At 46.3% G+C, this 72,089-nt stretch overlaps 2 protein-coding genes across 2 annotated transcripts; one reads left to right on the top strand and one right to left on the bottom strand.

Moving 5' to 3' along the window:
- Positions 1–53,017: 53,017 nt before the first annotated feature.
- LOC308150203 (interferon-induced very large GTPase 1-like) lies at positions 53,018–58,751 on the top strand (the record flags this gene model as incomplete). The annotated part of the gene is made up of 3 exons (XM_080523058.1): positions 53,018–53,047; positions 56,183–56,991; positions 58,742–58,751. The coding sequence occupies 3 exons, from the start codon at positions 53,018–53,020 to the stop codon at positions 58,749–58,751; spliced, it is 849 nt and encodes a 282-aa protein (XP_080379184.1).
- Positions 58,752–60,658: 1,907 nt separating this feature from the next.
- Positions 60,659–71,337, bottom strand: LOC308150202 (calcium-binding protein 5-like; the record flags this gene model as incomplete). The annotated part of the gene is made up of 6 exons (XM_080523057.1): positions 60,659–60,720; positions 61,086–61,224; positions 61,541–61,650; positions 61,840–61,974; positions 62,286–62,316; positions 71,089–71,337. The coding sequence occupies 6 exons, from the start codon at positions 71,335–71,337 to the stop codon at positions 60,659–60,661; spliced, it is 726 nt and encodes a 241-aa protein (XP_080379183.1).
- Between the last annotated feature and the right edge of the window lie 752 nt (positions 71,338–72,089).

The following is a 72,089-nucleotide window of genomic DNA, read 5'->3' as shown; positions in this document are numbered from 1 at the left end:
GCTTTACAGACTACAGACCCCCACCATACTGGGCTTTACAGACTACAGACCCCCACCATACTGGGCTTTACACACTACAGACCCACCATACTGGGCTGTACACACTACAGACCCCCACCATACTGGGCTTTACACACTACAGACCCCCACCATACTGGGCTGTACACACTACAGACCCCCACCATACTGGGCTGTACACACTACAGACCCCCACCATACTGGGCTTTACACACTACAGACCCCCACCATACTGGGCTGTACACACTACAGACCCCCACCATACTGGGCTGTACACACTACAGACCCACCATACTGGGCTTTACACACTACAGACCCCCACCATACTGGGCTTTACACACTACAGACCCCCACCATACTGGGCTGTACACACTACAGACCCCCACCATACTGGGCTGTACACACTACAGACCCACCATACTGGGCTTTACACACTACAGACCCCCACCATACTGGGCTTTACACACTACAGACCCCCACCATACTGGGCTTTACACACTACAGACCCCCACCATACTGGGCTTTACACACTACAGACCCCCACCATACTGGGCTTTACACACTACAGACCCACCATACTGGACTTTACACACTACAGACCCCCACCATACTGGGCTTTACAGACTACAGACCCCCACCATACTGGGCTTTACAGACTACAGACCCCCACCATACTGGGCTTTACACACTACAGACCCCCACCATACTGGGCTTTACACACTACAGACCCCCACCATACTGGGCTTTACACACTACAGACCCCCACCATACTGGGCTGTACACACTACAGCCCCCCACCATACTGGGCTGTACACACTACAGACCCACAATACTGGGCTTTACACACTACAGACCCCCACCATACTGGGCTTTACACACTACAGACCCCCACCATACTGGGCTGTACACACTACAGACCCCCACCATACTGGGCTGTACACACTACAGACCCCCACCATACTGGGCTTTACACACTACAGACCCCCATCATACTGGGCTTTACACACTACAGACCCCCACCATACTGGGCTTTACACACTACAGACCCACCATACTGGGCTGTACACACTACAGACCCCCACCATACTGGGCTTTACACACTACAGACCCACCATACTGGACATTACACACTACAGACCCCCACCATACTGGGCTTTACACACTACAGACCCCCACCATACTGGGCTGTGTTCTCTGATGCCTCTTTAGATTTCCTTCATCACTGGGCTGTACACACTACAGACCCCCACTGTTACGCTTGCCTGGCTCAGGACAAGGTGACAAAAAGGGAGACGACACATGGAGAACAATAATAGGAGATTTATTAAAGAATAATATGTTAAATGGAAATAATGTTAAAGTAAATAGTAACAACAAATAGTAACAACAACCAAAAAGGCTGCTGGTCGACCAGGAAGAGAGTGAGTCCATCAATTTGACCCCCTCTTAAAGTTCCTGGGACAATCAGGATGATCACCCCCACCTGTGCCCATCTGGAACCAAAAGAGAAGGTCAACAGGACAACAGATGTATGGCGCCCACTGGTGGTACCAGTGTGGATCGTCACATCCCCCCCCTTAAAACAGAGGCCTACTAAAAAGGTCTCTGCAAATTTGTTTCCCGGATTAACAGCATAACTCTATCAAAAATACAAATCATATCAATAGTTTATGGCAAAAAAAAATGGTGATCTCTGCCACACAGCCTAAACGTCAAATCCCAACCTACCCACCCTCCAGCAATTCCTGGTACCGGGAAAAGCTCTATTTAAGGAGGGAGGAGCAAGAGAAAGAGAGATTAAAGACAAGACACTCAGACCGGCAGCATGGATTCACCCAGACCCTCCGGAGCACGTGACAACGCATCGGCGATAACATTATCCACGCCTCGTATGTGCCTAATAGTGATGTTATATGGCTGTAGAAACAACGTCCACCTCATAAGGCGCTGGCTCGGACTCTGCAAAGAATGCAAAAAGGTCAGGGGGTTATGATCTGAATAAACGACCACTGGATGGGACCCCCCTCCCACATAAACATCAAAATGCTGCAGAGCCCAAACCAGTGCCAATGCCTCTTTCTCTATCGTAGAATAATTCAGTTCGTGCGAATTAAACTTTCTAGAAAAGAAACTGACCGGTCGATCTACCCCCTGATCGTCAGTCTGCAAAAGAACCCCTCCAGCCCCAACATGACTAGCATCCACTTGCAACTGGAACGGGTGATCCAAACGAGGTGCTGCCAGGACAGGAGCCGTACTTAACAGCATTTTTACCTGTTCAAAAGCCTTCTGGCAACCTGGAGACCATTCAAACTTGGCCTTCAACCTTAAAATTTAAACAGAAGTTGCGGTAATAACCCACCATCCCTAAAAAACGTCTAAGCTCCGTCTTCGAGGTGGGGGGTGGAAACTGATCAATAGCACGGACCTTAGCCCTCACTGGCCGGACCTGCCCTTGCCCTACTACCTTACCCAAATATGTGACAGTAGCTCTTGCAAACTCACATTTTGCCAAGTTGATAGTAAGGTTAGCAGCCCTGAGTCGTACAAACAGTGAGTGGATACGTTCTATATGTTGCTCCCACGTGTTGCTATACACCACAACGTCATCAAGGTAAACCGCACAGCCATCCAGCCCTGCAACCACCTGATTCATCAGGCGTTGAAAAGTCGCCGCCGCATTATGGAGACCAAAACTCATGACGTTGTACGAATACAACCCAGACGGTGTAATGAAGGCAGATATTTCTCGGGCGCGAGGGGTCAGTGGGACCTGCCAATACCCCTTAAGCAAATCAAATTTGCTAACAAATTTGGCAGACCCCACCTCATCCACACAGTCCTCCATCCTGGGCAAAGGAAATGAGTCAGGTTTAGTCACATTATTAACCTTTCGGTAGTCTGTACAGAACCTATCTGTCGTGTCTGGCTTTCCTACCAACAAACACAGTGATGCCCAACTGGAGTTTGAAGGAACAGCCAGCCCGTTATTTATTAAATACTGAACCTCAGTATCCATGCGGTGGCGTTTCTCCAGAGGGACTCGATAGAACCGTTGACGAATCGGCTTCGCCTCTCCAACGTCTATGTCGTGCTGCACTAAGTGGGTACAAGAAGGGGTATCTGAAAACAATGAGGGAAAAGCAACAAGCAACCCCTCTAACTCTCTACTGTTTTCCTCAGTCAAATGACCAAACAGAACTGATAATTCAGCCAACGTCTCAGAATTTGAGCCGAGGACGCAAAACACCGTCTCCAGGCCCACTCACATCCTCCTCCCACCCTGCTGCCACCACAGGAGTGGATGGAGATGGAGACACCCCATTCACTGTGGTCAACACAACCGGCTTCACCTCCAAGACCGCATCTTCTCCGGCCCTAGGTGAACGAGAATAATAACATTTTAATACATTTATGTGACATAGACTTTCTACGGTTAGGAGTATCGATCAAATAATTCTGTTCGGACACCTGTCTTACAACAGAGTAGGGACCAGTACATTTCGCCTGGAATGGTGAACCAGGTATAGGCAATAACGCCAACAATTGGTCCCCAGGACAGAACACTCGTGGTTCAGTACGGCGATCAAACAGTCTTTTCATTTTACTTTGTGCCACAGTCAAATACTCACTCGCCATTTTTCCCGCCAGATGTAACCTCAGGTGAAAACCATGCACATAATCTATCAGGTTGGTAGGTGGATCAGCGGTCTTAAGACCATCTTGTAGCACTGCCAGCGGGCCCCTCACCTTGTGCCCAAACACCAAATCACTTGGACTAAACCCTGTACTCTCCTGCACCACCTCCCGTGCTGCCAACATGAGCCAAGGCAGTCCCTCCTCCCAATCCCTCTTAAGCTCCATGCAATAGGAGCGCAACAGTGTTTGATGAAACCTCTCTAGGGCCCCCTGACTCTGAGCATGATACGCGCTGGCGGTGTTCTGCTTAACGCGTAACTGACGCAAAACTTCAGCAAACATTTTCGATGTAAAGTTTGTCCCTTGGTCACTCTGTATGACCCGAGGAATACCGAAAATGGATATGAACTGAGTCAGTGCCTTTACTATTGATTGTGTCGTAATCGTACGAAGAGGGTACGCAGACGGATAGCGAGTGGTTTGACACATTACCGTTAATAGATAAATACACCCAGACTTAGAAGGAGGAAGTGGTCCAACACAATCGATGATGATGTGCTCATATGGTTCACTCACAGCTGGAATAGGATAAAGAGGCACAGGTTTAATAGTCTGATTAGGTTTTCCCATCAGTTGACAGGTATGACAGGTCTTAATAAACTTAGAAACATCCCTCTTCAACCGAGGCCAAAAGAAATACCGTAGTACTCTATCACAAGTCTTCTTAACCCCCATATGCCCAGCCACGTCATCATGTGCTGTCTCCAACACCACATTCCTAAACTTAGTAGGTACCACAACTTGAAAAACTGGGTCACTCACAGAACAATCATTATGAGGAAGCCATTTACGAACCAACACATCCTCCAAGAGAAAATAACCACTTGCAGAGCTCTCCAGCTCATCCTTAGGCTGAATCCCACTGAGCAGCAGCTTCAGCTCAGGATCCTCCTGTTGGGCTAAAATCAACTCACTCCGAGACAAAGACGGCAGCAGATCTGGTAACTGAAAAACAGAATTGTCAGGAGTGAACTTATCAGACTCTTTACCATCATCAATTTTAGGGTCCATGCAACTCATAGCACGAGTCATGGCGCAGGCAGTAAACACCTCAGGAAACTCCTTCACACTAAGGTCGGGTCCTGTTGGTCGTGTAAACCCAGAACTAACTACCAGAGGTGGGGGCACATCACTCCACACTCTTCCTCCAGCCAGGTTATTTCCCAAGATGACGGCCACACCCACCACAGGCAGAGAGGGTCGAACACCAATAGTTACTACCCCCTGGACCAGATCAGAGTAAAGCTCAATTTCATGCAAGGGGACAGACAAAGTCTGCATCCCCATCCCTCTAATCAAAACGCTGGTCCCCACACTTGACTCCTGAGAGAATGTTAAAACCGATTCCAATATAAAAGATTCTGAAGCCCCCGTATCACGAAGTATCTGGACAGGCACTTTCTGTGGGATACCCACCAGAGAAACGAAACCTGTAGTAATAAACGGACCAAAATCAGGATCCTCCTCGCTAATCTGTATGGAGGCAGAGCCCTGTAGTGCCCCCGCCAACTCAGTAGCCGCAGGTGGGCTGGATACTGAGGATGCCATCACCCCTGGTTTAAAGGGAGACCCCTCGGCAACCCCAGACACTCTTCCTCCTACCCCACCAGCATGCGCTGCAAGAACCGACGGCAATAATTGCATGTCGAGTTAGAATCTACTCTACTCTGACCGCCATGCTCCGACCTTGAAAAAGGGACAGAATAGCCAGGACCTCCGTTTGGGAATTTAGCACGATTTACCAATAGGTTAGTCACGGTCGGATTTTGTCTACGGCTCCCCTCGCTACGAAAACGATGTTCACCAAACTGACTCTTATTAGTCAGTACAAATTAATCTGCCAACACCGCGGCTTGACCTGCTGTTTTCACCTTGTGTTCATTTACATAAGTGGCAATGCGATCAGGGACAATGGTTTTAAACTGTTCCAAAATAATCAAATTTGACAGATCCTCCAGAGTATTCACCTCTACCGCCACGCACCAACGATTGAAATGGCTGGTTAGTTCTCTTACAACCTCAACATGAGTTTGTTTGTCATGTTTCTTCCATTGTCTAAACCGCTGTCTGTAAGCTTCAGGAACAAGTTCATATGCCCTAAGGATAGCGGCCTTAACTGTATCATAATCTTTCCTCTCTCTACCATTAAGAGCAATATAAGCTTCCTGAGCTCGGCCAATAAGCACACTCTGTAGTAATGCGGTGCGGTCTGAAGTAGACCAGTCCCTATCGTCGGCAACACTCTCAAACAGTGAAAAGAATACATCAGGATCTTTTTCATTAAACTTTGGCAACAGTCTAACCATGACAGACATATTATCCCTCTTAGAATTACTCGAATCGCCACCTCCACCGTCAGATAACTTTCCCTCAGTAATCAACCTAAGGCGCTCCCGTTCATGAGCCAATTTATCCAACTCCAATTCCCTGTCCCTCGCACGCTCTTGTGCCTGAAACTCACGCTCTCGCGTCTGCTCTCGCGTCTGAAATTCACGCTCTTGCATCTGAAATTCACGCTCTCGCGTCTGTGATTCCATCTGTAATGCTAACAATTCCTCTGTTGATCAAATGTTAACTCAGTGGACCCAGATGCAACCCCAACGGATATTTTAGGGACAGACAATTTACCCTTTAGTATGCCCCTATTAATTAACGTAGTCTGTAAAGCCTCCACTACGTCCTGTTTCTTTGCTCGGCCTTTCACCACCTCAAGCTTAACCTCATAATGTTCCACAACCTTCCACAGTTGTTCCTTCGTTAACTGTAACAATCCATCGACCGACGGAGCTGCCACAAACTCCTCAAAAATATCCATAACTCAATATAATCAAATAACCAATATTAACCAACCCTAACAAACGGGAATCTCCCCTCCTATTACAAACTCCTCCTATAAACTACTCCCATATCAGCCATAATCTTCAGCCCATTTAAAGCGAGTAACTGTGCACACATACAAAACAGAAAAGTAACTAACATACTTCGTAAGAGCTGCCCCGCATCTAACTCAGTAATGACTGACTAACCACTCAGCTAGTCTTCAGTGCGTTCACATGCAACTCTTCCACCAAGCAAATGCCTGGTGGCGCCCCCGCGTTCAACACACCAAAAATAACAAACGAAAACAATAAACAAGCGTTAAGCGCTTCTACTCCTAGCACGGGGGTTCACGTATAGCTCTGATGGTATCTAAACCACCCGCCCTACCTATCCTTCTCTGCTTTGCATAGAACACAGCACTCACCAAACTCCAGCCGAAGATCACAGCCAATATCAAGAGTTACGTCCTTGTCAGCACAGTCGGACGGCCAGTTCCCCCTCGTCACCAGCACCCAAACCAACGTACCAAATATACTAAACAATACATTACATCCAATCCAACCAAAACCCAATAACTATAAACAATAACCATGCGGGTCTCCCAATATAGAGTTGGACAAATCCAACAATCCAATCCCGAATATCAACTATGAAAAGGGAGAGAATATTGCTCTCACCAAATTCACTCCCGGACGAGCCCCCAATTTGTTACGCTTGCCTGGCTCAGGACAAGGTGACAAAAAGGGAGACGACACATGGAGAACAATAATAGGAGATTTATTAAAGAATAATATGTTAAATGGAAATAATGTTAAAGTAAATAGTAACAACAAATAGTAACAACAACCAAAAAGGCTGCTGGTCGACCAGGAAGAGAGCGAGTCTTCTTCTTCTTCTTCTTTTTTCAATTGGCGGTTGACAACCAAATGGTGTATTACCGCCACCGCTGGACTGGAGTGTGGCACAGGACTTGCTTCTTAACTTTACTAACTTAAATTCTTTTTAAAAGCCCTGTTTCCCTTAAAAAGAAAAACAACAACTTTAAAATCTTCCCTTCCCTTCTCTGTAAAATATATTTCATCAAATACTTCTTTATTTTCCTCCACCTGAGCAATAAACCTACGCCTTTCGTTATGGTACTTTTGGCAGTGTATTAAAACATGTTCCACTGTTTCTGGTCTATTCCATAGACACTGCTCACAGTTGCCATCTGCATGCTTGTTTATTAAAAACAGGGTACTATTTAAATTGGTATGTCCAATCCTTAACCTGGCCAGCACCACCTCTTCACGCCTGGACCTGCATGTACTATTATCCACCCTCACTTTTGGTTGAAAATAAAAGAGGTGTCTCCCAGAGGTCCCACTGTTCCAAATATACTGCCATTTCTCATACGATTTTGCCTTTATAATACTTTTTACCTCTGCCTTACTGTATTTAATTTCCACCTCCACTCTCTCTTTTTCTACTGCTTTCTTGGCATAGGTGTCAGCCAACTCATTTCCCTCCACCCCTATGTGAGCTGGCACCCACAGGAAAGAAAATTTAAAACCTGCCTTTAACATCCCACTTGCTAATTGTAAAATTTCTAAAATAATATCCATCCTGGATGCTGAGTATGCATTTTGCATACTTAAAAGAGCAGAGCTGGAGTCAGATGCTATTACTGCTTGCCTGTTACACCCAACACTTTCAACCCATAACAGGGCAAACCATATGGCTAAAAGTTCTGCTGTGTAAACCGCCAAATTATCGGTCAGCCTCTTTGTTATAGCCAGACCCATGGGCGTCACCACCATATATTTGGGGGGGGACGTGTCCCCCCCACCTTTGAAACAAGGTCGTTTGGACCCCCCCACATTTGCCATCAAAAATATGTTGCATGACTGGTCAGCGTTATTTTCATTGCTTCACAATCAAATCCGTTCCACTTTATGAGTAGGGGATTGCCCATATCCAGAAATCCACTCCGCGTTTTACTTCTGTTTTTAATACGGCAGCAGCAGGACGCAGATTCAAAACATTCAGACTGAGGCAAGACGATATTTAGATCATCCACCAAGATGGATATAAGGAAAACATTTTCTAAGAAGAGAAAAGTAAGTCAAAGTCATCCACGTTTTCCCGTGAGTGGCCAAACAGCAACATTGCGTTCTCCCAAGGTCAAACACAGCCAGCTTTTCTGATAAGAATGTTAGCACCTTATGAGACATTCTCTGTATTAGCAATAGAATTAGCATAGCCTACTAGCAACCAAATACGAGCTAGATCAGCTATATGGAACTAGCAGTTTTGTTAGGCATTACTAGTGCGGTTAGACATGTTTAAATGCAGAACAGACACAGGCGAAATGTCATCAAAAGCACAGAATGGCGACAAACACCTCACAGTGCTTACCTGTCCTGTCATTATTGCATCTCCTGCCCGTGTTCATTGCCCTGAGCATTTGCACTATTTAATTTGGCCATTGCACCCACCCAAAGAATCAATTTTGCATCTGATTGCTTGAGCTAGGGTTAAAAAAGAAGAAGAAAACACCTGTTCCATTTATTTTTCTATTTCTAAAATGCTTGTGATTGTATTTTTTGTATTGGTGATTGTATTTCTATGTCAAATGTTCTATTAGAGAAAAACAATATGAACAAGTGCTCAATGCATCCCCATTTCTCCTGATATAGGTGGTTGTGTTTGCCACATCCACCAAGAGCATCTTGACAAACTTGACTTAAAGGAGATTTGCCAGTCATTTGTGTCTGCAAATGACAAAAGAGGTCACACTTTTGGAGCCTTTGTATGATGTCTTATGTTCTAATTGTAGAAATCCTGCTGTATGCATGGTACAGATAATAGAGGAGAAATATGATTATAGGAGGAGATATGGAACATTTAATGAAAGGACAAAAAAGGGGAATCTTTGACATTTTGGGGAAAGAATGGAGTAAAAGCAAGTCTTTAACAGGTTGTATTGAGTTATAGTTGAATGTTCTGCAATGCACTGAAGAGGGCTAAGTTTGATTGTAATAGGCTCTGAGTAGCCTAGGTACATATGTTATGTTTCCTCATAACTTTTTTTTCAATTTGTTGACTCAAAGTTACCTCATTCTTTTCTAATTCACTCTTTGATTTTTGTTTTGTTATAGTTGTATGTTCTGCAATGCACTGAAGTGGGCTAAGTTTGATTGTAATAGGCTCTGAGTAGCCTAGGTACATATTTTATGTTTCCTCATAACTTTTTATTCAATTTGTTGACTCAAAGTTACCTCATTCTTTTCTAATTCACTCTTTGATTCTTTTTGAATCTTCATATTTAATAAAGTACCTAAAAAGTGCCAAGTGTCAGTGTCAGGCCTCTGTGAGTTAAACCAAAACATAATAGTAGTCAGTAATTGCAGACCATGCCAGCTCCAAGGAAAAACAAAGAAAGAGGGAGATTATTTTGGGTGTAAAACACACCAGAATGCAGGAAATTGAATCTACTATTTAAAAAATGTCGGGGGGAGGACCCCCAGACCCCCCGAAAAATAAGTGTCCCCCCCACATTCAAAAAGCTGCTGACGCCCATGGCCAGACCCATTTCCGGTATCACATGAGCTACTCCCACCCTCCCATCACTCCTTTTTGATGCATCTGTAAATATAATCAACCTCTGATTATACTGTTCCCTAATGTATCTCTGTACCCTCCATTTATCTACTCCCCCTTCCTGTTTTGCTTTAGGCAGTCCTAAATCTACTGTCACCTCTTCAAATGTCCAGGGGGGGACTGCAGGGAATGCCACCGTGGGGCTGATATTAAAATTGCTTATGCTCATATTTACTACTTTATGTTGGATTGTCCACCCAAAGCTTTTCCCTCCCTCATACAGCCTCTCTTGGCAATCCCTCAGGACTGGCTGTGCAATATGGTCCCCACTGTGTCCCTTGAGGTTAGCCCAATATACCAGAGCAAGCTGGTCTCTTCTCAAATGCAAAGGCATCTCGCCCACCTCTACCTGGATTGCTGCTATCGGAGAAGTTTTAGCTAAACCACTACAAATGCGCAGAGCTTGATTGTGCAACATATCAAGTTTCCTTAATGTGGATTTAGACGCTGACACATAAACCACACAGCCATAATCAAATACTGATCTCATCATGCCAGTGTAGATTGCTCTCAATGCAGACCCAGACGCACCCCACTCAACTCCACACAAGCACCTCATTATATTTAAAACTTTCTTGCATTTAGCCTCCATCTCCTGTATGTGGAAGGCCCAAGTTAACCTCTTATCAAACCACATCCCGAGGTATTTAAAAACCTCAACTCTTTCCAACTCTGCCTGCCAACTGAATTTTAAATTCAGGACCAATGTTCCCCCTTGAGAAAAACATAACCTTGGTCTTCTCTACCGAAATCCTAAATCCCCACTGTACAGCCCATTGCTGGACTTCATTAACTGCATTCTGCATTTTCTTAACAATAAAACCTACATTCCTCCCCTTCTTCCACATAGCACCATCATCAGCAAACAAAGCCACTCCGTCAGTTCCCTGTACATTTTTAAAAATATGATCTATCATAATATCGAACAATAAGGGGCTTACAATGCTTCCCTGGGGGGTTCCATTCTCTGCTATATATCTAGCACTGACCTCCCCATCAATTTTAACCCTCAGGCTCCTTTCATACAAAAAATCCTTAATCCACCTGAACATTCTGCCCCCAACCCCCATTTCCTGCAGTTTTATCAACAGGCCCTTTGTCCACATCATATCATATGCTTTCTCAATATCAAAAAAGACTGCTACCACTACCTCTTTGTTTACTTGAGCTCTTCTAATGTCATCCTCCAAGCATATAACTGGGTCCATAGTACCTCTCCCTCTTCTAAATCCACTCTGGTAACTCTGTAGCAGATTTTTTGATTCCACCCAGTAGGTTAACCTGTCATTTATAATTTTCTCCATAGTTTTTCCCACCTGGGAGGTTAATGCAATTGGCCTATAGCTGCTTGGATTGTGGGGATCTTTACCTGGTTTTCTAATTGGCACAATTAATGACTCTTTCCACCCCTGGGGAATCACTCCCTCTACCCAAATTTTGTTGCACAGCATCAACAGTACATCTTTCCCTTTGTCACTCAGTTTCTCCAACATGATATAACAGATAGAGTCCCTCCCTGGAGCAGATTTCTTTAACTTCCTCAGCACCTTAAGTAGTTCCGCTCTAGTGAACAATGCATCCAAGCTGCCCTCTACTCCATCCACCCTCACATCTACATCAGGATACCTTAACATAGTCTCTTCCCTCCCTTTCTTCTCTTCCAGACTTAAGTTGTCAGAGCTATGTACCCTAACCAATGTTCTAGCAATGACTTCAGCTTTCTCTTTACTTGTAACAATAACATCATCACCTTCAATAAGCATAGGATACCCATATTTCCTCCCTATCCCTTTCATATTTTTAACCATTCCCCACACCTGCCCTATTGGAGTAGTACGTCCCACAGAGTCACAGAACTTTCTCCAGTGCTCCCTCTTTGCCTTCCTAACAGCTCTCCTTACTAGTGCCTGTGCTCTCTTATATTCAGTCAGTAGCTGAAAGTTATGGAGATTCTTCAATCTCCTAAATGCTCCATTCCTTATTTTAACAGCATCTTTGCATTCTTTTGACCACCACGGTACTCTTCTATTCATTTGCCTTGGCCCTGATTTCGGTATCGCCTCCCCTGCTGCAGCCACTATACCTGCGTTAATTTCCCTGCATACCTCTTCAATACCCCTACTCCCATCTACCAAGGACAACCACTCTTCACTTACTTCTGCAAACTTCCCCCAATCCGCTTTCTCTAGTATCCATCTCCCTCCTCTTATTTCACAATCCTTTCCCAGTTCCACCCCCACCCGAACCCTGATGGGGTAATGATCACTTCCAATTGTATTCCCTGCAAGAACTTCCCACTCACATTTATCTGCCACATTCCTGGATACTATGGTTAAGTCTAAGACTGATTCAGTCCCTCTGGTGATATCTATTCTAGTTGCAGACCCATCGTTAAGACACACTAGACCCTCCTCTCCCATGAACTCCTCTATAACAGTCCCATTAGCATCATCCCTATCTCCCCATAGTGTGTTATGCGCATTAAAATCCCCACACCAGATTGTTTTCCCAGACAGATCCTTCCAAATACCTTCCAGTTGTTTAATTTCTAACTGTCTACATGGGTTATAGAAATTATTGATCAGGACTTTACCCTCCTTCGACCACACCTCAATAATGATAAACTCCAAGTCATCTCCTTTCCTCACCTCCCTGTACTGTATGCCACTCTGAATAAAGGTGATGACCCCCCCACCCCTACCGGTATCTCTGTCCCGTCTAACTGACACATATCCTGCTATCACAAAATCTAGTTTAGGAATCAGCCAGGATTCTTGTACACATATTACATTTGGCCTAACCTCCAGATCTTAAACATACTTTTTAAATTCCTGCCCATTAGAAATCAAACTCCTTGCATTCCATTGGAGGATAGTTAATACCATTATTATATGTCTGAACATGACTTTGATTGAGATGATTCCTCGACACTACTAGTACCTGGTTCATTAAGCGCATCTACTACATCTCCCCACTCCATCCCTTGCACATGTAAGTACTTTCTGGCAGACTTAACTATAATCTTAATTCTATCTGTTCTACTACTTATTTGGGCAGCTCCATTGATAACATCTGCAATAAAAAGCACAAAATAAATTTTCTTTACAATCAATGTGTCATCCTGAATTTTTCCACACGCTGTAGGCCTACTTTCTCCTCCCTTCATGTTATTCCCTTCCTTTGCCACAGAAACTGGTTTGGGGATTTGCTTAACTGCTTCTGCATAAGACAGCCCTTGCTCAGCTTTAACCCTTTGAACTTCTCTCATGCGTTTGAATACCTCACACCCCCCATATGCTGCACTGTGATTGCCACCACAATTACAAAATTTTTGATTTGCCCCCTCCCTGCATTCCTCATATTTGTGTTCTCCTCCACATTTACTGCATCTTATCTTCCCTTTGCACACTGCCGCTATATGCCCGAATCTTTGACACTTATAGCACCGTAACGGGGGAGGTATGTACACCTTCACTTCGTAGCTCATATAGCCAATGAACACTCTCTCTGGGAGGCTTTCTTCCTCAAAAGCAAGCAAAATTGATAGACTATCGCAAAGAATCCCATCTCTTTTAGTCTTCAATCTCCTCGCTTCGCTCACCTTTACATTTTTAATGTTAGCTTTCACCTCTTCTACTGAAACTTTAACCGGGATACCGGTTATAACTCCTCTGCTTCCTTTTCGAACTTTTACACTTCTTACTTTCTGACCGTTCAATACAGTTACCTTGACTGCTTTCTTTAGCTGTTCCTCATCCTTGCACTCCACCAACAATGAACCATTTCTTAACTTCCTAACACTCCTCACCTCCCCAATGTCCTTATACACAGTTTTAGTTATTTGCATAGGACTCCACCCATCAAATGTTGCTCCCTCTTTCTCCAGAAAAACAAACACCTTAAACTCAGTGGCGGGCGGTGCATTTCACACCTAGGCCTTCAGTGATGTCCGACACATTCCTACCTGAATTATTCTACCTCTTAATACCATCGTTATGACGCCATGGCTCTAGAAACTAGACAGAAACACAGTATAACCGGGCGTTGCATCACCTTAACATAGTCAGACAAGTACAACAGAGTTATATTAATATTTCCGAAGCATTTTTAATCAATAAATCCGCATTTACAATGAAGAGTGTTAAACTAACATCTTTAAGATAGCTACATTACCCACGTCTGTCGTCTCGTCCACCATAATAGCGACAAAGGGTGCCTTTTTAATCTCCATTTTGATCGCTTCTCCCATCACTTAAGCAATAGCAAAAATCAGGTCGTTTTGTATTTTGCCTGACGTCCCAGTAAACACTTTGTTTGTGGACAGGTGGTAATGTAAATCTGGGTTTTCAGCCAGAAAAGAAAGAAGCTCAACGTAGTTTCCTCTGTTTGTGGACTCGGTGCTTTCATCGTGTCCCCTAAATGATAGTTATTGTTTACCCAAAAACAGGACACAATCGATCAGTATTATCGATCAGTCAACGAAAGCTTTCGTTGTGATGCTCCGTTTCCCTGCGCACTTTCGAAAGTTTCACATCTACCGGCATATACGCATCTCAATAGTGAATATCAATAGTGCGTATCAATAGTGCGTATCAATAGTGCGTATCCAATCAAAAGACGTGCTGGGTGCTGACATCATTGAGCCTTCCAGCAGGCTCCGTTGTTGCTTTTGCTCGCATCTACGTAGGTTTACTAGGAACGCCACAGGTTTTCTCGTTCCAACGTTAAGTTACAGGTCGAATCCGCGGCACCGCTTAACGTGCAGGCAGGCAGATTTTGGAGCCCCCTAGCAACACATTTTGATTGGATAAAAGCTCTAACATAAAGGCCAGCCCTCCAAATCTCAATCGGAGACTGGAAGCAGCGCAACCAAGAGGAAAGCTATGAAATGAAGAGAATAGACTATGGGGAATCATTAATACATATTTGTGGAAAAAATATATTAAAATAAAATGTATATTCTGATGATGTTTAGGCCAGCAGAGAAGGCCTTGCTGGCCCTGACGGCACACCACTGCTTAAACTCTTCATCTTTTCTCATAGCATTTGATCCAACCTGATCCTCTCTTTCCTGTTTTTTCCGCTTGTTACGACCCACATGCTCACTCCCCTCCTCCTCCGACTCCATCATACCCTTCCTACACCGTCACTTCCCTCTAGCAACTCCTGTCCATTCACAGTCCAGCCGAAGAAACGTGTCAAACTTCGTGTCGTCTGTTTGCCTCTGCGAGCTGTCATGGAATAATGTCAGCCTCACAGAGAGCGAGTCCATCAATTTGACCCCCTCTTAAAGTTCCTGGGACAATCAGGATGATCACCCCCACCTGTGCCCATCTGGAACCAAAAGAGAAGGTCAACAGGACAACAGATGTATGGCGCCCACTGGTGGTACCAGTGTGGATCGTCACACCCACCAGCTGGGTTGGAGCTCTGCTGGTCCTGTCCTGAGATGCGCAGAGCTTCTGAGGTGTCCTCAAAGTGCCAATCATGCTGGAGCAGCAAGTACCTCAGGTTCACAGAGTCTTGGTGGAGGGCAGGCTTCTTGCTGGCCCTCCTCTCCTGGGTGCTGTCGTCGTCCTCCTCCTCCAGGCTCCTCTTACAGGCGGCTCCAGCAGGGAGGCTTGTGGGCAGCTGGCTGGCGGCTCTGGTCTCCTTCAACAGAGGCCCCCCAGGGCCCCGTAGACCAGCTGACACTCCTGGCCCCCCCTCTGCCCCCTCCTCCTCTCCCTCCTTCTCTCTCTCCTTCTCCTCTCCCTCCTTCTCCTCTCCCTCCTTCTCTCCCTCCTCCACGTCCTCGTCTGACAGCACGATCACTTCATCTCCCCCTGGACGCTCTCTGGGCTTTACACCATACTGGGCTTTACACACTACAGACCCACCATACTGGGCTTTACAGACTACAGACCCCCACCATACTGGGCTTTACAGACTACAGACCCACCATACTGGGCTTTACACACTACAGACCCCCACCATACTGGGCTTTACACACTACAGACCCACCATACTGGGCTTTACAGACTACAGACCCCCACCATACTGGGATTTACACACTACAGACCCCCACCATACTGGGCTTTACACACTACAGACCCCCACCATACTGGGCTTTACACACTACAGACCCCCACCATACTGGGCTTTACAGACTACAGACCCCCACCATACTGGGCTTTACAGACTACAGACCCACCATACTGGGCTTGACACACTACAGACCCCCACCATACTGGGCTTTACACACTACAGACCCACCTTACTGGGCTTTACAGACTACAGACCCCCACCATACTGGGCTTTACAGACTACAGACCCCCACCATACTGGGCTTTACACACTACAGACCCCCACCATACTGGGCTTTACACACTACAGACCCCCACCATACCGGGCTGTACACACTACAGACCCCCACCATACTGGGCTTTACACACTACAGACCCCCACCATACCGGGCTTTACACACTACAGACCCCCACCATACTGGGCTTTACACACTACAGACCCACCATACTGGGCTTTACACACTACAGACCCACCATACTGGGCTTTACACACGACAGACCCCCACCATACTGGGCTTTACACACTACAGACCCCCACCATACTGGGCTGTACACACTACAGACCCCCACCATACTGGGCTTTACACACTACAGACCCACCATACTGGGCTGTACACACTACAGACCCCCACCATACTGGGCTTTACAGACTACAGACCCCCACCATACTGGGCTTTACACACTACAGACCCACCATACTGGGCTGTACACACTACAGACCCCCACCATACTGGGCTTTACACACTACAGACCCCCACCATACTGGGCTGTACACACTACAGACCCCCACCATACTGGGCTTTACACACTACAGACCCCCACCATACTGGGCTGTACACACTACAGACCCCCACCATACTGGGCTGTACACACTACAGACCCACCATATTGGGCTTTACACACTACAGACCCCCACCATACTGGGCTTTACACACTACAGACCCCCACCATACTGGGCTGTACACACTACAGACCCCCACCATACTGGGCTGTACACACTACAGACCCCCACCATACTGGGCTTTACACACTACAGACCCCCACCATACTGGGCTTTACACACTACAGACCCACCAGACTGGGCTGTACACACTACAGACCCCCACCATACTGGGCTTTACACACTACAGACCCCCACCATACTGGGCTGTACACACTACAGACCCCCACCATACTGGGCTTTACACACTACAGACCCCCACCATACTGGGCTGTACACACTACAGACCCCCACCATACTGGGCTGTACACACTACAGACCCACCATACTGGGCTTTACACACTACAGACCCCCACCATACTGGGCTTTACACACTACAGACCCCCACCATACTGGGCTGTACACACTACAGACCCCCACCATACTGGGCTGTACACACTACAGACCCCCACCATACTGGGCTTTACACACTACAGACCCCCACCATACTGGGCTTTACACACTACAGACCCACCAGACTGGGCTGTACACACTACAGACCCCCACCAAACTGGGCTTTACACACTACAGACCCACCATACTGGACTTTACACACTACAGACCCCCACCATACTGGGCTTTACACACTACAGACCCCCACCATACTGGGCTTTACACACTACAGACACCCACCATACTGGGCTTTACACACTACAGACCCACCATACTGGGCTGTACACACTACAGACCCCCACCAGCTGGGTTGGAGCTCTGCTGGTCCTGTCCTGAGATGCGCAGAGCTTCTGAGGTGTCCTCAAAGTGCCAATCATGCTGGAGCAGCAAGTCCCTCAGGTTCACAGAGTCTTGGTGGAGGGCAGGCTTCTTGCTGGCCCTCCTCTCCTGGGTGCTGTCGTCGTCCTCCTCCTCCAGGCTCCTCTTACAGGCGGCTCCACCAGGGAGGCTTGTGGGCGGCTGGCTGGCGGCTCTGGTCTCCTTCAACAGAGGCCCCCCAGGGCCCCGTAGACCAGCTGACACTCCTGGCCCCCCCTCTGCCCCCTCCTCCTCTCCCTCCTTCTCTCTCTCCTTCTCCTCTACCTCCTTCTCTCCCTCCTCCACGTCCTCGTCTGACACCACAATCACTTCATCTCCCCCTGGACGCTCTCTCTCTCTCCTCTCTTCTCTTCTGCGCCCAGACCTAGTCCTCTGGACCAAGTCCTGCCGGCGTGTCTTCATCGTAGAACTGACGGTCCCATGGGAGGAGGCCATCGATGAGGCATTCGAACGGAAGAGGCTGCGGTATGCCAACTTAGCAGTCGAAGCAGAGGGGCGGGGCTGGAACGTGAAGGTGTGGCCAGTGGAGGTGGGCTGCAGAGGCTTTGTAGCCAGCTCCACCACAAGGCTCTTCCTCATGAAGGACCCAGTTATCTCAACGTCAGAGTCTGAGTCGGTGTCCAGGACCCCGCTCTCCCCGGCTGGGCTGGGCCCGGGTGGACTCTTGGCATCCGGCGTGTCGGGGACCACGGTCTCATCCATCTCACTGTCTTTCATCTCCACTCTTCCTCTGTCCTCTTGATTCACCATACTGGGCTTTACACACTACAGACCCCCACCATACTGGGCTTTACACACTACAGACCCACCATACTGGGCTTTACACACTACAGACCCACCATACTGGGCTGTACACACTACAGACCTCCACCATACTGGGCTGTACACACTACAGACCCCCACCATACTGGGCTTTACACACTACAGACCTCCACCATACTGGGCTTTACACACTACAGACCCCCACCATACTGGGCTTTACACACTACAGACCCCCACCATACTGGGCTTTACACACTACAGACCCCCACCATACTGGGCTGTACACACTACAGACCCCCACCATACTGGACTGTACACACTACAGACCACCACCCTACTGGGCTGTACACACTACAGACCCCCACCATACTGGGCTGTACACACTACAGACCCCCACCATACTGGGCTTTACACACTAGTACCAGTCTCTTTTCCAACTGCAGTCAAGGTGCCAGTTTGCACCGGTGCAGACTTGGTTCGCTGACCAGTCAATGGGGTAGAGGCTGCAGACAGAGTCACCGGAGCATTCTGTACACCAGTCACTGCACACAACAACACAGAGGATACTATCCAGTCTCACCATCCAGTTTGTGCATCAAAAGTGTTTATTCATACTACTGTATATCACTCAGAAGTAGGCTACACAGTCTTCATTCTCAATAAAACAAAACAAACCAGATTGCATTACTTTTTTCCTGTTCTCTACTAATCAGTGCATTTGACATCTGCTACAACTCAATTCAAAACATAAAAAAAACGAATCAAAATAAAAGACAAAAACATCAAGTGCTCATGTCATGGCATTATCAGTAAGTTGTGCCAGTCATTTTTTTATTTTATAAAATGTCTCCCTTTAAAAAAAACAAAAAAACAGATTAGCCTACATTAGGCCCACTTGGATATCGGTGCTCTACTCTAGCCTACTATCATCAGTGCATTTCACGTCTGCTTTAACAAACCCTCAAAAGGAAGAAAAATCAACCAGTGCTCTAATCAGTGACTGAAATGGCATTTCTTTGACTTGGCAAGCACTGCAAAGTTAGGCTCATATGGAGTGAGGGCAATATTATACGCAGACACTGGTGGAGGTGCGCACTTGTGAGGGAGGCACGTGTGTTGGTCTTTATTGCATTCATATGCGAGAAGCTTGACTCGCAAGTATACGTTGTACCAAACATAGTAAGTAGAAAAAAGGCCAACCTTCTGGTGTTTGGAACTGTACCTGGTTAAGTTTAACCCAAAACTGCTCACATGCCAATGATCTCAAATCATGCTTCAAATCAGACGATGCTTGGATGTCTTAGTTCTAACTGCAGGGAGCCTTCGTCCAGTGACGGAAGCACCTGTTTGGCTTCAGCTGCAAACTCTCCCCCAGCATCAACAGAAAAGGGGTCTTTAGAAAATCTCATCACCTCTGCGGGAATATTAAAGTTATCAAACCGCGCAGCAAAGTTATCAATCAGTTTATCGATAAATGCTGTCATCGCAGGACTAATCTGTGCTGATGACGAGTTGATCAGAGCGCGTTGTGTTGGGAAGTGCAGCATTTTCGTGGGGGTTAGATCAATGGAGAATAACTCTAGCTTCCTTTTAAACCCATTCAGTCTGTCCACTAGATCACACACGGTTTTGTCCCACTCACCTGGAGCACTCATGTAGACAGCCTTTGTAGCAGATTACAACAACGACTACACTTCCTACGCCGCCTTAGAGTTCATGGTGTTGACCAAAAATGTATGCTACTCTTCTACTAGTCTGTCTTAGAGAGTCTCATCAGATAAGGCATTACATATTGGTTTGGTAACCTATCTGTAAAACTAAGGTCCAAACTGGTCCGACTGATACAGACTGCATGGAAGATCATAGGGGTGAAAGACCACTCATCCCTGCAGTCTATTTTTGAACAGGCTACTCTCAGACAGGCTAATAGAATTCTCATGAAGCCCTCCCATGTCCTACATGCAGAGTATGAACTGCTGCACAATACAACAAAAGCACCAACGGACATCAACAATGGAACACAACAGCAAGCACAAAAAGCAGACAGGCAACACAAGACAATACAATACAACAAAACGCACTGGGACACAGCCAAAAAGCAGACAGGCAACACAAGACAATACAATACAACAAAACGCACTGGGACACAGCCAAGCAAACACAACAATAACCACTGAGACACGACCAATCAACACAGCGATACAACATGGACACCAAGACAGCCAGTAAACAAACCAATACAACGATACACACTGAGACACAGTCAAGCAAACATAAATACGGTACAACAATAACCACTGAGACACAGCCACCAAATACAACAACAGCAATAAGCACTTACGAAACAGGCCAACAAACATTAGAAAACAGTACATTAACACAGAAAAGCTTAAAAGCAGAGAATGAGCAGACATGAGCGTATGGGGGCATAAAAACAAGTGCAGGTGGACAGAGGGGGTGTGTAAAGGGAATGAATACAAGTGCTGCCCTACAGAGAAGAGAAGCATGTGCAGGAATCAGTGAGGGTGTCTGAAATAGTGAGTCTGAAGGCAGAGAGGGAGATGAGTTTATCCAGTTTGAGGGTTTTTTGCAGAGCATTCCAGTCAGAGGGGGCAGCAAACTGGAATGATGCACGGCCAAGGGAGGTGGTGGATTTGGGAATTTTTAGTTGGATGTGGAGTGAGGATCGGGTGTTGCGAGTGACAGGCAGAGGGTGAAGCAGGAGACACAGATAGGGGGGTGATAGGTGGAGGAGGGTTTTATAGATGAGGGTGAGCCAGTACATGTGACGGCGGGTGTGAAGGGAGGGCCAGTTGACCAGGGAGTAAAGAGTAGTGATGGGGGAAACGAAGCTTTCGACGCAATTGACACGTTCGACACAATTGTGTCGGAAAAAGTGTCGATCTTTCGATGCAGTCGATACAGCAACTCCATACTGCCATCTGCTGGTCAGGTCATGGTACTGCCTATACTGCCATCTGCTGGTCAGGTCGTGGTACAGCAGCTCCACAATGACATCTGCTGGTCAGGTCATGGTATGGCGGCTGTTTGATAATTGGGGCAGATATAGATGGTCAACATGGCATAACAGGGGCCACAGTGTTGGGATGTGCTTGTGGAACAGGGAAAGAGTGCAAAACAAGGCTATATTGTGGGAACTGGACAGACATGTGCTTATGTGAACAATAAAATATGTATTGCTTGTGTACATGAACAGGCAAAGTGTGGGAGGGACATGGTTGTGTGGGACATGGTTGTGTGGGACATGGTTGTGTGGGACAGATTAGTCTACACATTTTTATTCAGGAAAACGATTTTCTCCACAGTGCTGGGACTGAGACGGCTCCTCTTTTTGCTTACAATGTCCCCTGCTTCTGAGAAAACCCTTTCGCAGGGGACAGAGGTTGCTGGCATATGTAGATATTTGGTGGCCAGCTTGAACAAGTTCACATATATTGTCTTGTGTGTGGCCCAGTATTTCAGCGGGTCCTCCCCTCTGGGGAGGTAGGGGTCGCTCAGGTACCGCTTCACCTCCACCGTGGCGTCTGCTGTTGGGCTTTTCACATTATGTGCTGCACCTGGGAACACAACAACAATTAGCCTAGTTGTCAAATGTACAGCTTTTTCATGTGATCCTCAACAATTGACTGTTTTGCAACCAACCAACTCGAGTGTCCAGAAGCTCCCAAAAGTCATCTGCCTCCTCGGCGGCAGGCATTTCCTGTGCTGAGGTTGACTGCTGAGAGAAAGATAAAATAAATAAAATTAACTTTGTGGTCCTCTGGGAGGAATTTGTTCAGGACATACAATGTGCTGCTGTTGAAATACACAGTGCAAAGGAAAGGGTATTTACCTGTGAGGTTGAAGGTGCGTTCAGTGTCCTCTGAATAATTGAAGCACACTCATCAGTCAACCTCTTCACCGCCTCCTGAGCGTGGGAGGCGTTACCGAAGGCCAATATTTTAAAACGGGGGTCCAACAGCGTGGCCAATGCCAGGACCCCAACGCCCTCCACACCGCACCTTAACGTCAGGAGCCGGACCAGGTTTAGGCCCAGCTCTGAGGCAGCAGGGTTGGTCATCCGACCACACATCTCCGACACCCTTTGCTGCATTATCCTTATTATGGGAATCACCTTTGATGCAGACATGTTTGAGAGGGAGGGGTGGGTGGAGGGGAGGGAGAAAAACAGAAAATATTCATGCCTTTTTCAATGTACAATGACATCTATACTGGAATAAAAAATATTATAATAAAAAAAAAGGTATCACCTTTGATGCCGACACTCTTTTCTCCTCGGACAGCTCTAAGGTTGCCCGATGAAATGGTGACAATATATCAAGGCACTCAGCCATTAAATCGAATTCCCCACTAGTCAGAGCAGGGATGTCTGTGCTCAGGCTGCCCAGGGCCGCTCCCACTGACAGGCGCTGCTCCTTCATTCTTTGTAGCATCAGGTGGGTGCTATTCCACCTTGTGTCCACCTCCTGGATCAGCTTATGCTGGGGGATCCCCAACTGGCCCTGAAAGGCGGACAGTCTCTCCTTCCCTGTGGTACTAGACTTGAAGTAGGCTACAATCCTTTTGGCTCTCAAGCATATGGCTTTCAGCTCAGGTGTGAGGTCCAGGCTATTCTTCACAACCAGGTTGAGGCTGTGAGCGAAACACGGCACACGGCGTACTCCCAGCAGCCTTGCACACAAAATCATGTTGGAGGCGTTGTCAGTGATGAGGCAGTGAACCTTGTCCTTCAGGCCCCATTCTCCCAGCAGAACACTCTTGGCCTCCTTGATATGCTCAGCTGTGTGCGTCTGAGGGAATTTGGCCACCCCCAGTAGCACGGTGGAGAGCTTGCAGTCATCACCAGCGATAAAGTGGCAGGTGACGGCAAGATAAGCGTCCATATTCATGGATGTCCACATGTCTGACGTTAAGCTTACTCTCTGGGCACGGGACACCTCAGCCTTGGCCTTGGCCTCCTCATATCTGGAGGCCAGCTTCATTTTCAGTGCCTGTCTTGTGGGGAGGATGTAGGTAGGGTCGAGTTTCTGGACAAACCCTATAAATCCAGCATCCTCCACCACTGAAAATGGCTGGGAGTCCTTAATGATCATGTCCAGTAGGCACTCATCCAGCTCAGCTTGCCGCCCTTTAAAATAAAACCACATAAATACAGGTAGTTATGTTATTGCAGATCTTAAATACATTATTATGTTTCAATGTACCTCCATTACAAGCTCTATGAGTCATTCCTGCACATGTATAGCCTACATTTCACATACCTTGCCTTGCACCAGCAGCACCAGCACCAGCCATGTTGGGTGCATCAGGTGTGGTGTCTGGGTGCTTTGCTCTGAGGTGGCGCAGCATGGAGGACGTGTTGGTGCTATTATGCCAACTCCTGAGCACAGATCATGCACTTGACCTTGCTGGGAGTTAGCAAGTCAAAGTACCCCCACACATAAGATCTGGCTCTTTTTCGTCCTGCCTCCATTCTCCCTTACTCCCTCTCTCTCTCTAGCTCTCACTCACCCTCACTCTCTATCACTCGCTCAAACTCTCCCTCACTCTGCACAAGTTCACTCAATCTCTGACACTCTCTCAATATCACTCGCACATTCACTCACACAATATCACTCACACTGTCTATGTATGTCTATATGTATGTGGGCCTGGTGTATGTGTACCTAACTGACTTCCTCCCCCAGCATACCCCTTCTCCTCCCCCAGCATACCCCTTCTCCTCCCCCAGCATACCCCTTCCCGGAACCTGCGGTCCGCTGACATGGGCCTGCTGTCCACCCCCCGCACCAACCTACGGACCTTTGGGGACAGAGCCTTCAGCGTGGCTACACCTACTCTCTGGAACTCTCTCCCCATAGTGATCCGCAACGCCCCCACCCTGGACTCCCTCAAATCAGCCCTTAAAACCCATCTGTTCTCCAAGGCCTTTAGCCCCTAGTCACTGTTTCTGTTTTGCTTTGTTTGTTTTCTGTTTTGTCTGTCTGACCATTTCTTCAAAATTGTAAAGCGTCCTTGGGTTTTATGAAAGGTGCTATACAAATCCAAGTTATTATTATTATTATTATTATTATTATTATTAAGTCAGCAGAGGTGGAATGCAGGGGCCCTTTGACCAAGACTGGAGTGCGACAGCCCCCAATAAGAGCATTCATGGACGACCTGACTGTCACTACTACATCTGTCCCGGGCAGCAAGTGGATACTCAAAGGCCTAGAGAAGCTCATCACCTGGGCAAGGATGAGCTGGAAACCTCCGGTTCCGGCCAACAGCTGTCCGTTACAGAGCAGCCAATCAAGATCTTTGACTGCAGCCTCAAAGATGCTCTCTCCATCCAGAAAACTAACAGCTAAGAGCTTGATGCCTGGCTCACCAAGGTGGACAAAACAAGGCCTGCCGGGGAGGCTCAAGGCCTGGATCTTCCAGTGGTTTATGCAGTGCCTATGACAACAGTCGAGTCCCTGGAGAGAAAGGTCAGGTTCTCGCCCAACATCAGTGCCCGACCTCATTAATGCTCTTGTGGCTGAATGGGAGCAAATCCCCCCATCCATATTCTAAAATCTAGTAGAAAGTCTTCCCAGAAGAGTGGAAGCTGTTATAGCAGCAAAGGTGGGACCAACTCCATATTAATGCCCATGGTTTTGGAATTAGATGCACAACAAGCACATATGGGTGGGATGGGTGCTGACACTAAGATTAGCACCAAGCATTTTGATTTAATACACATCGTGAGCTTAGAATTATCAGGTTCTATCTCCGTTTAGGGTAGTTCAGAGATATTGAGCGTTTTTACATTCCATTATGTTTTGTGAGATGGAACCTTTGTATTTTATTCATTACTAACTCAAAAATGTCAACATTTTAAAAATAACACCACACAGTCATTAATAAACACCTAATGGATCAGATTATGTAAAAAAACTAAATTTTGACAAAAATGGAGATAGAACCTTATATTAACGTCACAACATTATAAATGAGAAATCAGACTTATCACACCTGTGCTTGGGTCCTCTCCCCAGGCGTCCAGGCTCATGGATGGCATGTCGTCACACAAAATAAACCCGTCTGGGTATTTCTCCAGACTGAAGGGGTCAAGGGGAACCTCTTTGACTTCACTGTTGTCACAGACGACACGAGACAGGGAGTGCCTTCGCAGCTCGGCCCTCTGCTGCAGCGTGAACACACCCTCACTCTCCCACCAGAACCTGCAACAACACAAACGTCATCAATTACAATATCCAATATTATCTGAAGAATGACAATGTTTACCCCTGTGAGTAAAAACAAAATTCTATCTTTGCACTCGATCAAATTTCAGGACCCTCCTTTCATGACCTTTCCTAGATATGTGCGTTCTACCACCCAGTATCCTTACTTTTTAAAATCACTTCAGGATAAGATAGTATAAAGCTGTTTTGCAGTTTTTGATTTTGGATTATGTCAAAGAAAATGTTGCTGTATTGTTTAGGTGCTTTTTGGTCTCTGTGATGGGGTTTAATTTTCCCCAAATGAAGGAAAGAGATTTTGCCTCCATTATTCAAGTTGCGTTATTTGTGTTTCGATCCACCTGTGTTGTGCTTGTATTGTAGGTGGCAGGTATGAGGTACAGTAATGACGAGATGTCATGATGAAAGCAAAAGTAACATTTTGGGGGGGTATTTTTGGAATATAAAACCCCATCTTGGAGACAGAAGAGGACTTCAGCAATCCAACAACATCCTAACTTTGATTAAAAGAAGTCTACAGTGTGCCTGTGATTAATACGAGCACATGGACATCGCAGTGGGGTATACCTCAATGCCGCTGCTACAGTGGGGTATACCTCAATGCCGCTGCTACAGTGGGGTATACCCGCTGCTACAGCAAACGTAAATGGTAAATGGACTGACTTATATAACGCCTTATTCCAAAGCGCTTTACAATGGCCTCATTCACCCATTCACACACACATTCACACACCAATGGCGACAAGCTACCATGCAAGGCGCCGGCCCGCTCATTGGGAGCAATTTTGGGGTTAAGTATCTTGCCCAAGGACACTTCGACATGTGGCCAGCTGGGGCTTGAACCACCGATCTGCCAACCTTGCGATCATAAGACGCCAGCTCTACCTCCTGAGACACAGCCGCCCATCCTCTGATCTAAACACAAGGTGTGAAGTGCACCACAAGCTGCGTCTCCTGAAGACACCCGCTTTCCCCTCTACTGTGCCCCTGAAGACACCCACTTTTCCCCTCTACTGTGTCCCTGAAGACACCCGCTTTTCCCCTCTACTGTGTCCCTGAAGACACCCGCTTTTCCCCTCTACTGTGTCCCTGAAGACACCCGCTTTCCCCCTCTACTGTGTCCCTGAAGACACCCGCTTTCCCCTCTACTGTGTCCCTGAAGACACCCGCTTTCCCCCTCTACTGTGTCCCTGAAGACACCCGCTTTCCCCCTCTACTGTGTCCCTGAAGACACCCGCTTTCCCCCTCTACTGTGTCCCTGAAGACACCCGCTTTCCCCCTCTACTGTGTCCCTGAAGACACCCGCTTTCCCCCTCTACTGTGTCCCTGAAGACACCCGCTTTCCCCTCTACTGTGTCCCTGAAGACACCCGCTTTCCCCTCTACTGTATCCCTGAAGACACCCGCTTTTCCCCTCTACCGTGTCCCTAAAAACTTATATTGCTACCTTGTACCGTTTCTCTGTTTCTCCAGTGTCTATATAAAAAACCCAAAAAGAAACTAGGTTTAGAGAGGTTTAAAAGGTTTTTCCTTCTATCAATGGCCCCGGGCCTGAGCTGGATTACTCTTCCTGCTACGACTGGTGGATTGATGATTCACTTGCTTAGTCAAATGTATTGATTGTAAGTCGCTTTGGAATAAGGCGTCTGCTAAATGCCAAAAATGTAAAAAATGGTGACAAGAGCTGTGAAGTATGTTTAAAAAGACTTATCATGGATTCTTAATAGGACTGGTTGTTAAAATCCCTAAATATTCAGCACAACAATTGAGTGGAGTTGGAGATGTCCTCTTGGGTGGAGTGGAATTTGGCAATGATCACGTGGTGCCACCAGTACGACACATCTTCAGTTGTGGTCCCCGACCTCATTGGGTGTTTCGGCCAGTTATCACAAGACACCCTCTGCCGAGGTTGGCCCACCACAGGCTGATCAGGCCTGGATGTGTGTCGCACGGTGGCACCACGTGGTCATTTGGGAGCCCATGTTGGGTCCCTACGTTTCAGCCACAGCCAGTGACTGCTCCGTTCTGCTGCAGTGGACAGTTCTCTGATTGCCTTCCGTTGGGCCTGTCCTCTGATCCCTACTGCCCTCAGGAGCCTTGTGGTGGAGCTGGCTACAAAGCCTCTGCAGCCCACCTCCACTGGCCACACCTTCACGTTCCAGCCCCGCCCCTCTGCTTCGACTGCTAAGTTGGCATACCGCAGCCTCTTCCGTTCGAATGCCTCATCGATGGCCTCCTCCCATGGGACCGTCAGTTCTACGATGAAGACACGCCGGCAGGACTTGGACCAGAGGACTAGGTCTGGGCGCAGGTTGGTCGCTGCAATTTCGGGTGGGAAGGTGAGCCTCTGGCTGAGGTCTACCCGCATTTCCCAATCCCGGGCTGCGTTCAGTGGGCCTGAGTCTGGAGGTGATGGCTTGGTCCGCTGTTTCTCCCCTTCCCGGATGAAGGTTGTTTTCCGTTGAAAGGTAGTCTGGGCATTTAGAGGCATGGCGTTGGTGGTTACCTTCTTGTGCTCAAGTTCGGCAGCCAAGCACTTTAGCACTTGGTTGTGGCGCCAGGTGTATCTTCCTTGAGTTAGACTGGTCTTGCAACCCACCAAGATGTGTTTGAGGGTTGCTGGGGCTGCACACTGGAGACAGGCTGGGTCCTCTCCATACCAGAGATGTAGGTTGGTAGGAGAGGGCAGGACATCATATGTGGCTCTGATGATGAAACTTAGCCTATTAGACTCCATGCTCCACAGCTCGTTCCACGTGATTTTCCTCCTCTCCACGCTCTCCCACTTCATCCAGCGGCCTTGCTGGGCTTGGGAGACTGCCTTGGCGCACCTGGCTGCTTCCTCCTGGTGGCGCACCTCCTCAACCACCATCTTCCGCCGTTCGGTTGGAGTAGCCTTTTGCCATGTGGGTGTTGTTGTTTCCAAGCCAAGGCCCCCTCTGCCATGTTGGACATGCCCCACTATATCCCGGTGTCTGAGGGGATATAGTGGGGCATAGATAGAAACATCTAGTTTACTGTAGCAGCTCTTGAATTGCAGAGATGAAGAGTGGAAGTGTTTTAAATATGGTTAATGATTATTTCATTTAAGCAATGAGACCAACTCCTATCTACTCTCACACCGTCATCAAGCATTGTCTCACAGCGCAGAGAAATGGGGAAATGTTTTAGCGCAGTCTGACATAAGCACGAGTTGGCTTTAATAACGTAACGTATCGCGACATTGTCACACCGTCGATCATCCTCTAATCTCTGACCTACTGTATTGTGGTGTGAATGTAAGCATCATATATATTTTATATTATTATTATTAGCAAGTAGGCTACCATTCTCCATAACTAGGGCTAACATATACTGTGTTTTAACATGCAAATGCATAAAAAAAAAAGACCTGTCCCCATCCCGAAGCATCCTCATCTGCTTTCCAATTAAGCATGAGAAGAGAGGTCCAGTCCTGGAGCCGTCCAGCGGTTCCTCCACCAGGCCTCCCAGCCACAGGTCAATGTTGTCAGGGTGACGGTACAGGTCCAGTAGTTTGACAACAACACTTGCGTCCCTGACAACCTTTCTGAAATCCTCTTGTGTATCGATCCTGTTGAGTCCACAGAACGTCCTCCAATCATTATATCCTGGAAAACATGAGAATGTGACTTCATTATGCTGACCCTTTCATAACAACAAAACAAAACATGTTTTAAACAGGGTTAGGTTAGGTAAAACAGGTTTTAAATGTCGACATTATTTAAAGATTTCGCATTTTACTTTTCCAGAGGTTCTTGGAGGTGGTTAGGACTACATGATTCTTTCAAGCTATTCGGTTGTTAAGTCGTGACGTGTTTCCGGGTCCAAAGTTGGCTGAGGCGCTCTCTTTGAAATGCCTCAGTAGTAATAATAATTCATTATATTTATATAGCGCTTTTCCGAGGCTCAAAGACGCTGACAAATATGGGAAAAATGGGAAAGTGCTGTGTCCCTTGTTGTATGAATAGATCCCAGTCTAAAAAACGATTGAACTGTCATTCTACCGCTGTAGTACTCTGGTGCTTTAGTACACTGGTACTCTGGTGCTTTAGTACACTGGTACTCTGGTGCTTTAGTACACTGGTACTCTGGTGCTTTAGTACACTGGTACTCTGGTGCTTTAGTACACTGGTACTCTGGTGCTTTAGTACACTGGTACTCTGGTGCTTTAGTACACTGGTACTCTGGTGCTTTAGTACACTGGCACTCTGGTGCTTTAGTACACTGGTACTCTAGTACACTGGTACTCTGGTGCAGGGAATTTCTGGTTTGGACTCGGAAATTGCTAAACGTCACGTTTGACGTCAGACTTAACAACCGAATAAGCACACAATTCAAACTGGTGGAAAATCCATCATGGTGGAAGTTCAGGGTCCCTGAGGAAATGTTGTTCTTTGTGAAGACACAGAAGTATGTAACACATTTCTGAATTCTTTGTCATGGAGGGTGACTCAAGCTGTGAAGTGATGCCAAAAGCCGCCACAAGGTGGTGACAAGAGCAGTTAAGGATGTTTGAGAAGAGAATGGTTTGCCTTGTCAGACAGGTTGGCAAAATCAAGTTAATTCTAGTAGCTCATGAATTAATCATGCTTTCACTCAAAGCACAGAGAAGTGAGGGAAATGATTAAGCGTGAGTCCGCTTTAATGATGCAACGTGTTGATTACAGAATGAAATGAGGGATTTTGAAATAAGATTTGAAGGTATACGTGTAGCAGACGTTCAATGTTGGAGATAACCCCCTGTTGTGTCTGACCTGGGAGTCCGTGGTCACGGCCCCGCTGCAGGTTGAGAGCGGCCAGGTCCAAGGCCTCTGGGATGTTCAGCACCACCAGCCTCTCTGTCAGCAGCTTGTCAGTCGACACGGCGGCTGCCGCTGTGCCCAACAGACCTCGCAGCACCGGCTCCAGCCCACCTTAGAGAGAGGAACACAGGAACAAGCTACACAATGCCATAGACAATCTACACAATGCCATAGACAATCTAAACAATGCCATAGACAATCTACACAATGCCATAGATAATATACACAATGCCATGGACAATCTACACAATGCCATAGACAATCTACACAATGCCATAGACAATATACACAATGCCATGGACAATCTACACAATGCCATAGACAATCTACACAATGCCATAGAACATGTCACAATTTTAAACAGCCATCTAGTGGCTCAGAAAAAATTGGGCCCAAGGCCAAACTTACTTGCCGACCCCTGATCTACACAATGCCATAGACAATCTACACAATGCCATAACCAATGGAATTAAACCAACTGGTATAATGCATACTTACTTGTTATAGTCGTACATACAGTATATGAGCCTTTTATATTGTTAGCAGAATCATAGGAACATTATGTGCTACAAATGTGAATCTTATGAAATTACATTGAGTGAAAAACTTCGATACTAGAAGTAAACGTCAATTGTAAAAAGAAAAAACAATTAGCTGCATGCACTTTATATAAGATATAAACGCTGTTCAACAACCAGTCATAGTAAACATCAACCAGAGTCATAGTAAACAACAACCAGACAACCAGAGTCATAGTAAACATCAACCAGAGTTATAGTAAACAACTCTTACAGACACAACACAGACAACCAGAGTGACAGTAAAAGGTTTATGAATAAACACCATTCGCAGGCTACTTCGTCGCTCTCCTTTTATGGAGGGGCGCTACAACATGTTTTACTGTACACTTGTTTATGAATGGTGTATAAACAGCGTATCAATTGACATTATTATAAAGTGTTACCCAGCTGGGTAATCTGTATTTAATATGCCACAGTACACTCGCTCAAAGAGGAGACATCATGAGAGAACACTGACCTTCTTTGACTAATCTCCAAGGACTGAAGAAAGTGTTGTGCAGGCTCAGAGAGGAGAAGAGATGGTGTTCCTGGAAGCTCTCGTTGAGCCTCCTGAGCAGCGTGGGTATGGTGGCATGGCCGAAGCGGAACGCTGCGGTAGCAAACACGTTGGAGGCTGACGGGTCTGTGATTGGATCATAGCCCCCATAGGGACCGACGTTGAGATCAAAAGCCTCTCTTCCAATGATTTTTGGAACATAATCCCTTATGGTGATAATCTGGGAGAGAAAAACAACAACAACAACAGAAAAGAATAGACCTTTAGATAGTGTATCTTCCACAAAAAGAAAAACATACAACAAAACAACTTGCAATCTATAATTCTGACATATGAGGAGTGTTCATTTCCAGCAGTTTAGGTGGAATAGGGTAAAGGAGCTTTATTATACCAGCTTGATATGTTTGTCTCCACATATTTTTGATATTCTTTGATTGTGATGCAATCACTTTACCAGTGTATAGTTTTTATTTATTCATGTCATTTACCTGTATTATAGAGGTATTATAGAGGTATTATAGAGGTACACAACTGGCTGAATTGTTATTGGCTGAAAAGATGCTAAAACAACACGTGGCTATTTTGTGTTTTCTTCACTTTCTTCACAAGACATTTACAGCCCAGTGTAGCGTTACAGTGAAAACATCTTTAATAAGGGCTAAATGATATAAAACCAAATATGAACTAAACCAAAATTAATTTGTGATTGACATAAAACAATACACTTATTTTAATTACTTAGCATGAGCACTTTGAGCTGCAACGTTTGCAGGAAAAGCGCTATACAAATAAATGTTATTATTATTATTATTACTTTCTTGTATCATTGGACAGCCCTAGTTTCCATAATAGACAGTGGGACTTGTTAGGATATATTTTTCAAAGGTCCTATTGTCCATTCTCCAGCACCAGCTGCTTAAGTCATGATGTTACATATCTTATCAGTTTTCCTGTTTTAATATGCACATCATGAGTATTGTATCCTAAGAACACATACGACCCATTGTAAGCTACTGTCTGGGAACTGTCTGATGACCATGAATCCAGGTGTTGTAAGAACCGATAAAAAACTCTCACGTCTAAAAGCCAATGCACACGGCCCCGATTTTGTCGCACCGCCGAATTCGATTCCATTGTTTTGAATGAGACAATGCACACGGCGTGCGATGCGATATTATCGCACCACAACATTCGATTCTCCATTCACACCAATTGAAATAATTCTGTGTGCATTGGGCTTAACACAAGACAACACTCCATTCATAGTTTTAAAACATTCTAATAGGCCATTCAGCTCTTACATCATAGTGGCCAAAAGGGTAAAGAACTCTGTGTCTTGTGAAAGTATATAATGTAATGTAATCTGAAGAAGAACACCTTTTTCTGAGACCACCTCAGGTTAAGGTGCAACTCTGTACTACACGTGTGATCTTCAATAAACGTCCATTTGTGCGATAGAAAACATCTCTCCTCTTTCTTGGAGCAGTCAACCAAAATAACTGATTATTCTGATTTTAATTCCAACAGACTTGCCTGGTGCAGCGCTCCAATGATCTTGCGGGTCTCTTGATAGATGGTCTCTGAGCTCCAGTGGGCGTTGAGGTCCTCCAGAGCCTCTGCTATCCGGTTGTGTTCCCTCACCCACAGCGTGTGCAGTGCTGCCAGGGGCAGGATCTCGTTCACCCTGCTGTCTCCAGCCAGGAAGCACTCCACCCTCGGCCCTCTGGGGTCGGCTGGGTTCTGAAAACATGCAGACGGGCTGGTGGAGACGGAAGGCAGGTACGCTCTGCCGTGTGGGTCTGTGAGTCCAGGATTGACGGCCAGTTGACCCCGGGGGCTTGACAGGTTCCGGAGGGCACTCTGTAAAAACAGGGTGTGGCCGTACACAGTGGAGGCGTCCAGGAAAGAGGTGATTGAGTTCATTTGTTGCCGCTGTAGCGTGTGTCTGGTGTCGGCCACAGCGGGCGGGACGTGGCCAGAGAAGCAGGCAGGCGAGGAGCGGAAAAACGTCAGACAGCTTTTGTTCCTGGACAACACGTCCTGAGGGAGAGTCTGCAGCAGAGAGAAGATAATTACAGACTGTATGTGACACGGTCTGTTGAAAGGGGCCGCATGTCGGCAACTCTCGCGCAAATTAAATGGTAAATGGACTGCACTTATATAGCGCCTCTTTTGCTGCTCCAAAGCGCTTTACAACGGCCATTCACCCATTCACACACACATTCACACACCAATGGCGGCAGGCTACCATGCAAGGCGCCGGCCCGCTCACTGGGAGCAAATTTGGGGTTCAGTGTCTTGCCCAAGGACACTTCGACATGTGGCGAGCCGGGGCTAGAACCGCTGATCTGCCAACCTTGTGATCATTAGACGGCGACTCTACCTCCTGAAACACAGCCGCCCACACAATGAACAAAAAGCTTCTTCCTTTTTTCTTTTAAAAATGTTTTTGTTTTCCATTGTTTTTGCATATTACAAACGTTGAAGTGTTGAAGAGCCCACTTGATATACTGGTTGAGTGATACATGGCTTGTAAGACAAACTTACATTTTAGGACGTGTTCAAAAGCAAGGACTGTGTGATCATCTAGTTATGTGTAGTTATGTGTTTTTAGCATGTTGATGTTCTATCAGCATGTTGTGATGTGAATGAGACAATGCACACGGCATCGGGATCCGATGTAATGTTCAGACTTTTGTTATAAAAAATGTGAACACATTTCCGCATTGTTGAAAATCAATGACACATCGCTAGTCAACTAACACAGCTTGTTCTGTGAGCCTGCTAACAATGTAATGTATTGTTGTATGTATGTTTGGCTTGAGTAGTGAGTTTGTGTTGTGATTCTCAACAACATTGAAACGTAGTTTGTGTGTTTATCAGGGCTCTCAAGTCTCATGCATTGGGCGTGAGACACACGGGCGTGTGAGCGTGTGAACGGGTTGAAATGCGTGTGTCTCACGCCCAATGCGTGAGACTTGAGAGCCCTGGTTTAAAAAGAAAAGTCTGAACATTTGTTTGGTTGCCGATATGAGGACCAAGAGGACTAGAACGTGTCACAATTATCTGTGGGATATGAATGTCCTCTAGGCCAGTAGTGACCAGGTGTCATACAGACCAAATTAAAACACTCCCTGCATCAGAATAATGAAATGCAATTCGGTTGTTAAGTCTGACGTCAACAGAAATTTAGCAATGTCCGGGTCCAAATAAAAAATTCCCCGCACCAGAGTACCAGTGTACTAAAGCGGTAGAATTTCAGTTCAATCGTTTTTTAGACTCGGATCTATTCATACAACAAGGGACACAGCACTTTCCCGTTTTCCCCATATTGTCAGCGTCTTTGAGCCTCGGAAAGCGCTATACAAATATAATGAATTATTATTATTACTGCGGCATTTCGAAGAGAGCGCCTCAGCCAACGTTGGACCCGGAAACACGTCACGACTTAACAACCGAATTAGATACTGTAGCTTGAGCTTCAAAACTTGTCCAAATGAGAATGAATTAATTCATGTTGACTGTATTATAGAAGCACTAAATGTACTATTTAGAATTAGAAAAATACCTTTGGCGTTGGAAATTATTCCAGTTATTGACCTAATGTAAAATGTTGACATAAGATGATGTCTTTTCCCATTGTACTTCTTAAATAGCAAGAAATGTGGATTATTTCACACAATATATGTATATTATATACTGTATGAATATGTTACACGTTCGTGTTTTGGTCCGCATGTCGGCATCCGATTTAATGTTCGGATTTTTCTTTCATTTCCACGTCGTTGAAAATCAATGACACATCACTAGTCATAACACAGCTTGTTTTGTGAGCCTGCTAACTATGTAAAGTAGTGTTATAGTTAACTAGGTAGCAGTGGGGATTACTCTGAAGCCACTGCACTGCAGTATTTTGGCTTGACTAGTGAGTTTGTATTGTGATTCTCAACAATATTGAAATGAACGTGTTACATATGGTAGAATATGGAATGTTAAAGAAAGAAATCCCCAAAACAGGAAGAGAAAGACAACTGTGATTGGTTAGGGGGATCATAAGACAACTGTGATTGGTTAGGGGGATCATAAGACAACTGTGATTGGTTAGGGGGATCATATGATGAGGGGTGAGGAGTTACCTCAATAGGGAAGCAGGGGTTTATGTTTTCACATGTGCTCAAACAGTCCAGTCCTCCCAAGAAAGCAGCTTTGCTTGTGCTCTGAGGAGTGAAGGATATGTCATGGTCTATGTACTGGCCCCAGTCCACCAGCATCTGAGAATAGGCACAGTCTTCCACAGTTCCTTTCCTGGTGCTCTGCATCATGTTCTTGCTGACTTCCCGTACCTTAATACAGTTAATACATTAAATCAGTACCTATTAATATTAATACAGTGAGAACAAGGAGCATCGACTCAGAATTGGAGATACGTTGCTCTCCCCATTTTCACAGAGGACATAACACTGAAGTAAAATGTCATAAACTGTAGTTTCATTTGCTGTCATTTCCAGGGAAATCATAGGACCAGACAAGTACTCTTATGATGGATCTCTAGATCACCAGCCTTTTTGAAAAATGGTCTTGTTGACTGTAAGCTGTGAATGTGTCTTCATAATCATGACCCATTGTATAATTAATGAATGGTCTCGTCTTAACAAAATCAGTTGATGCACATGTGGGGAGCATGGCACGTTCTGGCCTGCAGGTGGAGGGTGGATGACAGGGCTGATTGCGGACAGGTGTCAGTAATCAGCCTCGTTATCCAACTGGTCTATTTAACCTTGGTGTGTTTGTTCCCCCTGGCAGTGAACGAGGCAGAGACAAGCTGCCAGATGGAGAGAGACACTGTGTGTCAGTGAGCGAGTCCCGAAAGGGCGTATTAGTATTTGTTTGTTACACGTCAGTGACGTGCTGAGCTGTACAGCGAAATTAGGGGTCTAATTAATTTTTAGATTACTAAGAAATCTAAGTTTCTTTGTAGGACAATCTACTCTGTATACTGCAAGTATATCTAGATTTCGGGCGGAGAAGCGGCGAACAAGCAACGCCAGCGTCAAGGACCCCAATTGAAATAAGCCAGTGGCTTTCTTGGGTTTTTATCCTGTTAGTTGACCTTGTATGTAATATGTACTGTCATGTACCTACTTCTGCAAATCTTCTAATAAAGTTTTCAATCAATCAAACTCTCTCGACCGGCATTTTTTGAAAAGTGAACTTTAGAGATTACCAGAGGAAGTTGGAACCCGTTATAGAGCTGCCCGTGGTTCCAGCCCCTGGGCTGCCTTTCCCATCCTCATACTCTGCTGGAAGCCATCTGGCCAAGGCGCTGTTGGCTGCTCCCCAGAGAGGGTTCTGTCTGAAAAACATGTCTTAGTATTTACAAGATATCCCATAACTGGGATATATTGGGTGAGAAAGCAGATCATGAGAATGTTCTATCAGTCCATTGTTGAAAGTGTAATCAGATATGGAATATTTGTGTGGTTTGGCAACTTAACTGTACAACAAAAAAACAGACTAGTCAGCATTCACAAAACAGCTATGAAAATTGTAGGTGAAAGAGACTATGTGATCCTAAATAAACTATATGAAAAAGCTGTCCTGGACAAGGCTAACAAGATAATCGCAGACCCCCAACATCCGCTCTCCACAGAATACGAAGTTCTCCCCCTAGGTAGAAGGCTTCGCATGATGTAACTATAAGCTCTTAAAACTATCATTTGTCCCATTCTCCATTAAACTAATCAATTCTCTCAAGCAGAAACGATGATTAGGACATGATCACCAGCACCTGCACTTGATCTTAGACACCACTTGAAGGGCCATGTGCAATATTCGAAAACACCACTTGAAGGGTTATGTGCAATATATATTTATACCAAATGATGCCATGTCCAGGTGGAAACTGCTGCCAATGTCACTCAATGTTTGTTGCTGTCCTGTTTACTTTGTCTACTGTATGTTGTATGTATCGTCACTGTTGCACTTGAAGCATGAAAGTACCATGCCCAAGACAAATTTCCCCTCGGGGACAATAAAGTACAATCAATCAATCAATCAATAACACAACACAGGTGTGTACTGTATGCCATCTTTAATCTCTAATTGGTTTGCCAACCAACACAGTTTTTTTGCAAGCTTGATCCAGTTATGGTGCTTTAAAGTAACCCTGCTGATTGGGTGAGAGTTAACATTGTAGTGGTGTGCCAGAGACCCATGCCTCCAGGGGATTGTGTCCACATACTGTTGTCCATATAGTGACATATAGCATAGTATATATATATATATATATATATATATATATATATATATATATATATACATTCAGCTTTGCCGACTCCATGTGACAGCAGCTGGTGGAACCGGGAACAAGTCATCATCATATATTCTGGAAAGTGTAAATACATTCCAGCGTTGTTGAGAATCAATGACACACTCGCTAGATAACCAACACAGCTTGTTTTGAATGAATGAATGAATGAATGAATGGTCTTTATTGTCATTAATACAGTACAGGTACCATACAACGAAATTTAGGAGGGGGGGCTCCCCTGGTGCTTGGAAAAAAGACTAAAAACAAGCGAGCCAAGGGTAAAACAAGAGAAAAGAGCTGATTGACATAAATAAGGCTATATACACTATCTACTATACTATACAATAAAACACTGTGCTGTACACTATGCTATGATATAAATATCCTAACTTTTTCCTATATCTGAACCTTATGTACACATGGGTTGTCATATTGCACATAATATTTGTTGCACATTCATTAAAGTGTCGCAGTTAGCAGGTTTAGAATGTTCACAGTTGTATTACAATATTGCACTTATGTTTACAATCTAGTAGCTGCCATCAAATTGTCTAGATTGTCCAGAGCCTAGAACCTAGGTCTTTGCTGTGTTCAGGGCCTGAATGGCCCTAGGGTAGAAGCTGAGCTTCAGTCTGTTTGTCCGTGCGAACATGGTCCTGAACCGCCTGCCTGAACGCAGCCGAACAAAGTGTTCGTTCCCAGGGTGGGATGGGTCCCTGGAGATCTTGGAGGCCTTCCTGAGGCAGCGTGTGTTGTACAGCTCTTCCAGAGAGGGGGGGGGGGGGGGGCGCCGATGATCTTCTGGGCCGATCTCACGACTCTCTGTAGCGCTTTCCTCTCTGCGGCTGTGCAGCTGAAGAACCACACGCAAATGCAGTAGGTGAGGATGCTCTCCACTGTGCTGCGGTAGAAGGTCACAAGCAGCTCCTGTCTGAGGTGGTAGTTCCTGAGGACTCTCGAAGTAGAGCCGCTGTTGTGCCTTCTTGGAGCCCCCCCTCCTAAATGTCGTTGTATGGTACCTGTACTGCATTAATGACAATAAAGACCATTCATTCATTTCTTGTACATATTACTTTATATTTGATACATGTTTAAATATGGGAAGAACTTTATAGACACACGTACACTTTCTGTTATATTTGTGTTTCTTTATTTTTGGGGTTGAAAACCATTGCTGTCTGATGTTGTTGGGGGGGGGAGAAATATAGAAAAGAACAAATGTACAGAACAAGACTAACAAACAGCTTCTTCCCCCAGATGATCAGACTCTTGGAACAAGCCCACTGTAGACAGTTGACTCACTAACGGCACCGCTGCCTTGTCTTACCTGCATTAATGGCAAGGAAAGTTTATTTGTATAGCACATTTCATACAACAGGGGCAATTCAAAGTGCTTTGCATATTGCAAGAAATACTGAAAAATGATATTATTTGTATAGCACATACAACAGGGGCAATAAAAAAAAATGCTTTACATGTCTTAACAAATAATGTCACAAATAAACTTGAAACTGTAATCTGTCCATCAGTCAGAGTTTAAATATTCAAGCAGTGCAGCTCCATCCTGTTGATGTTCCTGGAACACACGAACAGGTGGCTGAACACACGAACAGGTGGCTGAACACACGAACAGGTGGCTGCACGTTCTTTAACAAATCATATCACAAATAAAATACTGCATCTGTCCATCAGTCTGAGTTGAAATATTCAAGCAGTGCAGCTCTCACACCAGCTCCTTCCTGTTGACGTTCCTGGAACATACGAACAGGTGGCTGCACATTCTCCATCACTGGAGGGTCTGGCATGGAATGGAATGGACTTTATTTGTCATTGCTACAGTAGAGGTACCAAACAACGAAATTTAGGAGGGGTGGCTCCCCTGGTGTTAGGAAAGGAAAAAATAAATAAATAAATAGAAAAAGCATAAAATCACAAGAAGGTAAGGAGCTGGTTTACATAAATAAAGGCTATGTACACAATCCACTGTACTATACTGCACAGATAGTCAACTAGGGTTGTCATATTGCACAAAAGTATTTTTTCACGTTATTTTAAAGTGTCACAGTTTGCAGGCTTGAAATGTACATGTTTGTGCCTCAGCACTAGCTGCCATACAATCCGTCCGGACTGTCCTGGGCCCAGAACTTAGGCCTTTGCTGTGTTCAGGGCCTTGACGGCCCTGTGGTAGAAGCAGTTCTTCAGTCTGTTTGTCTTAGCGGCCGGGGTCCTGTACCTCCTTTTCGAGGGCAGCCTGATAAAGTGTAAGTGCCCAGGGTGGGTCGGGTCCCTGGAGATCTTGGAGGCCTTCCTGAGACAGCGTGTGTTGGACAGTGTACAGTGTAGCGGTCCCCATGCTCCTCACAAATGTTGTGCAGTACACAACAGGCCATCACCATTTTTTGGGTGAGGTCCAATTGACAGTCATTCCTCTTTAGGACACCCCTCCATCTACCTTTCAGCCTTCCAAAGGATGTCTCCACAACTGCCCTAGCACTGTTTAGCCTGCCATTATAAATGTGTTGCTCCTGGGTCAGTTGGCCTGTATCAGAAAAAGGCTTCATCAGCCATGGTTGCAGAGGGTACGCAGGGTCTCCAATTAGGTAGTGTCCTATGTCATGTCCTGAGATGTTTGCGGTGTGCTGATTAAAAAATTGTCCATCAGTCACAATTTCCCACAAATGAGACTGCCTCAGAACCCGTGAATCATGGACACTCCCAGGAAAACCAACACAAACATCCCAGAACAGACCCTTGCCATCAACAACACCCTGAAGTATGATTGAATGCCATCCCTTTGTGTTATAATAGTCACGTGGGAACGCTTCAGGTGCTATAATGGGGATGTGGCTGCCATCTATCGCTCCAACGCATTGAGGTGCCCTCCACCTGTTGCCGAAAAATGTAATAATAATAATAATACATTTATTTTATAAGGCGCCTTTCATGGCACTCAAGGTCGCCGTACAACAACACATTTAAAAAAACAGTTACAAAATTCTAAATACAAAATACATAGAAATATACAGTATAAAACATAGCTAGCAGCAGAGCAGCACAGGAACAGTAAATCAATAGGGATACGCCTGCGTAAACAGGTGGGTTTTGAATGAGGAAATTGAAACAATGTTCCTGATGTCGGGGGGGAGGGAGTTCCAGAGGCGAGGGGCGGAGCGGCTGAAGGCTCTAAACCCCATGGTGGACAGACGGGCTGGGGGGACGGTCAGGTTGATGGAGGAGGCAGACCTGAGGGACCGGGTGGGAATTTTGATGTGGAGGAGGTCGGACAGGTATGGAGGGAAGAGGTTATGGATGGCCTTGAAAGTATGGAGAAGGATTTTGTAATCGATGCGGTGTTTGATGGGGAGCCATCTCCATCAATTTACGGGAATCAGGGGTCTTAATGTGGTCAGGAAGCAGCACCTTAATAACTGCATTGCAGAAATCCTGCACACAAAGACAAACAGTAGAAATGCCAATGCCAAAAAGGTGACTGACACTCCTGTAATCATTGTCGGTGGCTAGTCTCCACAGGGCGACGGCAACCCCTTTAGACACAGGTACAGATAACCGGTAGTTGGTGGTCTTCCTTTGCAGGACACGGCCTAGGCGACGACAGATGTAGGTGAAGGACTCCCGGGACACCCGAAAGTTCCTTATGAACATGTCATTGTCGAAACTGGGAACAATGTCATCCCACCATTCCTGTGTCCGTGGATGTGCCCACACCCTCCGTGTTCTCATGGCGTTTATGATTGCCTGTAAAGTTACATTTTCCATAAAATGTCCATTGTCATACCATGCTTTGTTATAATTAACATTAGATGATAAATTACGAACTTATTTGCTGACTCGAACGTTACGTTATTTCCAGCGAATATATAATAATAATAATAATACATTTATTTTATATGGCGCCTTTCATGGCACTCAAGGTCGCCGTACAACAACAAATCTAAAAACAGCCACACAATTCAAAATACATAGGAATATACAGTATTAAAAAAAACAGTTTGAAGGTAGAGAAGGTCTGATCAGTGTTCTTTGGTTGATATCATGGCCATTCGCTCACCGTCAACAGCCGCTTTCAATGCAAGGGCTGTGTCGAGCAGATTTCTGACGTGTAGCATAAGCTCTGTGATGTTCTCTCTATATATATAACATTGCATATCCTTTTAACATACCATTCGCCTTAGGCGTAATTGCCTTCTACGTGGTATTCTTCTTTCTCTTCTGTCTCTTCTGTTGATAAGCAGTTGTTGGGCCATGGATAATTGCGTGAAAACAAATATTTGGAGTAACATCAGGAAAGCCATCAGTTGATCAATGCGATCTGCCATTTTTTCCGATTTTGTTTACTTAATTGAGCAACGCCCTCTGCTGATCTTCTTCTTTTTAACGCCCTCTGTTGATGACGCGGATTGTTCCATTTAAATTGGTGTGAACGCGGGCTCGTTCGCCAGACAGCTCCAGGGTTCGCAGGTTTCCGAACGCGAACCGGCACGGTTCTTTGCCGGTGTGAAAGCCCTATGTGAGGGTGAGGCTGCTGAGAGCTGGAGAGAGTGGTGTTTGTGTTGTGGTTACCTCCGTTCGCCTCTCGTCGAACCGGGTGTAGGAGTTCAGCTCTTCCTCCAGCAGGGGGTCGCCCTGTTGGCTCTGAAGTTTGTCATGCGCTGAACCCCCTGCCACACCCGCCTGGAGTCGTTGCTCAGGAAGCATTCCTCAATCTTCTCTCTGTGGTCTGCCTTGGCCTCCCGGATGCCACGGTTTAGGTTAGCCCTGGTGGTGTTATACAGCAGTTTGTCCTTCGCTGAGAAGGCGTTGTTCCTCTCCTTGAGCAGTTGTCGGACCTTCTCAGTCATCCATGGCTTCGTGTTGGGGTAGACCCGGACACGTTTGTCCACGGTGGCTGAGTTGGTGCAGTTCACTATGTGGTTCAGAACCGACGACGTGAACTGTTCCAGGTCCTCATGCTCATATTCCTGCCATGAGGTGTCATTCAGGCAGATCTGCAGTGGAGCGGACCCTGCTGGCCATTTGGAGAGTGTTAAATAATAAATAATATAAATATATATAAAGAAAGTGCTTAAATTAAGTGCAAGGCAACCTGATAGAAAAAATGCAAAATTGCAGTAAACAAAAACCTATGTCCAACATGCCCAAAATGGGCCAAAACATAAGAAGGAAATATAACAACAACACAACTTCATGTAAACACTCTCCAATGGGCTAAATGTCTTCACCAATTCCTTGCATCTCTGGCGGGATACGAACCCAGGTCCTCCTGATGGCAACCATGGGTATCTACCATTCAGCCACCCCACTTTATAAGGTTTACTCCCCATACGCAGTCTTTTCAATATAGTCCTGACAGGTAGGTTTGCTGTAAGGTGTTAGTGTGGGATTCTGGCTGCAACCACTGTTAAGGAAGGCCCAAGTGCTGTATGTTATACAGTGATCAAACAATAATTAAATAAGAAATCAAGAAATAAATTATATATGTACATTAAGGATTCAAACAACTCAAATCAAATCAAACCAATTATACTATAACATGCAGCTCAACCAAACCAAACCAATGCTCCAAAATAAATTCATGTAGGAGCATAGGGGCCCCCCCACAGCAGTTCCAGCTCTGGGACATCACACGACCACTGCAAACCACCCAATGGGATCCCAAACCCTAAAAACCCAATTCAATAATTTATAATTTAATAATTTAATAATAATTTAATTTAATAATCTAATAAGTTAACATTTGATAAAAGCCTAACCCTAAATTAAAAGGACATTACCCCCCATCCCCTAAGCCACCACCATCCCCTAATACCTGTTATTCAATCCCCCTGGATGAATTGTCTTTAAAATGTTCATCCATTTTCGTTCTGCCGCCTGTCTCTGTCCCTTGGTCCATGTTAAATTTGTCTCCAGCCCCATAATAAAAAGATTTTCTAATAAATGTGTGTTAAAATGTTAATAAAGGAGGGAGGTCTGGTTACCCTTTCCAACATGATACACATGTTGTTTTAACCTCTCCCTCAACTTATTCTGCGTTTCCCCTACATATAAAATCAAACATGCCTTACACTGGATGGCATAAACCACATTAACTGTATCAAGGCCCATCCTTTGCCAAATGGGGGCCCCCAAGTTTGCCTGTTTATTATATATATATTTTGGAGAACAGCTCTTGGCTGTTCCTTGCCATGTCAACAATGGACTCTGGAGAAGTTAACTATATCACAATTTTGATGAGCCAAATTTAGCAAAGGATTCTGTAAATGTGGCCCTTGGGCTGTCATGACAAGGCTAGTACAGCAAGATCATGCAGACGCACTATGATTCTTATCGACATATGTACCTGATTCAGCGAAAGCCCTTTTGTATCTCTGGCTGGCTCTGTCCTGTAACATGTTCAGAGTTGTTTCAAAGACCTCCGCAGCTCTGGAAACCTCTTGGGTCTCAGGCTCCGTTTGCCGAAGAACCATCTGCCCCGGGGAGGGGGGTGTGTTCTGCCTGTGATTAAGAGGAGTGGCTCGATGTAGCAAGGGGCATGTCATGGTTCCTTCATTTTTTTCTCAAGGGCACATGAAGAATTGGCTAATTATGATTAGAAATGGGTATATTTATCAGCCTGGCGGCTGAGGGGTAGAAACTGAGCCTGTGGCGGGCCTTCAGTGCCTTAGGCAGCCGCAACCTTCTTCCAGAGGGAAGCAGGGTGAGGAGGCCGTGGCCGGGGTGGAAGGGGTCGGCCATGATCTTTCTTGCCCTCCTCAGAGCCCTGGTGTCATGCAAGGAGTTGAGGGAGGGCAAGGGACAGCCGATCACCCTCTCTGCTGAACGTAACACCCGCTGCAACTTGGCCTTGTCCTTGGTCGTTGCAGCAGGGAACCAGGTGATGATGGAGTGGGTGAGGATGGACTCTATGATGGCCGTGTAAAACTGGACCATCATGGACCTCGGCAGCCTGAGTTTCCTCAGCTGCCGGAGGAAGAACATCCTCTTCTGGGCCTTCTTCGTGAGGGCCTCGGTGTTCCGCTCCCACTTGAGGTCCCGGGAGATGGTCATGCCTAGAAAGCGGCATGACTCCACGGAGGCCACTGGGGTACCTCCCAGCGTGATGGGAGGGGGCAGGGCTGCTTTCCTACGGAAGTCCACCACCATCTCCACTGTTTTCAGAGCATTGAGCTCCAGATTGTTTAAACTGCACCAGCTCTGCAGCCCCTCGATCTCACCCCTGTAGGCAGATTCGTCCCCCCCGGAGATGAGGCCCACCAGGGTGGTGTCGTCTGCAAACTTCAGGAGCTTGACCGAGGGGTGGCGGGAGACACAGCTGTTGGTGTATAGGGAGAATAGTGCTGGAGACAGGACGCAGCCCTGCGGGGAGCCCGTGCTGGTGGACCTGGAGCTGGAAATGCTCTTCCCCAGCTTCACCTTAATAATGTAAACAATAATGCCTTGTCTACCAGCTGAAGGCTCTTTTGAATTGAGGAAATGATCAATCTCCTATTGTCAAATGCACCTGGAGAATGTACTGTATCATGCAATGAGTTCACAAAACATGTCATAAACAACAACAACAACAAAAAGTCACAGAACAACGTTCTATAATACCGGAAGAGAGGAACAACCAAATGCACTCAAACAGGGAGAATTCAATTACTCAATTACTCAACTTCTGTAGGGCAACCTGCCATGGTGATCACTTTAACATGTGTTAACATAACGTAACATGACTTTGTAGCAGTCACACAAGTCTCAGTCATCCCTAACCCAAAGGTTTTACTTACAATGACTGATATATAGTCCATTCACCTATTGTACTGTACTACTTTGGATAAAAGCTTTGGCTAAATGACATTTACTAAATGTAAATGTAGGTATTCGATATATAGACAAACTACAAGTCTACAAACTTTTTCAGTCAAAAGTGGACGATAGAAATGTCTTGTCTGTACATAGAAACATGTAATGCAGGCATGGGATAATAAGAAGCAGAGGAAGATGGAGAGCTGACTTACGTTTGGTGATTCTTGCCTTTTCACTAGAAGAACATGCTATGATCATGCAGGATACGATAGCATAGCTCAGGTCAGTCCAACAGCCATGGCGTTGATGCTGCAACAGAAAGCAGGCAGCTCTCCCAGATCAAATCTCACCACAACCTATCTTTAACCATCTTACATATCAGAAGTCAGACTGTCAAGTTCATTTAAAAACAACAGTCAATCCTTCAACTCAGTTGTCACATGGTTGCATGTGATGTTTGTTTGTTTGTTTGTTTTTTTATTTGGATCCACCATTAGATACAGCAAATATGCAGTAGCTATTCTTCCTGGGGTCCTCATACCATAAACAATTTTTAATCTTAAACACGTAAATACACTTCCATAACATTCATACATGCATACGGATGCATGTATGAATCCGTATGCATGTATACGGATTCATACATATGAATTATGAATTCATATGTATATTATACACTGTGGGGTAGAGTGTATAATATACACTCTACTGTCCCTGGGGCAGCACTCACCAAAAACCACTGGATTATGACGAAACTAGGCTGGTCGCTGAAGGAGTATACAGTACACACTACAGACCCCCACCATACTGGGCTTTACACACTACAGACCCCCACCATACTGGGCTGTGCACACTACAGACCTCCACCATACTGGGCTGTACACACTACAGACCTCCACCATACTGGGCTTTACAGACTGCAGACCCCCACCATACTGGGCTTTACACACTACAAACCCACCATACTGGGCTTTACACACTACAGACCCACCATACTGGGCTTTACACACTACAGACCCACACCATACTGGGCTGTACACACTACAGACCCCCACCATACTGGGCTGTACACACTACAGACCCACCATACCGGGCTTTACAGACTACAGACCCCCACCATACTGGGCTTTACAGACTACAGACCCCCACCATACTGGGCTTTACACACTACAGACCCCCACCATACTGGGCTTTACAGACTACAGACCCCCACCATACTGGGCTTTACACACTACAGACCCCCACCATACTGGGCTTTACACACTACAGACCCCCACCATACTGGGCTTTACACACTACAGACCCCCACCATACTGGGCTGTACACACTACAGACCCACCATACTGGGCTTTACACACTACAGACCCCCACCATACTGGGCTTTACACACTACAGACCCCCACCATACTGGGCTGTACACACTACAGACCCCCACCATACTGGGCTGTACACACTACAGACCCCCACCATACTGGGCTGTACACACTACAGACCCCCACCATACTGGGCTTTACACACTACAGACCCCCACCATACTGGGCTGTACACACTACAGACCCACCATACTGGGCTTTACACACTACAGACCCCCACCATACTGGGCTTTACACACTACAGACCCCCACCATACTGGGCTGTACACACTACAGACCCCCACCATACTGGGCTGTACACACTACAGACCCCCACCATACTGGGCTGTACACACTACAGACCCCCACCATACTGGGCTGTACACACTACAGACCCCCACCATACTGGGCTTTACACACTACAGACCTCCACCATACTGGGCTGTACACACTACAGACCCACCATACTGGGCTTTACACACTACAGACCCCCACCATACTGGGCTTTACACACTACAGACCCCCACCATACTGGGCTGTACACACTACAGACCCCCACCATACTGGGCTGTACACACTACAGACCCCCACCATACTGGGCTGTACACACTACAGACCCCCACCATACTGGGCTTTACACACTACAGACCCCCGCCATACTGGGCTGTACACACTACAGACCCCCACCATACTGGGCTGTACACACTACAGACCCCCACCATACTGGGCTTTACACACTACAGACCCCCACCATACTGGGCTTTACACACTACAGACCACACCATACTGGGCTTTACACACTACAGACCCACCATACTGGGCTTTACACACTACAGACCCACACCATACTGGGCTGTACACACTACAGACCCCCACCATACTGGGCTTTACACACTACAGACCCACCATACTGGGCTTTACAGACTACAGACCCCCACCATACTGGGCTTTACAGACTACAGACCCCCACCATACTGGGCTTTACACACTACAGACCCCCACCATACTGGGCTTTACACACTACAGACCCACCATACTGGGCTTTACAGACTACAGACCCACCATACTGGGCTTTACACACTACAGACCCCCACCATACTGGGCTGTACACACTACAGACCCCCACCATACTGGGCTGTACACACTACAGACCCCCACCATACTGGGCTTTACACACTACAGACCCCCACCATACTGGGCTTTACACACTACAGACCCACAATACTGGGCTGTACACACTACAGACCCCCACCATACTGGGCTTTACACACTACAGACCCACCATACTGGACTTTACACACTACAGACCCCCACCATACTGGGCTGTACACACTACAGACCCCCACCAGCTGGGTTGGAGCTCTGCTGGTCCTGTCCTGAGATGCGCAGAGCTTCTGAGGTGTCCTCAAAGTGCCAATCATGCTGGAGCAGCAAGTCCCTCAGGTTCACAGAGTCTTGGTGGAGGGCAGGCTTCTTGCTGGCCCTCCTCTCCTGGGTGCTGTCGTCCTCCTCCTCCTCCAGGCTCCTCTTACAGGCGGCTCCACCAGGGAGGCTTGTGGGCAGCTGGCTGGCGGCTCTGGTCTCCTTCAACAGAGGCCCCCCAGGGCCCCGTAGACCAGCTGACACTCCTGGCCCCCCCTCTGCCCCCTCCTCCTCTCCCTCCTTCTCCTCTCCCTCCTTCTCTCCCTCCTCCACGTCCTCGTCTGACAGCACGATCACTTCATCTCCCCCTGGACGCTCTCTGGGCTTTACACCATACTGGGCTTTACAGACTACAGACCCCCACCATACTGGGCTTTACACACTACAGACCCCCACCATACTGGGCTTTACACACTACAGACCCACCATACTGGGCTTTACAGACTACAGACCCCCACCATACTGGGCTTTACACACTACAGACCCCCACCATACTGGGATTTACACACTACAGACCCCCACCATACTGGGCTTTACACACTACAGACCCCCACCATACTTGGCTGTACACACTACAGACCCCCACCATACTGGGCTTTAAACACTACAGACCCACCATACTGGGCTTTACACACTACAGACCCCCACCATACTGGGCTTTACACACTACAGACCCCCACCATACTGGGCTTTACACACTACAGACCCCCACCATACTGGGCTTTACACACTACTGTCACGTCCAGAGGGTGGAACCCAGAAGCAGACAACGGAGAACAGGTAGTAAGATAATAACAGTGTTTTATTATAGGGTTTGGGGTTAGGGGAATCCGGCTGGGGGTAGGTAGTGCAGGTAGGGGTTCTGGCAGGTAGGCAGGTACTCAGACAGGCAGGGGATCAGGCAGGCAGGCAGGTACTCCGACAGGCAGGGGGTCAGGCAGGTAGGCGGGTAGTCAGACAGGCAGGAGGTCGGCAGGCAGGGAATCCTTTAACGGGGAACAGGGAGAATAGGGTTAGGCTAGGGTATCGGATAACGTCAAGAATAGCAGGAACGAGCATATGAACCAACCATTAAGTGGTTACGATCTGGCGATGACTGGAAGCAGGAGCAGAGCTTAAGTAGGAGCCAGTCGCGGTCTTATTCGTCCACACCTGGCACCACTGATTGATGGCTGATGAGCCAGGGGCGCTCTTAATCGTCCACTGATCGACGTCTGATGATCCAGGGGCGCTCTTAATCGTTCACTGATCGACGTCTGATGAGCCAGGGGCGCTCTTAATCGTTCACTGATCGACGTCTGATGAGCCAGGGGCGGAGCTGTGACAGTATCCCCCCTCCGACGGACGCCTCTGGGCGGACCACCAGGCTTGCCGGGGTGTCGGCGGTGGAAGTCCTGGATGAGCGTAGGGTCGAGGATCTGTTGCCGAGGGACCCAGCACCTCTCCTCAGGACCATAGACCTCCCAGTCCACCAGGTACTGGAACCCTCGACCACGGCTACGAGAATCCAAGAGGCGGTGGACGGTGTAGGCAGGGAGGTCATCAATCATCCTGGGGGGGGGGTGGGTCGGGAACTGGAGGAGACAGGGGACTGGAGGACACAGGTTTGAGGAGGGAAACATGGAAGGAGGGATGGACACGGAGGGTACGGGGAAGCTTGAGACGCATGACCATGGGGTTGATCACCCGCTCAATGGTGAAGGGACCAATGAACCTCTGGGACAACTTCCTGGATTCAGTCCTTAGTGGTAGGTATTTTGTGGATAGCCATACCTTGTCCCCGGGGGCATAATTGGGAGCAGGGATGCGCCGACGGTTGGCCTGTCGTTGGTAACGCTCCGATGCCCGAAGAAGGGTGGCACGGGCCCGATGCCAGGTCCTATGGCATCGGCGGAGGTGAGCCTGGACGGACGGGACCAGGATCTCCTCCTCCTGGGAAGGGAACAGGGGAGGCTGATAGCCGTAAAGGCACTGAAAGGGTGACATACCTGTGGCCGAGGTAGCCAGGGTGTTGTGGGCGTACTCCACCCACGGTAATTGGGTTGCCCAGGTAGTAGGGTTGGCAGACACCAAGCAGCGCAGGGTGGACTCCAGCTTCTGGTTGGCCCTCTCCGCCTGACCGTTGGTTTGGGGATGGAACCCTGAGGTCAGGCTGATGGATGCCCCCAGCCCGGAGCAGAAAGCCTTCCAGACCGCTGAGGTGAACTGTGGTCCCCGATCAGACACCACATCAGTGGGTAGGCCGTGGGGCCGGAACACCTCTCTCACCAACAGATCCGCCGTCTCCCTGGCGGTAGGAAGCTTGGGCAGGGGCAAAAAGTGGGCAAATTTACTAAAGCGGTCAACCACAGTCAAAATCACCGTCATGCCGTCAGACATGGGCAGACCCGAAACGAAATCCAGGGCCACATGGGACCAGGGGCGACGGGGAATGGGCAGAGGACGCAGTAGGCCCGAACTGGGCTGGTTAGAAGACTTATTCCGGGCACATACAGAACAGGCCAGCACAAAGGCCTTGGTGTCCTCAGGCATGGTTGGCCACCAAAAGCGCCGGCGGAGGAACGCCAGGGTCCTAGTCACCCCAGGGTGGCAGGTGAGGGTGGAGGCGTGAGCCCATAGTAGCACCCGGGATCTCACGGTGTCAGGGACGAACAGGCGACCAGGAGGACCGTTTCCCGGGTCGGGCTGAGCCCGCTGAGCGGTCCTGACCGCCTCCTCAATTTCCCAGGTGACGGCCGCGACCACGCAGGTGACCGGCATGATGGTGTCTGGCACTGAGCTGGTCTCACTCTCCTTGTCGTAAAGGCGGGACAGGGCATCGGGCTTCACGTTCTTGGATCCCGGCCTAAAGGTGAGGGAAAAATTAAAACGGCCAAAAACCAGCGCCCATCTGGCCTGGCGGGAATTGAGCCGTTTAGCCGTGCGGATGTACTCCAGGTTTCGATGGTCAGTCCACACGAGGAAGGGTTGTTCCGAGCCCTCCAGCCAATGCCTCCATTCCTCTAACGCCAGCTTCACGGCCAACAGCTCACGGTTACCCACGTCATAGTTTCTCTCCGCCGGAGAGAGACGGTGGGACAGGAAGGCGCAGGGATGGACCTTACCGTCCGTAGCGCGTTGGGAGAGGACAGCCCCCACCCCGGTGTCCGAGGCGTCCGCCTCCACCACGAACTGCCTGGAGGGATCCGGCTGAACGAGGATGGGTGCTGAGGTAAAGCGGTTCTTGAGGTCGAGGAAGGCCTTCTCGGCCTCGGGGGTCCATCGGAACTGGCAGGAAGTGGAAGTGAGAGCAGTGAGTGGAACCGCGACACGGCTATAGTTGCGGATGAACCGCCTATAAAAATTAGCAAACCCTAAGAATCGCTGGAGCTGCTTACGGTTACCAGGGACGGGCCACTCCAGGACTGCTCTCACCTTAGCGGGGTCCATCCTCACCTGACCATTAGCGATGATGTAACCCAGGAAAGATACCGACGGGACATGGAACTCGCACTTCTCTTTTTTAACAAACAGCCGGTTCTCGAGGAGACGCTGGAGTACCCGATGGACATGCTGGACATGGGTGACTGGGTCCCTAGAAAAAATCAAAATGTCATCCAGGTATACGAAGACAAACAGGCCTATCATGTCCCTGAGGACATCGTTCACTAAGGCCTGAAATACCGCAGGGGCATTAGTGAGGCTGTGGTTGGGGATGCAAATGTGGTTGGGGATGCAATTATTTATTGCTGTTTTGCAAAAAATAATTCCAAATCCAAGTCCATTGTCCCGTTGAGTAGTTCATTTCGACTTGGAAGCGTCCTGTCCTCGGACCGGGTGATAGAAAATTCTCCTCATCTCGCCGGAGAAAGCGGTGTAGGAAGCAGTGAGCGGGTCCCCTCTCTCCCACAGCACCGATGCCCACTCCAGAGCGGCCCCACGGAGGAGACCGATCACCAGGCAAACCCGACCCCGGTCGGAACGGCAGCAACCCTGTTTGCCGTCGTAACGATCCGGCATGGGAACCCGGGGCTCTCGGGTCACCGGAGCGGGTAGGAGCTGGGTGGTGGTCGGTGTAGCATTAGCAGCGGCGGCTGCTCCCGTGTCCTGGAACCCGGTCAGAGTGGTGCTCATGTCACGGAGCCTCCCCACTATCTCCTGTAGGAGGGAGTCGTGTTTCTCCAACACGGTGTAGTTATTATTCACCATCTGCCGGACTGTCTCGATGTCTGCTGGGTTCGACATGGCCAGATCGTACTGTCACGTCCAGAGGGTGGAACCCAGAAGCAGACAACGGAGAACAGGTAGTAAGATAATAACAGTGTTTTAATATAGGGTTTGGGGTTAGGGGAATCCGGCTGGGGGTAGGTAGTGCAGGTAAGGGTTCTGGCAGGTAGGCAGGTACTCAGACAGGCAGGGGATCAGGCAGGCAGGCAGGTACTCCGACAGGCAGGGGGTCAGGCAGGTAGGCAGGTACTCAGACAGGCAGGGGATCAGGCAGGTAGGCGGGTAGTCAGACAGGCAGGAGGTCGGCAGGCAGGGAATCCTTTAACGGGGAACAGGGAGAATAGGGTTAGGCTAGGGTATCGGATAACGTCAAGAATAGCAGGAACGAGCATATGAACCAACCATTAAGTGGTTACGATCTGGCGATGACTGGAAGCAGGAGCAGAGCTTAAGTAGGAGCCAGTCGCGGTCTTATTCGTCCACACCTGGCACCACTGATTGATGGCTGATGAGCCAGGGGCGCTCTTAATCGTCCACTGATCGACGTCTGATGATCTAGGGGCGCTCTTAATCGTTCACTGATCGACGTCTGATGAGCCAGGGGCGCTCTTAATCGTTCACTGATCGACGTCTGATGAGCCAGGGGCGGAGCTGTGACAACTACAGACCCCCACCACACTGGGCTTTACACACTACAGACCCCCACCATACTGGGCTTTACACACTACAGACCCCCACCATACTGGGCTTTACACACTACAGACCCCCACCATACTGGGCTTTACACACTACAGACCCACCATACTGGGCTTTACAGACTACAGACCCCCACCATACTGGGCTTTACACACTACAGACCCCCACCATACTGGGCTGTACACACTACAGACCCCCACCATACTGGGCTTTACACACTACAGACCCCCACCATACTGGGCTTTACACACTACAGACCCCCACCATACTGGGCTTTACAGACTACAGACCCCCACCATACTGGGCTTTACACACTACAGACCCCCACCATACTGGGCTGTACACACTACAGACCCCCACCATACTGGGCTTTACACACTACAGACCCACCATACTGGGCTTTACAGACTACAGACCCACCATACTGGGCTTTACACACTACAGACCCACCCATACTGGGCTTTACACACTACAGACCCCCACCATACTGGGCTGTACACACTACAGACCCCCACCATACTGGGCTTTACACACTACAGACCCCCACTATACTGGGCTTTACACACTACAGACCCCCACCATACTGGGCTTTACACACTACAGACCCCCACCATACTGGGCTGTACACACTACAGACCCACCATACTGGGCTTTACACACTACAGACCCCCACCATACTGGGCTGTACACACTACAGACCCACCATACTGGGCTGTACACACTACAGACCCACCATACCGGGCTTTACACACTACAGACCCCCACCATACTGGGCTTTACACACTACAGACCCCCACCATACTGGGCTTTACACACTACAGACCCCCACCATACTGGGCTGTACACACTACAGACCCACCATACTGGGCTTTACACACTACAGACCCCCACCATACTGGGCTTTACACACTACAGACCCCCACCATACTGGGCTGTACACACTACAGACCCCCATACTGGGCTTTACACACTACAGACCCCCACCATACTGGGCTGTACACACTACAGACCCCCACCATACTGGGCTTTACACACTACAGACCCCCACCATACTGGGCTTTACACACTACAGACCCCCACCATACTGGGCTTTACACACTACAGACCCCCACCATACTGGGCTTTACACACTACAGACCCACCATACTGGGCTGTACACACTACAGACCCCCACCATACTGGGCTGTACACACTACAGACCCACCATACTGGGCTGTACACACTACAGACCCACCATACTGGGCTGTACACACTACAGACCCCCACCATACTGGGCTTTACACACTACAGACCCCCACCATACTGGGCTTTACACACTACAGACCCCCACCATACTGGGCTTTACACACTACAGACCCCCACCATACTGGGCTTTACACACTACAGACCCCCACCATACTGGGCTTTACACACTACAGACCCACCATACTGGGCTTTACACACTACAGACCCCCACCATACTGGGCTTTACACACTACAGACCCACCATACTGGGCTTTACACACTACAGACCCCCACCATACTGGGCTTTACACACTACAGACCCCCACCATACTGGGCTTTACACACTACAGACCCACCATACTGGGCTTTACACACTACAGACCCCCACCATACTGGGCTTTACACACTACAGATCCCCACCATACTGGGCTTTACACACTACAGACCCCCACCATACTGGGCTTTACACACTACAGACCCACCATACTGGGCTTTACACACTACAGACCCACCATACTGGGCTGTACACACTACAGACCCCCACCATACTGGGCTGTACACACTACAGACCTCCACCATACTGGGCTTTACACACTACAGACCCACCATACTGGGCTGTACACACTACAGACCCCCACCATACTGGGCTGTACACACTACAGACCCCCACCATACTGGGCTGTACACACTACAGACCCCCACCATACTGGGCTGTACACACTACAGACCCCCACCATACTGGGCTGTACACACTACAGACCTCCACCATACTGGGCTTTACACACTACAGACCCCCACCATACTGGGCTTTACACACTACAGACCCCCACCATACTGGGCTGTACACACTACAGACCCCCACCATACTGGGCTTTACACACTACAGACCCACCATACTGGGCTGTACACACTACAGACCCCCACCATACTGGGCTGTACACACTACAGACCTCCACCATACTGGGCTTTACACACTACAGACCCACCATACTGGGCTGTACACACTACAGACCCCCACCATACTGGGCTGTACACACTACAGACCCCCACCATACTGGGCTGTACACACTACAGACCCCCACCATACTGGGCTGTACACACTACAGACCTCCACCATACTGGGCTTTACACACTACAGACCCCCACCATACTGGGCTTTACACACTACAGACCCCCACCATACTGGGCTGTACACACTACAGACCCCCACCATACTGGGCTTTACACACTACAGACCCACCATACTGGGCTGTACACACAGTTGGATGAAATGACTGTGGTAGCAGCTAAAATGGAGAATAAGGAGAATATCACCAAGTTCACTGACATGATAGTGTATGATCCAGACACAAGCAGCTGCTACATCCCAGGGCTCTGGCATGGAACTCCCCCTATGGCTCCAGTCAATGATGGCTACAGTGAGGCTGTGTATGACTTCAAAAAGACCTTGATGCAAGATTTTAAAAAATGTCAGGGGAATTATGACATGAAAGATTTCCTGGAGTGGAGCACGTTTTTGTGGGAAGCTGTGAAGTTTGAGAAATTCATTTTCAGTTTCAGAAACAGCTTGGTTGCAGATGCGTACACCAGCATATGCAGTGAGTACAATAGTTGGGAGTGGTCATTTGAGAAGAATATGTATAAGTTGATTCTAGCTGCAGAAAATACCATTTTAAATTCCAATCCCCAAATCAACATAAAAGATAAGCTAAATGACTTGGAGGGGGATTTATATGCAAAGATTTCAATTGGAGAAAAGGAAATTGAAGACAATATAGTGAACTACTTTAAAAAGCAAGAGGTTCATGTCAAACTTGTGGAAAAATACAAGGAAGATTTTGTAATCAATGCCAAAAGACTTGTCCAAGAGACAAACACACTGAAGGACAAACTGCACAGAGCAGTTGAAATCAAAGAGGGAATGGCCCAACTGGAGAACATCAAGAGCTCACAGGCGAGTACAATGGAAAAGAAAGTACTGAACTTGCTGCAAAACTTTAAAGATGAAAACACAGTTATTAAATATGAGGCCCTCAGAGAAGCGTTTGAGAACATGTGGAAGGAAACCTTGTCTGAGCTTGTCTTCATAGAATTCCCATGGACCAATGTTGCTGAAAAGGCCTCCCGCCTGTTACGACAACATTTATCTACAAGAGGGAGTCATGTCAATACTATGTTGGATGACAACCCTTTGGGGGATTGTGGAAAAGAAGACTTTGTTGTGCCTTTGTTGTGCAAACGTCACTCGTCAGTGATTAAGAGGAAGGTTAAAGACATTGTACAGTACTTTAGTAAAGACCACCACAAGTACAAGTACATCATAAGTCAGTGTCAGGACTTGATAACACAGACGGTTGACAAAAGAGCAGATTACTATGACACATGCATCAAAGAGCTGCTTACAAAGATTGATGAAGCATTTCAATCAAAGAATGTTAAAGTCCATGAGGAATGTGAGATTTCCCTAAAGCTACACATCTGTCGTATAGCAGTCAGATGTTTTCAGAAGATGCATGATGATTTTGTCGCACATAACAACCCTCGGAAGTCTTTGGAACAGTCTAAGGACGAGTACTGTGCTGACTTCATAGACTTGTTTCGTAAACAAGATCAGTGCCAGAAGAAAGCTGAGAAAATCACAATGCTCTGTTTACGACCAGCTGTGCAGGAATATGTGACCAAAATGATTGGACCTGAAATTGTTGAAAAAGCTATAGAGGGTGAAGGTTCAGAGAAATAAAGCACACGAGCGGCTTTCCAGTTCTCCATTTTAGAACAGCTCCTTACTGATGGAAAATATGAGAAATATGACCAGTACATTACAAAATATGAAACATTTGTGACGACGTGGCTACTTGACAAAATTGTGAGTAAACTTTCAAAGGAGAACAGTGTAAAGGAATTGGAGAAGAAATGTCTCACTATGATTGTGAAGATGATCACTGATTCAATATCAACTACCAAAACTAGCAGTGTAAATGATATCAAGAAGTTCATTGCTAACTTTCGCCATGCTCTTCAAGATAAGCTTGACTTTCTAAAGCATCCTCTGGATTCCATTAGTTTACTGACCGTTGCAAACACAAAGTCATTTGCTGACTTCCTCACAAAGTCTGTGAAAGAAATGGAGCAGTCATTGGCAGCTGAGTATGACCAGACTACGGACATCAGAGAAAAGCTGACAACTCTGCCATTCAAGCCTCAGGACAAGATGTTCTCCAGTGTTTTTGGATGTGGGAAACAATGTCCCTTCTGTGGTACACCTTGTGAAGTAGGTATGAAGAAGCACGCTCAACACTGGTCCCGCATTCATCGTCCCAATGGTCTCAGAAAATGGAAGTGGGAAAGCACTGGGGTGTTGACATTTGACATATGTTCATCTTTAGTGATTAGTACCCTAAAATTTAAAAACAAGCTGACAGAAAACATCAATAAGCCCTACAAGGACTACCAGAAATATTACCCTGACTGGATCATTGAAGGAGATGTCAGCGTTGGCGCATCAGACTACTGGAAGTATGTGATGGCCAAATTTAATGATAGAATAGCTGAGGCAGGTACGGCAAAGCCTGCTGAAATCCCAGATGACTGGAAAACCTTAACAAAAGATGATGCAATGAACAACTTGAAAGAGTCATTCAACAGAAAATAAAGTGGAAGACTATAAGGGGACGATGTCACACGATACCCCGAAATAACTCACTTAGCATGTAGGATGTCAGTCACCTCAGAAGTTTTGAAATAGCACATACAACTCTGCATCATTTATCAAAGAACAATTGTCTGACCACAGCAAGGATAATGTGTTCCTATAATTCAGGGAGTACTAAGTTAGTTTTAAGATACCTGGTGTTCATACACCAGTGGATGTTCAAGCTGATCTGTCTAATCTTGAATCATGAATACGTAGGCAAAGGGCAAGTTTCTATGTTTGACATCACTGACTGGCAGAAACAGGCTGGCATATAATAGGTGTGTGATACCCAACACACATAGCAGAGTAGTACCGCCCAGAGTAGCACCACAAGAAAAAGACAACAAGAAAAAGACATTTGCGACAACATCATAACATGGTGTCAGGACTTGATAACATAGATGGTTGACAGAAATGCAGATTACTACAAGACTTACATCATGAAGCTGCTTAGAGAGATTGATGAAGCATTGCAACCAAAGAATGACAAAGTCAATGAAGAATGTGAGAGTATTACAAGGCCATGTCATACATGATAACCATATATGACATCATAGAATGGTAATGTACAGTAAGGCGTGAGTCACCTCAGACGTTTTGAAATGGTAAATTACATGTCCAGCTCCTGTATCATTCCTCACAATTGCCTGACCACAGCAATGCAATATATTTTCCCCTTTGAATCAAGTTGTAGTTTAAAGGTATCTCACACATGCCTCAGTTGGCTGTGGCTAAAACAGTTCAGTGGTGGTTACCACCTGTCTAATATTAATCATGAAAGGATACAGGGCAAGTTGTGTGTTTGATATCGCAGACTGACAGCTACCTGCATGCTGGCATACAATAGGTGTGTGACACCCAACACACCTGGCATAGTAGTATCATCCATGGACTATCTGATAAGAAAAATATATATACAATTGATTTATTTTGGGGGTAGCAAAGATTTGACAGCAAAGGATTATAGAGACTAATATCATGTGAACAGATTGTACACTTCCTGTATTTCTCATGTGGTCCTTGATGGAAATGTTTTAGGTGCAAATGTTCAAAATGTAAAATAATATGCAAAATGTTAATGAAAGTGTGTGTAAAATGTATTTTGAAGTCTCTACAATGCCATCAAAGAATCTGTAAGACAAACCCAAATTCACGGATTGTCAACGCATAAATGGAAGATTACTACTTGTATTACTGCTTCTACTACACCCTTATTCTATTGTCACTGTTTTATTATGTTTATGTTTTTATTCTTTTATTCTGTTTTATATTACTATATTATATTGTCGATCTGTTTATTGTTGTTGACTGTTGTTGAAGCAAGATCGCCAAGCATTTTACTATATCAAATACAGCTGTATGCGATGTACGTGACAAATACTATTTTATTCCATGTCAAAGATCTTTAGTCTAAGGACTTTTTGACCACTGCAGTGTACATTCATATACCTATCTAACAACAGTGTATGTATACATTATGCAGTCAATTGCATTATTGTTTTAAAGGACCTTTAAGGATGTACTGTATCATGTCAAGGGGAACGTTTAATCCATGTCTTTTAACCATTATTATTTTCATAAATCCATGTCTTTTGATTTTTATATTCTTATTCCAATGAAGAATGAAAAACATTTATCATGTCAAGTTTTTTTTGCAATAAAAATTGTTTATTGACATACTTAAATCCTTCATAAATTCATTAAAAGAAAAATAGTCAATTGTAAAAATGTAAATCATCATTGTAATAATAACATTAATTCTAAATCTAGTGATATGTTAACACCACAGAGTAAGATGAATCCTCTAACAATTGCCTCCATGGTGTAATAATAGCAAGGACCTTTACTCTGTTCACAATCTCTGATCCATAATTATAATAATTACAACCTCATAATGTTACAGGTCACACAGCAGCACACAGTACATGGAAAGGATTGGTGCAATAGTAATGATGTAAATAACCGTAAAAACAACACAAAATATGTTTGTCCATTGAACAGAGTAACAACAATATACCATACTCAGGTCTGGTCCGTGACATCTCACAGTGGAGGTTTGGCTGAGCTCCTCACTCTCCTCTTCACACTGAAACGGTCGTCTGTTTCTGGCGATTTAGCGAGACATCATTCGCACAAACTCTATTGAGACACACACATCATCACACACATCATGTATTGAGTCGACTCAATATGAATGAGGTATACAGTGGCTGTTTGTGTATTATATTGTGTGTGTGTGTGTGTGTGTGTGTGTGTGTGTGCGAGTTACTATGATTAAACAAGAGGAAGAGTTGTATCACCTTCGAAGTCGACCAGGGGGGTATTCCATCAACATCGCTAAAAGAAAATCCAGGTTTAGTCTGACAAGTCTCGCGAGAGTTCCTAAAAACATCCAGGCATATTCTGACAAGTCTCGCGAGAGTTATCCAAAATAAGCCAGGATTTTCCTTTAGCGACGTTGATGGAATACCCCCCAGGCCGTCCCCGTTCAGGTCCACGTCCCGGAGGATCTCGTCGATCTCCCGATGGTTCAGCTGCTCCCCCATCAGCTTCTTCATGGCCTCCCTCAACTCCCCCAGGCTGATCTGACCGTCCCCGTTAGAGTCAAACTGTGGGAGGCAGGGGAAAGGTGAGGGGGAGAGTGGGGAAGGGTGGAGGAGAGGAGGGGGAGGGGCAGAGGAGTGGAGAGAGAGGGGAGGGGTGGAGGAGAGGAAAGAGAGGGGGGGGGGGGTGCGGAGGAGAGGAGACAGAGGGGCACGGGGGCAAGACAAAGGGGGAAAAAGGTAGAAAGAATTAGGGGAGTGGGTGGACAGAGCGAGGAAGTTAGAGGGGTAACAAGAACAGGTTGAGGCAATCTTGTCTGAGGTCTTACACTCTTAACATTTTACCAGTATCTTTCATTTTTAAACACTGTGACTTCTTTACCTCTCTGAAAGCGTCCCTCAGCTCCTTGACTCCTATCATGTCGGCTGTCTCTGCTAACATCTTTGGACCCATCAGGTCCACAACGTCTTCAAAGTCCACTCTGCCTCCACCTAGAGGGCAAAAGAAGCCATTACACAAAATGCTGATAATGAGGTTAGATAATGATACAGTATGTACACACACACACTCACACACACACACAGTACATGAGTGTATGCATTGCCGTTGATGTGTATTTGTGTGTGTGAGAGATTATGTGAGTGAGTGTGTGTGTGTGTGTGTGTGTGTGTGAGACTCACAGATCTGCTGACTAAGCTCTATCAGCTCCATCTCAGTGGGCATGTACCCCATGGTCCTCATGCACTCTCCCAGGTCCTTACAGCTGATGAAGCTGTCCTTGTCCTTATCAAACTCCCTGAAGGCCTCTCTCAGCTCTGCCCAGGGGAGAGAGGGGGGAGAGAGGGGGGAGGTGAGAGGGAAGAGGAGAAGGGGAGAAGGGTGATAGGGGGGAGGAGAAAGGTGAGGTGAGAGATAGGAGAAGGGCGAGGGGGTAGAAGAAGGGTGAGGTAAGACTCTTACCGTAAGAGGGGGGGAGAAAGCAGTTAGAGGGGGATAGATTGGCCATTGTTTCAACTTTAAAAACAGCATACACTTTTTCCAGTATTATTTAACTATGGAAAGAGGAAAATGTGTGCAGTATGGAGAGAGTAGAGAGAAAAACAGGATTATGGTGCTGACTGTGTACCTTCCATCTCCTCTGGCCGTAGATCTCTGTCCTGTGGTGGAGATTGCAGGAGGAGAAAGAGGGAGAGACAGTGAGACAGGCACGCTCATACACACACACACACACACACACACACACACACACACACACACACACACACACACACACACACACATACACGTTGCCAAACACAGCAAGATAAATGTACACCAAGACAATACAGAGATTAACACCGGACAAACACATACTGAATTAAACATACAGTTTACACAGTATCATCTAAACGTCTGTCATTGCCATGACTGAACTGGACAGATCACAAAGGGAAATTTAGCATCTTTTGCTATTAATATTTCATGGATAACGGTTGATTCAGGCTTATCAGGTAATATGATATTGCTCATGTCGTGGACACTAGAAAAACATAAAGTCATGGACAAAAATATTGGCTGGTGATTTTTGTTTGCATTGGAACAACACAACAAATGCAGAAAAAAGCCAAATCTGATATCATTCCACACAGATAAAAAAAGAAAAAAGTTCCTTCTTCTAGCATTGTGACTGCCAATGGCCCCTGGTCCTAGCATATATTTCTCTTTCTTATGAAGACTGATGGATAGATGATTCACGTACTTAGACAAATGTATTTGTTGTAAGTCACTTTGTATAAAGGTGTCTGCCAAATAAAAAAGAAATGTAAAAAAATATCAATGTAAAAAACAGGGCCGAGCACATATGACCCGGGGAAAATACTGAGCCTCCACTCTCTCTTATGAAGAAGGACAAGTCCATCAGGTCATACCAACTAGATTAATTGTTTGACGGACAAAACATTATTATTAATATGGTTAATGCATCCTTTTTTGATCGGCCCGGCCCAAAGCATGGGAATGTATGGGATCGCATATGGCCTCCAAATGAATTGATTTATCCATTTAAATGGATTGTTTTGTAGTTATTATTTTTGTCAGGCATAAGCCACACATTTAGGGCACTTGGCACGAATGTGAAAGTCGACAGCGGAGCAAGAGCTTAGATTTGTTGATAAGGCAAGATCTCATTAACAACAAGACAAATTACATGTTTTGTAGCTCAACTAGCTTATCTGTGTTTAGTGCTGTTCAATGCAAGATAGACATACTGGCTGAGGTCTATCTTAGGGGCAGTGTTGTATTTTAGGAAAGACAGAAGTGCAAGTAAATTCACCATTAGGAATTTAAGATGTTTTATAGGCTCATAACTGATCAAATATCATTATTTTCATTAAAGCCACAGTCTGTAATGTTCCCAGTAAATTCAAATAATGTATACTGTATAAGCCTACCCCTGGATTTGAATAAATATGACTTAAATATCATAATGTTATAAACAGTCTCACCTTTCATTAACCAAAACACCAATGACTTGTTGCTCACTCAGTCGCTCGCTCGCTCACCTCACTTTTCAGAAAATGAAATCCGTTAAACAATGAATCAAGTTTGCATGGCATCATTTATTCAAATTATTAAACAATAACTTTGATCTAAACAGGGTTGCCCACCGTTGCAATTAGGAATCTGAGAGTATGTTCTATGTGATTGACAGGCCTTGAATCACAGGAATATGGCTGGATTGGATTATAGAGGTCGGCAGAGAACAGGAGAGAGATTATATTAGTACAGTAAATTGTATTGTAAATCACTAAAGCTTATCAGTTTTTCACACAGTCTATTTGGTTGTTGGTTGATAAGATAATGGACTGTCACCTCTCGATTCAGAATGAGAGTGTGTTGTTTTCACTCGAGAATGGGTCTCAGACAGAGTTGTTTTATGTCAATTTCTACATTTTGTAGAACATGTTCACATCAACCAATCACTGCCCACCACAGCAGTAACTGACCTCTCTCAAGCACTGCAATTTCAAAATTGACGTTGTGGCGACGAGTTGTTTCTGGACAGGTTTAGTAGTTCAACAATAGGAATGAAAATCAAACCAGTTTCGGGACAGGTTACATGAATGAAACTCAAACCTGTGTGACGGTCGATGGGTAGGAGAACCTCACGGGGGTGGATGTGGATCACTGGTGGAGATGGTGTAGAGCAGAGGTTCCCAAACTTTTTTTAACCAAGGCACCCCTGAAGCTTTCCCCCTTCTTCAAGGCACCCCAACTCTACGAAGATTTTAAAAATGCCTCGGAGCTTAAACTAAAAACAATACATGATGAATTGGTTTGTAAATGTGTGTTTATATATAATACATAAGTATTGCCCCAATGAATTTTAACAAGATAATAAAAGTCATAAATGAACTGTAATGGATGGGCAAGAATGCATAGGTCAGTCAAACTATCGCTAAATTAAATAAAATTGTGGCCCTCAAGGATTGTACAATATGGGAGGAGACTCAGAGGGAATTCTTCACACAAATAAAATAGGCAAAGGCCTATAAAATCAATCAATGGAACAATGCTTTTTTGGGGGGGCTTAAAATAATGCCTTAAAATGTAATTCTCATTTCAATGCTCATTCTGAGATTATTATTTCACATCTGAACCAAACGGGTATCTCACAACTATAATAATTTAACAATAATAATCATGACAGAATTGTAAAAATTGAGAGAAATACAAAACAAAGAAATATGTTGTGCGCATTAGTGGGACATATGCGCCTGCTTTTGGGAGCAGAGTCTCTTTATGCGGGGAGAGATAGTGGACAGCGCGACACGCAGGTCCTGTTCCACTGACAGACGCGTGCGTGTCTTGTTCTTGACGTATGCTAGAGAAGAAAAAGCCAGCTCGCACAAGTAGGAGGTTACTTACTTACGCCTATCGCTCCTTTTGGAGGAGCATAGGCCGTTGACAACAGTTCGCCAGGGTCCTCTGTCCTGTGCTTTGCTTTCCAGCTGTTTCCATGTTAGTCCACTCTGTGTGATGTCTGTCTCCAAGTCCCTGCGCCAGGTGTTCTTGGGCCGGCCTCTCTTCCTTTTGCCTTGGGGGTTCCATCTAAGGGCCTGTCTGGTGGTGCTGGTGTTTGGTTTGCGTAGTGTGTGGCCGATCCATCCCCACCTTCTTCTCTTGATTTGTTCTTCCACTGGTTGTTCGCCCGTTCTCTGCCAGAGATCGTTGTTACTGATGGTATCTGGCCAGTGGATGTTCAGGATCCGCCTCAGGCATCTGTTGATGAATGACTGCACTCTAGTCATTGTGATCTTGGTTGTCATCCACGTCTCTGATCCGTATAGGAGTACTGGCTTGATGTTGGATTTGAAGAGTCTGATCTTTGTCCGCTGACTGATTACCTTGGAGCTCCAGATGTTCTTTAGTTGGATGTATGAGGCCCTTGCCTTGCTGATTCTTGCTCTGACATCTGCCTCCGTGCCACCCTTCTTGTCTATGATGCTACCTAGGTAGGTGAAGGATTCTACTTCCTCGAGTGCTGTTCCCTCCAGGTTTACTGGGTCTTCGTTGTTTGTGTTGATCTTTAGTATTTTGGTCTTTGCTTGGTGGATGTTGAGGCCTAGTTGTGTTGAGGTGTCTGCCAGTATGTTCGTCTTCTCCTTAGTAGGAGGTTGGGAAGGGTAAAAGCACCGTGATGGCGCTCTCTGAAAGAGATGGATATTCATGTCCCACAAGCAGCCAAAACCTATCCAAACCTAGCTCACCATGTTTGAGCTTCAGTGTGCGGTCCATAATGAGCTCTGCCAGTTCATCTTGAGCTTTGCTGCTCAAACTAGCGGCTGATGCTGATGAGAGGGGGTTGAACGGATCCCGGAGCCAGTCGAAGTCTTCGTTCATTGGAGGGAAATAGGACTCAAATCTCTCCTCCAGCATACGTAGGTGCGCAGCGATCAGATTCAAGAAAGACGCTGACTTGTGTGCTGCGTCATTGGCCGTCAACATAAACATTTCAATGTTTTTCTTGGCCACCCCGTCTTGCCACCGTCTCAATTTGGATCGGAATCCGTTCAGTTTGTCTGTCGCTGTCAGGATATTCTCAGCCTTCCCTTGCATTTTTATGTTGAGGTCATTAGGTGGCTAAAAATATCTGCCAGATAAGCAAGCTTAATCCACCACGATTCATCTTCCAATTGTTCTTTGTATGGCAAGTCGTGCTCACTGACAAAAGTTATCAGTTCATCTCGGAGCTCATAGACACGGGATAACACCTTGCCCCGCGACAGCCAGCAGACCTCTGTGTGTAATAAGAGCCCCTCATGCTCGGACCCCATCTCATCGCACAATGTGCTGAACAGCCGTGACTTCAGCGGGCGTGATTTTACATAATTAACCATTTTCACCGCTTGGTCCAAGACTCCAGTGAGGTCTGGGGGCATAGCCTTGGCGACAAGGGCTTCTCGGTGTAGCATGCAGTGGTTTATCTGCACGGCTGGATTTTCCTTTCTCACTTTACTTACAAAGCCCTTCACCCTCCCTGTCATTGACGCAGCCCCGTCGGTGCAGACGCTGACACACATTCCCCAGTTAAGGCCCCACTCTCTAACTCTTTGCAAAAAAAGAAGTTATCCTCAATGGATTCTGCATCAACATATCTCACGTTGGCAATGAGTTGGCAGTGGCCACTAATGTCTGTTGAATCATCGACTTGCTGAGCAAATTTCCCACTTTTCTTAATTTTTTCGGTGAGAACAGTTTCAATGTCAACTGACATGTCATCAATGCAACGTTTTATTGTGTTGTCAGATAACGGAATTTTGCCAATTTCTTTTGCAGCAGCTGGCCCTATCATCACCCCAACAATTTCCTTACATGCTGGTAGGATGAGGGACTCGGCGATAGTGTGGGGCTTTTTCGCTTTCGCTATTAACTCCGCCACCAAATAGCTGGCCTCCTGTGCTTTGTCAGAGACACGTACACATGAAATCATACGCTGACTCTGCTTATCATTTTGTGATTTCAGTCTCTTGAAATACTCAAGGTCTTTGGATTCATAGGCAGAGCGTTTTGTGTCAAAGTGTCTTGATAGCTTACTTGGCACCATTGCTTGGTTTGATACTTTTTCTCTGCAGATGAGGCATTCTGGCGTGGGGCAGTCAGCATCTCCAGTCCAGGTGAACCCATACCGAAGGTAGCTTTCGTTGTATAGTCGGAGTTTACTCCTTTTTGCTGCTGGTTCCTCAGCTTCTTCTGCCGTGGTGACCTGTGAGGCATTCCTTTTTCAGGAATCGATCCATTTTTATTTTATTTGTATTTTCCCGCTGTCAAGTCGTTTGGACACAACAATGAATGGATTGGAGAAGATAGAGGACGCACCGCCGATCCATAGCAACCCGTCTGATAGCGTCCATAGCAACGTTTGCTGTACTTGAAGCAATAATAGTATTAAATTAATATCTTTCAAATCTGAGAAATATATCTTTTATTTGCTTATGAACTCCATTGCACATGTAATAAACAAACGTTTATTAATGTATTATTATTATTAATTTATATTATAATACATTTTTTATTTTTTATTTTTTTACGAGCAGATTTGGCGGCACCACCGGACACTTTGGGAACCTCTGGTCTAGACAGTGCACACACACTGGAGGGCGCGCGCGCAACATCCATGTATCTTAAGGCCAATGCACACAGCGTGCGATTTTTGTTGCACGACAACATTCGATTTTGAAGTTTGAATGGAAGTCTATGAGAAAATCTCATCCCAATGCACACGGCCCCGATTTTAATCTCACCGCGAAAATTCGATTCCATTCGTTTTGAATGGGACAAAGCACACGGCGTGCAAGTTTTGTCGCACTGTCAAATTTAGCAAATTTTGTAAAAGTTTGTGGTGCGACGGATTATTGCATCACAATGGGACAATTGGGAAAACTTCAACTGGTCTATCTAAATTAATTGAGTCACTCATCACAGGGAGAGAGACTGGAGCATACATTTTACACGCGTCTTTCGGTCATAGACAGCTAGCTTGCTGAGCATCAACTAATTTTCCATAACGTAAAAAGGAGGCGGTTGGTTGTGGGACTACGAGATGCTGCAGTCTCACAATGAAATGAGAGTTCAATTTGGTCAACAGTTGAGGCTGTAGTGTACAGGAGGACCGCTAGTTCCAGGCAACTTACTTCAGGTTGAACAGACAGGAGTTTGACGTGGATCTGGGAGAGATTGGAGGCGGAGCGGAGACATTTCGGAGCTAGCATCAAAACACTAGTCTATTAGGGTACTGTACTGTTATAAACTGTTTAATAACAGCTTCCAATCAGTGGAGCCCCTAGACTTTTGGGGGCCCTAAGCAAACAACATTATGGAGGCCCCTGGTTGTCACTAACCCGGCTCAGAGAAAGTGACAAAATAGGGAGACAAGTCGAGGGTAAAGATAAATGATGATTTTATTTAATAACTAAGGAAAAATAAGTAATCTAGAAATGGGATGTGAGGCCCCTGGTTAGGCGGGTGACGATGTGGACATTTTAAAATGTATTTATTTCCCTGACACTAAAATATAATACGGTTTTACGAAGTTCGCGCATATGCGCACGCTTGTGTGTGTGTAAGTAAAAAAACAGTCTGAAACAAAGGAATTCATTATAAATGTCATAATGTATTAATTAACAGTCACACACACGTCCGAGTATTTGATCAACAAAGGAGCCATGTGTAGTAACATCAAATTGGAGCAATATAAATAATGAAATATCAACTCACAATGGTGCTTATTAGAACTCTTACATTCTGAAACTGCTGGTGTTTTCACATTCTGAAACAGCAACATTAATATGTAATATCAAACAGAGCAAGAACAACAAATAAATAAACAAATAAATCAAAAAATCAATAAACAAGTATATTCTGAAACCGCTGGTGTTCTTATTTACATTTTACACGACTCCACTGGGTCTGTCTGTCTGCCTGCCTGCTTGCCTGCCTGCTTGTCTGTCTGTCTGCCTGCCTAAGACATCTTACTTATTTTGCACTCTGCATCTTATTTACATTTTTGCACTCTGCAGCTTCTTACTTATTTTGCACTCTGCATCTCCTTGCTTATTTTGCACTCTACTTATGTTTGCTGTTTGCTATTTGCTGAACCGTACTCTGAACCTGCTCTATACTCTGAACCCTGACATACAGTAACCTTTTAGAATCGCTGCTTTCGTGCCTTGGCTGCAGCAAATGCTGCCACCAGATCTTCCAGGTCCAAAGATCTTCTAACCTCCTGTTCTATCGAGATTTGTGCCATCCCTGAAAGCCTTTCCTGGCTCATGGTGGACCTCAGGTAAGTCTTTATAAGCTTCAGGCTCGAGAAGCTTCTCTCGCCAGATGCGACAGTGACCGGAAGTGTTAACAGGAGCCGCAGGGCAATACTGAGATTCCCATAGAGATCTAGAAGTTCCTCCTTGTATATGTAGTCCAACATCTGTCTTGGAGAGACACACACATCATCAGGGAATGTGTGGATAGCAGCCCTGACCTCCATCACCATCTCCTCTCCATCGATGTCATCCATAGTTTTTTCAAGATTTAGGCACTGCTTCTGAAGCCTTCCAGACGTATTTGCCTTTGTCATTTCCTCTTTGGAGAACATAAAACCATACAGGCTGTAAATATCCTCCATCTTTGAGAACCTGCTAGTGATACTGGTGAGGGCGGCGTCCACCATTGGAAGAAGAAACTCCTGATTGAAGAGGTCATCTGGTGTAGACAATGTTTGTTCTCTGCCCTCATATAGAAACTGCCTTTTTGTTCTTTTTGTTCTCTTTTCAGGAAGCCTCATGTCAATCTCTAGAATCTCGGCAATTTCTCTTGCTTCTGCCTGGCAGGAAGCAAGCCCACGGTCCCTGAAGTCTGTAAGGTAGTTCTTGACTCCTCCAAGTTCCGTTCTCAGCGTTTGGATGGAAACTGTGGAGCTTTGTAATATTTTGCTAGCATGATTGATCTGGTATAAGACATTGTACCAGACCACCATGCATAGCAGAAACTGCCAGGTCATCAGCTCACCCCGTATGCCCCCGGCTGAGGACATTGTCTCGGAGTCCTTCTTTTCTACAGCAAATTCCTTCAGTGCAGACAGTGCTTGTACCATCTCTGGCATCTGGTACCTCAGAGCCTTCACACTCTGGATCCTTGCCTCCCATCTTGTCCTCATCCTCACATACAAAGCCCTCCATAGCCTGGCCCCCCCTTACCTGACTGACCTCCTTCTCCCCCACCGCCCTACCCGTACCCTCCGATCCTCATCCATTGTTCCCCTCACTGTCCCACCCTCAAAACTCAAAGGCTTCGGTCACCGTGCCTTTTCACGAGCTGCACCCCGCCTCTGGAACTCTCTCCCTCAACCACTCAGAGACTCACCCTCACTCCTCACTTTTAAATCCCACCTCAAAACCTACCTGTTCTCCCATGCCTACAGCCTCCCCTACCCCTAGCCATCTCCCCCATCCCGGCCACCCCCCCCCCCCCTGGACACGCATACAACCTCCCCTACCCCTAACCACCTCCCCCCCCCCCCCCCCCACCACCCCCCCCCCTCCCCGTTCGCTGATTCTGTGTTCCATGTGTCCATGTTGCTTGTTGTTTTTGTGTTTTCCGTATCTCCTGTATTGTCAGCGTCTTTGAGCCTCGGAAAAGCGCTATATAAATGTAATGAATTTTATTATTATTATTGTCACTGATAAAGATTTCAGAGTGAGGTCCTTGACATGTTGTTGCAGGATTGCCCAGCGTGACACAGATGAACTAAAAAGGGTGTACAGTCTCTGCAAAATACCAAAGAGGGACATAGACAGCACAGAGGATTTTGCTGCATCTGCTACTACGAGATTCAGAGTGTGACTGCTGCAGGGAACACATGATGCCTTGTTGTTCACCTGCAGTAATCTTGCCTGAACCCCCTGTTTGTGGCCCATCATGTTGCTCCCATTGTCGTAGGATTGGCCACGACAGTCTGCAATATTTAGGTTGTGCTTTTTCAGCTTGAGAAGGGTCTTCATGTAGAGTCTCCGGATCCCAAAGGAAACACCAAGGATAGCTGGCACAATGATGAAGACCAACAGCTGGGTAAACCACACAGTTAGGGAGATGCCAAGGACCATGCACAGTAGGTTATCAACGGGGAAGACGAACCAGTCCATGTTGGCACAGTTGGGGGGTTAAGTGCAGCAGGGTAGTGAAGGTTGGAGGATAATTAGACCACGTGTTGCATTATAGCCTCAGCTTTTGAAGCCTGTTAGGGGCTCATATAGGTGACATCAAGACAAGAAGCAAGAGCGTCACCAATCCCGATAAGACATATCATTAAGGTACAATCACCTGTGTCAGCAGCACATGAGCAATGGTAGGTTTGACCCCCAACATGATTGAGGGGTTCATGTCTCCTCCATCAATTGTAGGCTACTGAATGTAGAATAGCCTAATCCACCTCGCAGATCTTTCGACATAGTCACCAATACGTTTTTTTGATCAACGTTTTTCGTATATAAAAATATGACCGTCCACACCAGCATGTTTAAACGCAATATAAACGCTGTCATTGAGCATTCCACACCAGTAGTCGGCAATATAATTTTATCCCCATAGCCCCGCTGGCCAATCAGACGCCTCTGTCTCTCAATGTTCTCGATCATTAACTGTGCATTTATCTGTAAACAGGTTAAAAGTCCAGTTAACAGTGAAAGAACTAGAAGCACTTTGTTCACATCCATTTTCCTCGCTTGACCACCGTTGCCTGTTGTAAACAAAGTAGTTACTGGTGCCAGGATATGACGTTGGAGGGAACAGCAAACAGCTGCAGTGCGCATGATCATAGAAATCTACGCGCATGATGACGTGACGAATACAAAAAGCTCCGTCTATCTCGTCCACACGTCAAAGATATACGGTGAAT

Source organism: Nansenia antarctica, assembly GCF_963989245.1.
Source record: "Nansenia antarctica genome assembly, chromosome: 2".
Lineage (NCBI taxonomy): Eukaryota > Metazoa > Chordata > Actinopteri > Argentiniformes > Microstomatidae > Nansenia > Nansenia antarctica.
Note: the sequence above shows the minus strand (reverse complement) of the source record. Positions and strands in the feature narration are given on the sequence as shown.